General features: G+C 37.6%; 1 pseudogene; it reads left to right on the forward strand.

The window, feature by feature from the left end:
* The first annotated feature begins 1,951 nt into the window (after positions 1-1,951).
* On the forward strand, positions 1,952-57,214 carry LOC100919082 (annotated as a pseudogene).
* The last annotated feature ends 14,875 nt before the right edge of the window (positions 57,215-72,089 follow it).

Below are 72,089 nucleotides of genomic sequence, written 5' to 3' on the forward strand. Positions count from 1 at the left end.
CAATGAAATATTTGGGTAATATAGGGTGAGAAATTTCCTGAAAAGATTAATGCTAGACAGCAACATCTTAAAAAATTCCTAAGCCAACACTTCCTAACAACAGGGATTCTTACTATTTTTAAATTTAGTAAATTTAAATTATATTTAAATTACTATTTTTAAATTATCATTTGCCTCTTTGTCAATCTAGTGAAACTGAGGGATCCCCTTCTCAAAATAATGTTATTATATGCATATAGTAAAATAGATAGACTACAAAGGAAACCAATTATATTGAAATCTAGCTATCAAATACATTAAAAGAAGATGAAATTCACAGTTCCTAGGTTAAGAATCCCTACCTTAGAGTATTACAAAAACAATTATAAATATATTTTAGCCTCTCTCTTCAGCTTCAAAAGTATAGGGAAAATATTTCAATCACATCTAAGAAAGATGGGCTAGTTTTTCAAGCTTCCAATGTGGGATACATCAGTCAGACTGTCTTTCCTAGCTTAATGATGCTCAGCATTCTGGGTCTTAAGCAGACATAGGATGTAGAAAATATTGGCACAAAGTTCCCAAGGAAAATGATTACTATAAGTGTCTGGTAACATAGAACAACCCAAACTGCAAGAATAATAAAACATTAATCAATATGGGCCAGTTTTCAGGAGCAAGTCAGAGAAGCAAATCTGAATCGATTTACAGGCATTGTTTCTAAGAAAGTGCTCTTCATTTTTAGGAACACAAGATACAATAAATGCTCTATAAGCTCATAATATATTTTTATGATGTTGTTTGGCTACAAACCATTCCCCGAGCACAGAGCAGTGCAACTTGTGGGTAGGTCTTAAAAGACATCAAAAAGACATCTTCTGATAGCTAGATATGATTTAGATATGATCAGTGATATAAAAGTCCTAAAACCTGAGGCAGGGAGCAGTATAGTATTTGAATTGGAGTCAGAAGAGCTGGATTTGAATCTTCTCTCTGCATGTACACACCCATACCCCCCCCCACACACACACGCATACACACACATACACACATGCACCCTTTAGCTGTACTAATGTACTAATCATTTAAATTCCCTGGGATTCCATTTCATCCTCTGGAAAAAATGGGGAGAAGGATTGTATCAAGTAGGGATTCTTTCTAGATTTAAATTTCTTGTGAGGATAGGGATTGTGTTGTTTTTACCTCCTGCCTCCAGCCCAGAATATAATACAGCATCTGATATGTAGTAGACATTTCAAAAATCAATTTTTGAATTAATTCAAGTTATGCTGAATCCAGTGATCCATTCCAATAATTTTACAGATCTCTACTCAACAGAGGTTCTTTACATTACTTACGTAAAGTATTTTTAAAACATTTTGATGACTGTGTTTCTATATTAATTGGCTTCTTTTATAATGATGTCATTATTTTTATGTTTTTAAAACATCATTCAAAAAAGGAACTAATAAGCTTTACCAGACTGTTGAAAGGGTCCATAATAAATAAAGGGGGTCAAGAATCCCTGCTCTATTTCATATGTTTAAAAGAAGAAATATTTGGAAGAAAATCAAAGAAATGATCATTAAGGCTTCAGGGACCAGTCAAAATTACCATTTCTTTTAAGATTCTTTTAAGAGCTCCAAGATCTCAAAGGGAGTGAGTGGGGACAAACATGAAAAGAAACTTTCACATCACTAAAGTAGTGATGACCAGCCCCATCTTCCCCCTCTGCAGCCTGGCTCTGTGTAGTTGGAGGGGGGGGGCAAGCCTTATATATTCCATTCTCCACGGCCAATTCCCTTTCAGCACCAAGGACAGTCCTCACCTTCTGGCTTCCCACAAGAGTTCCGCCCAGCCAACCCAAATAGGCTGAGGCAAGCAAGAAAGGAGAGCTATTTTTGATCAGATTCTCTTTTCCTCCTAGGTCAGCTTCTGGATCCTCAGAGTGAAATTGGAAGTGCTGTGTTTCATGAAGACTAAAGTCTTTCATTCCCATTCTTCTTCTTCTCACTCATGAGAGATACTAAAGGATAGGACGGCAGCATGGAAGAATCTGAGGACCCCTGTATCCATCCCCAGGCTGCAAAATGGGAGAGAGAAGAAGGCAGAACAGACAAATTGGGAAGGCCAATTTGTCAAGGGCTACCCAAGTCTTTGAGGTATTGTCTATCTCCACCTAGAGGGACTGCAAAATCCTCACTGAAATTTGATCATGGGATCCTCTAAAGGCTGTAGAAAGAAACTCATAAATATAGATCCCAGGGAATGTTAAGTTCTTGATCTCCTATATTCTCTTCTTGAATGTCTTTCTTGCTCTTTATAATTAAATTGCTTATGTTATTTTTTTAACTTCACTTTCTAATCATTCTTCCATATATCACCTTCCTTTCCAGTTAGCTCTACCATCAGTAACAAACCTCTATCTTGACCTTTTTTGCCCTTTCCTGTCTTTCTCTAGATATCTGGGTCAAATGACACCACAAAAACCAGAATACCTGCTCCTAGGCCTTCCAGAGGCAGGGACAAGTGTTTGTCCGGGATAGTCTATTCACTTCTGGAGATGAGACTTTCAAAGAAGGTCTTCTACAGGGATATTCCTACCATCTCATATTACATTCTATCCTGTTGGAATTCAGCAGGGTGGGAAATTCCTTTGCTGGGCCCCATTATCATTCCTGAATGGTTGGGGGTACAAGAGGTAGAGAATAAAAAAAAATCCTCCTCTCCATCCAACTGGGAAAGAGAGTGCTCTTTCAGAGCATCTGTCTGAGATTAGAAACCTTGGAATTTTCACTTTTCATTTATGTCCATGTGGAGTTTCACCCACAAAAGAAATTCAGCAGGGTTCTGGTCCACTGTAATTGAAATCTATATGTTGAGTATATATGTCTATATAAATGAAGTCTATATACTGAGTAAACTGCTTGAAGGGCAGTGGTAACTGGAAAAATGCTTTAGTATCTTGAAAGATGCATGATGACTCCTCCCTCATCCACTTTTTCATATAGTTAGCCTGGGAAAGAGAGAAAATGAAGGGAGAAGGGAACAGGATTTAAACCGTTTCTGCTAATTCCATTTTATTTTAAAATGAAAATACATATATAGGCAGTTTGAAGAGAAGCAGGAGGGATAGGCAGGAAGAAGCCTGAGTTTTTTCAGTCTTTACCTGGGCACTTATTTTAAACAACAACCACAACCACGCTAGACTAATGTGAATGTATATTTATTAAGTGAACCATTCTTTTCAGCCATCAGAATTTCTCAGCTGCTTTTCATCCCCTCTTTTCAGTCCTTTGGAGCTAAAATCTGCCATCTAGAGACCAAGCCTTCCTCCAAAGCCAAAAATCCCTTACATCATCTGGAAGTTTTTATGAAGTGTGAAATCCATAACTCAGGCATCAGTCAGCTCATCAGTTCATTGAGGAAAATGGCTGAGGATGTACCAAATTCACTGGGAAGAAAAAGGTAATTAGGACTACTGTACTTTTCTTCATCATCACAGGTAGACAATGTCAGACTGGGAGATATAGGTATCAGGATTCCTTTTAATTTTTTTTTTACTTTCTCTGCTGTTATTTTTCTTTTTCCACAGATCTACTCTTTTCTTCCTTCATTCTAAAAACATTTTTTGGTATCTATTTTGTATAACTTGTATTTGGCGACTGGAATTTAAAGTTTAAAGTTGAAGGTCTTACCTCTCTGTCTCAGATAAATGTAAACCACTATTTGGAAGTATCATTTGGGAATCCCTAAAGTAACATGGATTTTACTTTTTAAAAATATATAGGAATGATCAAAGGATATGACCAGGCAGTTTTCAGACGAAGGAATTAAAGCTATCTATAGTTATATGAAAAAAAATGCTTTAAATCTTTATTGATTAGAGAAATAAAAATTAGACAACTCCGAGGTACCAATTAGTTTGACTCATATGACAGAAAAGGAAAATGATAAATGCTGGAAAGAATGTGGAAAAATTGGAGCATTAATACATTGCTGGTGGAGTTGTGAACTGATCTAACCATTCTGGAGAGCAATTTGGAAATATGTCCAAAGGACTATAAAACTACTTACCCTTTGATCCAGCAATATCACTACTAAGTCTGTAACCCAGGGAAATCATAAAAGAGGGAAAAGGCCTACATGTACAAAAATATCTGTAGTAGCTTTCTTTGTGGTGGCAAAGAATTAGAAATCAAGGGAATACCCATTAATAATGAGATGGCTGAACAAATTGTGGTATGTGAATGTAGTAGAATACTATTGTTAAAAATGATGAGCAATTAGATTTCAGAAAAACCCGGAAAGACTTACATGAACTGATGCTGAGGGAAGTGAGCAGAACCAGGAAAACTTTGTACACAGTAACAAGATTTTGTGACGATCAACCATAACATACTTGTCTTTTTTCAGCAATATAAGGATCTAAGACAATTCCAAGACTCATGACAGAAAATGGTATCCACATCCTGAGAAAGAACTATGGAATTTAAATGCAGATCAAAGCATACTATTTTCATTTTTTTCTTTACATTGTTTTTCCCTTTTGTTCTGATTCTTCCATCACAACATGACTAATGTAGAAATATACTTAATATGACTGTACATATATAATCTTAGGAAGGTGGGAAGAAGAAGAATAAATAGAAATCAAAATCTTATGAAAGTTAAGCTTGAAAACTATCTTTACATGTAATTGGAAAATAATAAAATACTATTAAGCATAGAAAAAAATGAAAAAATATATGGAATGGCCTAGGTTAAAAAGGAGTAAATAAGAATAGAATAAGAGCCCAGAGGGCTCATTAGCTCACATATATGTGTATATTTATATGTATGAGTGTGTATGTATGTAGACATATATGTATGTGTGCAATTTTCCTGAATACAAGAAGGATAGATATATAGTCAATTTAGGGGCATTTTTAAAAATAAAAACCTGGTTACAAGCCTTATGTCATCCATAAATACTGGGTCTTTAAACATCTAGATTACTATTTTCTGGGATTTTTTCTCCTATATTCAAAAAGCCTCTCTTTTCTTTCTGATAAAAGCATATTTAACTTTCTCCCCTTACAGTTCTTTGATTTCCAAAGAAGATCCAAGATTTTGACAAATGCCATCATTTGATTTCCAGGTTTGAACTCAACATGAAGCATGATCATCCAGTAAGTCAAACATCCCATCTAAAATCTGTAATATCATTATTATTGTGCCTATCTTCTTTTTTCATTGAGATTCAGAGAGAAATGGACTGAACATAATTCATTACCTTATAATTCTTCCTTTTGATTCAACATCCTTGGAACTGAGAGTTATAAAGCACTTTACATCCGTTGTCTCATTCAGAGATGTGAGGACTGAAATGACGCTTAACCTAGGTAGAATGTGCAAAACAAACCTTAAAGGACCATGTAAATGCTAGATGTTATTATTATTTTCCTCATTTTAAATATGAGAAAACATCTGGAGACATTAAGTGACATCCACAGCAAGAAACTAGTCAATGGTAAAGCTAGGTCTGAAATACAAGTCTCCCAGTTCCAAGTCTAATGCCCCTTGCACTACACAACTCTACAGATTGTCACTGGTCTAGAAAAAGATATTTTCACTTTTGTTGGAGCCCTGGTAAGAAAGTGATCTGTGATTCACAAAAATGAACTTAGCTTGCTAGGTTGAAAAATGTCTAGTGCCAAAGGTGAGATCCTAAAATTTTGAGTTGAAAGGGGCCTTAGAAATGAACCTGTCTAGGGGTTCTTGACTTAAAGTACATGGATCTTCAAGGCATGCTGTGATTTCAGCAGGTCCATGAACTTGAACTGGGACTGGGAAAAATACCTCTTTTCCCAATATAATTAGCTTCCTTTGTAATTCTCTGAATTCTGTTATGTGCATTTAAAATATTATTCTGCAAAGGGATTTTTGACTTTGCTAAATGGACAGAGAAGTCCATGACACACACAAAAAAGTATTAAGAGTCTAATTCGAATTTACCACTCTTAATCTTACAAATCAAGGTCTTTAGAGATCTTCTTAAGGCTACGCAGAAAGCAAGATATCCCTTTCTGTGGACCTCACTTTCCTCATGTCTATAATAATGGGTTTGGACTCAAAGGCTTCTAAGGACCATTACAGCTCATAATCTATGATCCAGCGATTCTAATTCCAAATCCAGTCCTGTTTCCACACATATATCACAGTACCTGGAATATAATAAGCAATTAAAATGTTTGTTCACTTGTCTTTTCACTACATATAGCACAATAAAATAAATCAGTGACTTACTTCCTACAGCATTATGGATGAGCTACCTTTACTTCTAAGGCCCATCTGTAATGGCTATTTTCAATCATAGCTCTTTTTGACCTCTAATGTTTTTCATTCTCTTCTCCTTCATTCTCTAGATTTTTAGGACACTGCTCTCTCTTATTTATCCTCCTCCTTCCCAAACTACTCATTCTTAGTCTTTTTTTTTTGCTAGAACCTCATCCAGATCATTCCCTCAAAACATAGAGGTCCCATTGGGTTCTGTCTGGTTCTTCTTCTTTTCTGTTTTTATACTATTTCACTTGGTGATCTCATCAACAACCATGCATTTAATCAGCATCGATATGCTTCTGATTCTCAAATATATTTATCCAGGCACAATCTCCAGACTCACGTCTACAGTTGTAGACATCTCAAACTCAAAATTCCCCAAATTAAACTCATTATCCTTTACTCTAAACTCTTCCCATTCCTAACTCCTAATACTGTTAAGAACAACAACATTCTTCCAAACTCCATTCCAAAGATATATTATCTCAAGTCATCAGACAATGATAATTCGTGTCTAAAATTCACAATTGTTGTTTAGCTCTACATTTTTGATACTGTTCATGTGACCAACAAATCTTGTCTTCTGTGGCCACTCTCTGGCTTACCCAATAGATTTCCTAAAATACATTACAGGATGCATTTAAGATAGCTTATTATTTTACTAATAACCATAAAATATAAAAAGATTTAGATAAAGGTCATCAACATGTCGGATAAATCCTCTGTGGAGGAAACATGATAGGACATTGATAAGTAATGCGCAAATAAAAATAATCATGGATTAATTGCTATTGATCCCCAATTAGAGGAGTGTCTACACAGATGATATTACATATTCATTAATGTCCAAACTAGGTTTAATATATAAAAATACTAAACTGTCTTTTTTAGAGAGAAGAAAGGGTAGTAATATAGCTTCTCAGAAAAGGAGTTGAAGTACCTGTGTAAAGGCTGTAGGAAATGAGAGTCAGAAGACTTGAGTTCTGATCCCATGTTTTCTAATATTTATCTAGATGACTTTGGTCAAGTAACTCCACTGGTTTTTGTCTCCTCATTTGTAAAATGAGAGTTGGACTAAATCATCTCTAACAGTTCTTTTTAGCACCAACACTGTATGAATCTAGCATATGGAAAACATCAGCAGTACCAATCCATAGGATAACTGTTACATTTCCATAAAATTTTTATAGGACTTGGGTTCAAATTATGCTTCTGCTACTTACTACCTGTGAGTTTATTGTCCTATCATCTATTAACATTTATCAAGGGCATTCTAGATGAAAACACAGCAAGGGGATAGTCAGGACTTTGCTAATAACTTTCTATAGCAACCTTTTTCTTTTATGAGTGCATATGTATATATGTGCATGTGTGTGTGTTCCCAGTTTTATGTAAAACAATTGTTTACATTTGTTTTTAAAATTTTGAGTTTCATATTCTCTCCTATCCTCCCTCTCTACCCTATCCCCCATTGAGAAGGCACATGTGAAGTTATGCAAAACTTTTCCATAAAAGTCATGTTATGACAAAAATACACAGATCTCCATCCTTCCCACGAACAAAACCTCAAGAAAAATAAAGTTTAAAAAGTATACTTCAATCTGAATTCAGACACAATCAATTATTTCTCTGGATATGGATAGTATTTTTGATCATAGATTGTTTATTAAGCTTCTTCAAGACTACTTGGATCATTGTATTGCTGAGAATAGCAAAGTCATTCACAGCTGATCATCCCACAACATTGCTACTACTTTGTATACTGTGCATTTCATTTTGCACAAGTATAGCAGACTTCTTTAGAGTGATGCAGCTAGCCAATAAGAAAAGTTTCTGTGTTGGAAGAAGTCAATGGAAGAAGGCATTTGAATGGGAAGAGGCTGTTTCCTTGGTAAACCAAAAGAGGGAGACAACATCAATCTCAAATATTCTTTTGTGCAGTGCTTACTATATTGTGTAATTCCTTGACCGGGGCTGGAGCAATTTCATTGGTATATTACAAAGCAATTCTTCGCTAGATATTTTTGTAGGAAAAATAACTTTGGGTGTTTCCATTTTCCAAAAGAAAATCAACAGTTGTTAATAATAGCTGTTTATGTTCTCTGTAGTCATCTTTCTACCCTGTGTGATGAACAACGGACTCAAGTCACATGTTTTCTGATGTGATAGAACCAAACAATGAGCTCATACCAACAGAAAACTGAAACTTGAGCAGCTAGGGGAAACAGTGGATAGAGCACCAACCCTGAAGTCAGGAGGACCTAAGTTCAAATCTGGGTTTCAGATATTTAACACTTCCTAGCTCTGTGATCTGGGCAAGTCACTTAACCTCAATTGCCTCAGGGGGAAAAAAACTGAAATTTCTCTGCACAAAATTTAAAGACAAACAGAACAACAGCAACAAAACTCCAAAGAGATTTGCAACTGAGTGGTACTAAGACCTGTTTGAGGCTATCATTCAATTTAGAGGCATCTCCATTCCAAATATTCATATGGACTATTTGTGCTAGACCTGTTGTATAGGGTTGCTGTCCTTTCTTGAAGAAGAACAAAATCACATCAAGTTATAGTGTGGTCAGATCAGAGGGCTCTGTCACAGTTTGAGCACAAATAGTCCATATGAACATTGGGTTCTCCAACTTTGTGCATCTCACATTTCTTCTGAGCTACTTCAGTTCTCCTCTACTCAAAGAGCCCTGCACCTTCTCTGATGATCATGCCATTCTGGGCATTCTATAGTGTTTCCTCATCCTTTGCAATGAATTCTAAAGTTCTTGAGAGAGACATTTAAAGTATCCTTGTATCATTTTTTCTGACCATCAAGTGAGCACTTGTCTTTTATGGAGTTCTCCATAAAATAGTCTTTTTGGCAAGAATACATTTGGCATTTGAACAATGTGGCAGAGTCTTCTGAGCTCATATTGGTCTGATCAGCTACAGATGGACACGCTCTGTATCTTGACATGGTGATGTCATTTTGGTCCTGTTCAAGAATGAAGGACAACAACCAATCAACCAACAATTTTTATTCTTAAATGGAGCTATGATCTTATTAAAAACATGGTGTCAATATCAACTTATCTATGTCTTTTCATTCTGCTCAACTTTGTTTATGCTTTTGCATAGATCTTTCACAGAGGATCTATGCATCATGATTGAAGCCTTTATTCTAGGTACTATTTATGGTATCAGGGAGTATGAGTGAATCACTAAAGCTTCAGTTCTAGATGCCAGAGTTTAGGAAGGACAATGAAAAATTTGAAAGTGATGAGGGAAGAGTAAGCAGGATGGTCATATAACCCATAGAATCTTCAGTCTAAAGATGGAAGGGATCTTAGGGAGAATCTGCTCTTTTATTTTATAGATGAAAGACTCTTGCAATTTGTGCTAAATAAGGAGCAAATGAAACAGGAAAAAAAGACTTAGGGGATAGTGATGGAGGTGAAACATACTATTTTTAAATATATATATATATATATATATACACACATATATATGTATGTATATATTCCGTAGACAAGGGACTAGACCTCCTTTATGACTCCAAAAGATGATACTAGGAGTGATGAATGAAAATAGCAAAAAGACAAAGTTAGAATAAGTATCATAAAAACTTTGAAAATAATGGAAGATACCCCAAAGTTGAATAGTTGCCTTGGAAGATGATGGATTATCCTTGATCACAAGTCTTCAAGCAAAGATTGAATACTTGTGTATATTGTAAGAAGAATCTTTATTCCAATACAGATTGGTTTAGATGTCTTCTAAACTCTCTTCTATTTCTGAAAACTTTCTAACCCTATGTCTGTTCATCTATAAAGTCATCATGAATGACCAACTCATCTCCTTTTTCATTTGTACATTTCCTCAAATATATCCCCTAACACTTGTTGAATATACGTCACTATTGCAAATGTTGCTAAGTTGGACTCAACATGTACTTTGTACTCATGCATTTCTCCATTGCCCTTTGCATCATTGATTTATGCTGATTTCTTTTTTCTTAATAGTATTTTATTTTTCCAAGTATATGCAAAGATAGTTTTCAACATTCATTTTTGTAAGACTGTGTTCCAAATTTTTCTCCCTCCCTTACCCTTCCCTTCCCCCAAACAGCAAGAAATCTGATATGGATTAAACATGTACAGTCCTTTTAAACATATTTCCATATTTATCATGGTGTACAAGAAAAATCAGACCAAAAAAGAAAAAAAAAACACAAGAAAAAGCAAACAAAAAAATTGAAAATACTATCTTTTGATCCACATCCAGTCTTCATAATTCTATCTTTGGATCAGATGGCATTTTCCATCCCAAGTCTATTAGAATTGTCTTGGATCATTACATTGCTGAGAAGAGCCAAGTGCATCACAGTTGCTCATCATATGATTTATGTTTTGCTGTGGGACTTTGTTGGTAACATTTTACAGTTATTTCTTAGAAAACTGTGGTGATTTGAAATTCCCAAACATATAACATTACCTTTAATCCGTCTACTAATCATATTACTAGCTTGTTTGTGTTCTAACTTGTTTTGTTACTTTATTGACTTAAATTTTCAGGCAAAGCAGTCAATGCCATAATCCTTCTATAGCTTTAACATGAGGAGAGGCAACATTATTATGGGAAAAGAATTGAATTTGGAATCAGATGACTTCAGCTCATAGCTCAATAATTTACTATCTAGGGAACTTTGAGCAACTCGCCTCACTTCTTTAAGTTTCATTTCCCTTCATTGGAAAATGAAGGGATTGAACTAGGTAATTTCTTTAAAAAAATATTTTGTGTGATCATGAGCAAGTCACTTAACCTCAATTGCCTCAGCAAAAAAAAAAAATTCCAAAAACATGCAAAGATAGTTTTCAACATTCACCACTGCAAAAGTTTGTGTTCCAAATTTTTTTCCTTCTCCTTCCTCCCCATAAACATGTGCAATTCTTCTAAGCATATTTCCATATTCTTTACGTTATGCAAGAAAAATCTGATCAAAAAGGTTGAACATGAGAAAGGAAAAAAACAAGCAAATAGCAACAACAGCAAAAGGTGAAAATACTATGCTTTGATCTATATTTATTCTTCATAGTTCTCTCTCTGTATGTAGATGGCACTTTCCATCAGAAGTCTATTGGAATTGTGTTGAATCACCTCATTGTTGAAAAGAGCCAAGTCCATCACAGCTTATCATCACATAATATTATTACTATATACATTGTTCTTTTGGTTCTGTTTACTTCACTTAGCATCAGTTCATATAAGTCTTTCCAAACTTTTGCGAAATAAACCTCTCTTATTTCTTGTAGAACAATAATATTCCATTATATTCATATACCATAACTTATTCAGCCATTTTGCAATTGGCATCCACTCAATTTTCATGAACTATGTAATTTCTAAGGTACCTACTAACTCTGAATTCTAGGATTTTTTGGTGTATCTCTTAACTAGACTTTATGTACTTTTAGTGCCTTATAATCTGGAATTGGAAAGGACCCAAGGCCCCCTGGTTCTCCATGATTATGAACAATCAGTCAGAAATATCTATTAATTATCTACTATGTGCCAGATTTCATAAAAAGTGCTAGAGATCCAAAGATCAAAATGAAACAGATCCTACTCTATAGGAGCTTTTATTTTATGAAGTAGATTGATCGAAAACTAAATTTGCTATTGTTGTTAGCTTCTTCCAGATCCAGAGCTATTTGGAATTTTTTTGCTTCACAATTAAAACTCTCCAACAATTTGAAAATCTTGGTTTATGACTCTCCTTGATACATTTCAATTGAAATAAATAATTATTTCTTTCTTGCATTTATAATTAATTACTAATTCAGGACCAAGATTTTTTTTTTCCTTTTTCTAATTCTTCAACCAGAAATCAACCAGTATGAAAACTTTTTTCTCAAAGACTTACACAGACTAATGATGAAATCAAAAACAGTGAAAGAAATTCTAAGTTTGGGTTAATGGGTGAATTTCTGCTCATTGTGTTTGCTCAGATAGGTCTGGGGAAATATGGATTCTCCCTTTTGTCAGACAGATGATATGAAAATTGAAAAGTCTCTTTGACCAAGACTTCAGTGATTCAGGTCTAGTACCTAAAGACCCTCATTGAAATATAGACCATCTCTCATTATAATATTCATTTTCTCATGAATTGTTAATCAATCAGAATTGATTACCACCTTTTGGAATACCCAGTCTTCCTAGAGCATATAAACTGTGAGCCCACCACCATGTGGGGTCTTTGGCATTTAAAAGTGACACTGACCTCTTTTATTGACATGCTAGCATCATTCACAAAATGACTAATTATCCAGAAATTATATCTTTGGGATTTTTTAAACATCACATAATAAAGAAAAACAACCTTTGCTGTAAGATGTGGTCATTTTAAAAAAATAAATGGCTACTCTAATGGATGTTTCTTTCTCTAGGGCTACACTGACCTGCAATATAAGAAACAAAGAGCTTACATCACAGAACTGGTTTTCAACTACACAGAGTAAGTGGATCGTGTAATGCTTTATTTATTTTATTTAAATAAAGATGAAGAGGCATCATGACTTAGAAAGAAAAAAAATGTTAGATGTGGAATCAAAGGATTTGGGTTTGAGTCTTGATTTATTTTCTGTATTTTGGGCAAATCCCTTTGAGATTCAGTGTCTTTACCTGTAAAAAAAATTAGCTTTGAACTCCAAATTCTACACGCTCAGGTTTTAGGTATCTCCTAGGGTCTTTGTTGTTTTTTTCCCCAAATCGCAAAATGATAACATTGGATTAGATTATTTCTAAGGTTCCTTCTAGTTTTAGTCAAGGTACCTCCCTGAGGTTTTCTCATTTGCGAAATGGTTTGGAATTGAATTATTGATTAATAATGTCCCTGAAGCAGTAGGAAATGTGCTTGTCACAGGAGAGAGTGTTGGTGAGAGGAAAGGCAAAGGACTTTGGTACTATACTGGGGACTGGTATATTGATTACATGGTTTTAGATCAGTAAAGAGAAGAAGAAAAATCATTCCGAGGATCAATCTGAGCAAAGGTACATGATCAAGAATAAATATAGTTGATATGGAGAATAATAATAATGAACATTTATATAGTTATGTAGTGCTTTGCAAATATTATCTCATTCACATACAAATCAATATTAGATGCAATCCCATAAAATAAGTACTATAAATATTGTTATTCCTGCTTCACAGATGAATGAATATTAAGTGACTTTGTCAGGGTAACACAGCTAGTAAACCTGAAAGGAAATTTAAACTAGGATAAGTAATCCAATATATGTTAAACATGTGTCATTCTTCTATGCCTATTTCCACAATTACCATGCTGCACAAGAAAAAAACATCAAAAAGGAAAAAAAAAATGAGAAAGAAAACAAAATGCAAGCAAATAACAACAAAAAGAGTGAAAATACTATATTGTGATCCATACTCAGTTTTCACAGTCTTCTCTTTGGGTACAGATGGTTCTCTTTATTACAAGACCATTGGAACTGGCCTGAATCATCTCATTGTTGAGAAAAGCCACATCCATCACAATTGATCATGGTATATATAATCTTGCTGTTGCCTTGTACAGTGACCTCCGGATTTTGCTCATTTCACTTAACATCAGTTCATGTGAGTCTCTCCAGGCCTCTCTGAAATCACCCTACTGCTTGTTTCTTATAGAACAATAATATGGAATTAAAGCTTTTAAAAATGCTAAAAATCGTTTTATTTTGTTTTGTTTTTGGGTTTTTTTTTTTTTTTTTTTTTTTTTGTGAGGGAATTGGATAACACAGCCAGTAAATGTTTAGTGTCTGAATGTCTCAGGTCCTTCTGACTTCAAGACCAGTGCTCCATCCACTGCACCATCTAGCTGCCCCCAAAATTGTTTTTTACATTTAATTTGGGATAAAATAAAGTATTAAATGTAAATAAATTTATTATTAAATCATTATTAATTCCCTTTTGAATATCATTAATTGACAGTTGATTGATACTTCATTTAATTTAACTCTATTCATATCAACAAATATTTAAATATCTACTATATGCAAGACCTTGTGCTAACAGTAGAAAGAGGGCTAGTCCCAGAGTCAGAAGACCTGGATTTAAATCCTACTTCTGAGGTTTTCTATTTTTATAACTTTGGACAAATTATTAACTTCCCTGTGCCTCAGTTTCCTATAAAATGAAAGAATTGGATCTAGATGAGGTCCCTTCAGAAACTATAATTCCAAGGTCTCTAAAGAAGCTTATATTCTTATGGCAGAAACAAATAAATACAAGGCAATATGAAGAAAAGGACCTGGCCTATTGCTTCTTGAAGTGAGATCAGTCAGGGTTCCCTGTCAGGCAGTGAGAAGAGCTCTTAAAATGTTAATGCTGACTTGACAGCATCTATGCCTTTGTTTCCACCATGACAATCTTAGACTTTAATAAAACCAGACACTTGATTTCATTAGCATAAAGCATTCCTGGTGAGGAAATGCCTTCCAACCAAGCTGATTACACTGGTCCTGCCATGTTGGAAAAGTCTCTTTGAGAGGGACTTGTCTATGGTCACCTTCCCCCATGTTTTTCAGAGGCAGAATGAGGACCCAGGTCTTTTCCTAGTTGTTAACCCTTCTCTCCATCCAGATTTATAATTATATGTTTTGTACATGCTTGTGTACTTCCCTTCCTAAGGATGAGAGAGTTTTCCTTTGGTCTTTTATTTCTAGTGCCTAGTCTCGTAGCTAGTAGAGATCCAATAAGTGTTGATTGAAATTAATTGAGTCTGATCCTGTTATTTAAAAAAGTGATTGAAATTTTATGTAATGTCCCTTCCCTCCCTTATTGTCAGGAAGGAAGGGAGAAGTTTGGAGGGAGCAGTTCCTTTCCAAAAACAACCAAAAAGGAAAGAAGAGATGGTTGGAACTGAGAAACATGCTGTTACACAGATCTTCTCTTAAATGTTTTTATCGATCAAAGCTTCTTAAACTGTAACTGAATCGGGAATCATGAAATTATGATTTATTATCAGTAAATGTTTGATTTGTACTCTTTTATATTTTATATACTTAGGGTCACATAAAAATTTCTTTGGTAAAAAAGGATCATGAGAGGGAAAAGTTTAAGAAGTCCCAATATAGGTCCTAGATTTGAATAAGGAAGAAATTTAAAGTTCACAGGAACATAGTTCCAGAGCTGTATGAGACATGAGGGATGATTTAATCCAATCCTCTCATTTTATAGCTGAGGAAGCAGAGCCTGAAAAAGTAAAATGACTTCCTTAAGATTGTCCAGATAGTAAATAACAGAGCCAGGATACCAGACCAGATCCTGAGGCTCCAAATCCAACATTCCATCCATTGCACTACTCTGCCTCTCCATAAAGCTGGCCTTTTGAATGTGATGGAATACTATTGTACAATGAGAAATGATGAACAGGCAGATTTCAGAAAAACCTGGAAAGACTTGTACGAATTGATATGAAGTGAAATGAGCAGAACCAGGAGAATATTGTATACAGTATCGGCAATATTGTATGATGATTAACTATGAATGACTTAGCTTTTCTCAACAATACACTGATCCAATATAAGTACAAAAAACTTATGAAGGAAAATGCTATCCATATCCAGATAAAGAGCCAATGGACTCTGAATATAGATCAAAGCATGGTTTTTTTTTGGCTTACTTTATTATTTTTCATTTTTTTCTTTTAATCTGTATCTTCTTTCACAACTCTGACTGATCTGGAAATACATTTTACATGATAGCACATATATACAACCCACATAAAATTACCTACCATGTTTGGAAGAGAGAAAGGGAAGGAAGGAGTAAATTTGGAATTCAAAATCTTCTAAAAATGAATGATAAAAATTATCATGGCATGTAATTGGGGGGGGGGGAATACTATGGAAGAAGGAGGGGAAGATGATCCTTGAGCTAGAAAACAAAGAGAAACTTTGACTGAATTTATGATGAAAACTATTATAATATGTAAGGGATAAAATCATTTTCAACTCTGTATAGGAAGCTATATTTTAGAAGCTGGCTAATCAATATTACTAATAAATAAGCTGTCATTAAATGAAAAGGAAGTCAAATATCAACCCTTTTGCTCCTAAATTTTGATAGACAAGTATGGAAAGGTTCCTTTCAAATGAAAGCCAGTGGTTAAACTTAGGATAGTGGGAGTTTTGATGCCAAATAAGCCCAAAGATTTTTCTGGAGAATAAACTATCCCAGTGCTGGAGAAGCACTGTAGAATCAAGGAAAGAATGAGAATTAAAAATAAGAGGATGAACTAAAAAGAGTTATCAAAGAAAGATGCATTTTTGAATTTTAGGGCAGATTTCTATTTGTTTAAGTTGCCTTAGGGAATGATCATCTATAAACTTGCTGTTACATTAAAATTCCTTTAAATTTGACTTGGAAATTAAATAGGTCATCTTAATTTTTAAAATAAAGTTGGTTTTTTTTGGAAAAGTACTTTAATTTGTAATCTGGCAAGTATAATAGTTTTTCTTTGTTTCCACCTGGTGGTCTGATGATGAAATTACAAGGGAAGCTATCAAGTAGTAAACATAAACCATAATAAAAAATATCCAAATCATTAATAAGTGGAGGAATGAAAAATAAAATAATTCTGAAGTTTCACCCTATACTCACCAGACTGGGAAATGTTAAAATAACATTTGGAAGGACTGAGGGAAAACAAGTATATTAATAAACTGTTGGAGCAGTGAATTGATCCAACCATTATGGAAAAAATTTAGAAAGAGGGCCCTGTGTTTACTAAGCATAACCTTTGACCCAATGATAATTATTATGTCCCCAAAGAGATAAGAGAAAGGAAGAAAAAGAACTCACATGAACAAAAACCATTTATAACAGGTGTGTATATGTGGCAATGAACTAATAATGAAGAGAATGTATATCAACCAGGGAATTATATTGTATTAATATAATGCAATATAATTTTGCTGTAAGAAATGATGGAAATAATTGAAATGGTTAATGTGAAAATTTGTGTTTCTTGATTATGTCATGAGGTTTTTCTTTTTCTTTCTTTTGTTTCTTAGAAAAAATCAACCCTTTGAGTCTTGAAACTTCAAATATTTATCATGGAAGTCACAGCGTATGACAGACTCATATAAGCCCGAACTTCAATGTCTTTGAACTTTCTAGATATAAAATCTCCGCTCTAAGGAAATGGATATGGCAGTAATTTAAAATTGAAAACAGAAATTTGTTTAAGGAATTTGTTTCCTAAGTGGAGCTCCATTGCCAAGAGTTGAATACACACCTCAAGAAGTTTTTATCTGGTAAGTATACCATCATATTTTTACAATTTTGTTTTAAATTTTCTGCATGTCTTTCAAATTTTTTTCTTTCCTAAAATGCAGCGAAATGTGCTTCAAAATGAGAAACTGCAGTGTAATAGAAATTACACTAGATCAAAAATTAGACAACTTGAGTATGGATCCTCCTTCTGATATTTATTGTTGTTGCTCAATTGTTTTCAGTTTGTCCAATTTTTAGTGACCCTATTTGAGGTATTCTTGGCAAAGATATTGGAATCATTTGCCATTATCCTCCTGCTCCTTTTACAGAGAAACTGAGACAAATAGAGTGAAATGACTTGCCCAGGGTCATATAGCTAATAAGTGTTTGAGACCAGATTTGAACTCATAAAGATGGATCTTCCTGACTCCAGGTCTGATACTCTGCAGGTCCACTGCAGCAGAGAACTGATATTAATTTGATATTAATTACTTCTTGAGTATGCCCAGAATTATTGGGCATATTAATTACTTCTGTGATTTTAGGAGTTGGAATCAAAAGATTGGATTTAGATTCAATCTCTAAAACTTACTAGTTTTGTATTCCTGAGCAAGACATTAAACCTCCCTTAGCCTGTTCCCTCATCTAGAAAATGGAGATAATAATGGTATCTATCTTACAGGGTTGTTAAAGGAATCAAATGAGATGAAATATCTAAAGAACTTTGTAAATCTTAAAGCACCATATAAATGGAAGTCATTATTAAAACTAGAATTGGCTATATTATAGCTGTGTAATTTTGGACAAGTCATTTGATCTTTCTACATCTCAAACAGCCCTCTAAGGCTATAAATTATAGAGAAATTATAATTTGCATAGATGAAGGGAATTTCCTCATCAATAAAATCATAGACATTTGACCCACTTTTATGTCCTTGAACAAAACCCTCTCCTCTTTCGACTTCCCTTTGTTTTCTTATAAAATGAAGAAGGGGCGAATTAGGTGATTCCAAAGTTCTGGTCCAATTATCATGAATCTATGGATCTGTGAAAAGTCACCTTATCCTTCTTTGCCAAGCAAGAGGAAATGAGAATTCCTATCTTTGTGTCTTTGCTCTGGCCATGGAATGCCCTCTCGACCTGGAACGCTCTCTCTCTTCCCTTCTGCTTTATCATATTTCATCCTTTCTTTAAGACATAGGTCAGGAACTATCTTCTCCATCAGGGTTCTTAACTTGATATTCATGAACCAGCTTTTACTTCAGCCAGGCAGTTAGGTTGATTGTATTTCCAATGAATTGGATTTGGTTGCTTTGGTATCACATAGATATGGCCATTTCGAGTGGATTTTTTCTCCTTTTAAGAAGTTTCTGAGTATATAGAAATGAGCACTGAGTCTGGAGACATTGGATCATATATCTAAAGCATTCAGGAACCTGAAAGGCAATTAAGTTCAACCCCTCATTTTACAGAGGGGAAAATTGAGGTACCGAGAAATTATGTAACTGAGGGATATGAAACAGAATCTGAAGTCAAGTCTTCCTAATTCGAAGTCCATCACTCTATCACCTATAACACTGTCCAAAACATCCCATCTTCTTAACAATAACTTTTATTTCTATAGGATTTTATGGCTTGCAAACATTATTTTCACAAAAGTCCTTTGAAATTATATTTAAAAAAATTGGTAACGGAGAGGTTGCATAACTTAGTGGTTAGAGAATTGGTCTCTGGATTCGAATTTCACTTCTGTCACTTAACAGCTGTGTGACCTTGGACTAATCACTTTCTGGGTCTCACTTTCCTCATCTGTAAATTAAGAAAGCTTGGACTGGATGGCCTTTTCTAAATCTATGAACCTATAATTCATTTCCACATGATTCTCAGGTTCCAAAATACTTTGGAGTATACAAAGAAAAAACTGTGATCCCAGGGAAATTAAAGTCAGATATGGGTCCCACCCTGGGTAGGTGGGAAGGTGAGAGAACTGGAGTCAGAAATTTAGAACCCATATCCAACATCCCCCTTAATTGACCAAGTCTCGTGCTCTAATCATAGTATATTGGAAACAACACTGGATTTTAAATCAGAGTGCCCCAATTCAAACTTAGATATGCCAGTTTTGTGACCATATATATCTTACTTTGAAGTCTTTGAGGGCAGGAACTGTCTTTTGCCCTTCTTTTTATCATCAGTGCTTCTCAATGCTTGGCATATAGTAAGTGCTTAATAAATGCTTATCATTTACCAACTGATAGTATTTCTGTACCTATTCTCCCATTTAAAAAAAAAAAACTGAGTAGCTACTAATTCAGTTGTTGAGACTAGGCCTGTCATTTCAGTGATACCCATTAGTACTTGATCTACAACTTGTTTACTTAGAGCACTGGTGTCCATTTATAATCCCTTGATAGTTCTGAAATAGTTCAAGGTATGGAGGCTAAATATTCCATAATTGTACCTTAAGCTGCACATAATTGCAAAAAATCATGAGTAGCATGAACCAGGATGTTCACAACAATTTTTGGTCATTGCTAAAAAAAAGGGTTCATGGACTCCAAAATATATTGGGAGCCCCTGCCTTAAAGATATACTTGCAGAGGTTCATTGACTTGCATATGGTTATAATCCAGGATGTGTCAGAAATAGGAATTAAGTTCAGGTTTCCTGACTCACAAGTCTGATTTCTAGCCATTAGACCATACTGCCTTTCCATTGGTATCCTCTATTCTAAGCTTTTCATTACCTATTTCTCACAAACAAAGCTGTTGTGAGAAAAATGCTTCATAAGCTACAAGGAGCCATGGAAATTCAAGTCATTAAAATCGAGGGTGTTGGGGATGATTGATTTCAAGCTTTGCAAAATTCCAAGAGAACTATTAGGCATATAATGTGGTGTATCCATCGACACGCAATGGCTGGAGGGCTTACCTACAAGGATAATTCCCTGTTGCTCTCTCCTGCTTTTCTCCATCAATGAGCCATTGTCCATTCAGAACTAGTCCCCACATGGCCTCTGGAATGGCTTTTTGGAGAGGCAGCTGTCTGTCTTCTCCACACAGCCCAGCCCAGCAGCACTAGGGACCAATTACATCAATTGTTTCCCCAAATTAGCTCTCAGATTTATGACTGTAGTATTGTCTGGCTGTGGTAAAGGGTCATGGACATTACATGAGGTCCTGAGATGGCCCTAGCAAAGCCCAGGGGTGGGGTTGGGGAACTTTGTTACATAGTGTAAATTCCACTCTGGTGTCTAGCATTGCAACATGCCCATAAAAAGAAATAAAAAAAAAAAAAGGAATGAAGAACAGAAAAATTGACTTCCAAAACAACCCTGAAGCTGGGACTATTCGAGTCCATCCCTAATGAATCAACAAGTAAATAACATTAAGCATCAGTGACGGAGGGGGACACAGCTTCAAAAGAATTGACCCCAGAGGAAAAAGGAACCCCAGTCCTGGAGCTTGGGCAACACTTTAGATTTTGGAGGCAATATGGCATAGAGAAAAAGTCTTGGATTCCAAAGTCAGATCTCAAATTTTGTCTACATGCTTTATCATTTCTTCTCATTTGGTCTCAGTTTCCCCAAATGTCAAATGAAGAAACTCAAACTAAGTAATTCCTGAAGACCCTTCCAACTTCAAACCTTGATGGTTTGGTGAACTAGAAACATTGATTTAGAGCAGAAATGGACTCCTAAATCCATCAAGTTCCAGCATTTTGTTTGGAGACAGATCTTGCCTTAGGTCCAACTTGCCTTAGTTAGGTTTAACCAAACCTAAGTTTTGCTGCCAAGATTACATTTGTCTTTTTGTTTTTGTTTTGTTTTCTTTTTTTTTTTTTTTGCTGAGGCAGTTAAGTGACTTGCCCAGGATCACACAGCTAGGAAGTGTTAAATGTCTGAGACCAGATTTGAACTCAGGTCCTCCTGACTTCAGGGCTGGTGCTCTATCTACTCTACCACCTAACTGCCCCCAAGATTATATTTGAACCTAAGTTTTCTGATTCAAGAATTAGCTCTCTTTCCATTGGAACATCACCTCAACATCCTCAGTTCGATCAGAATCCCATTTGTTACAGACAAAATAATATATGGGAGAAATAATACTTTGCTATTTAATATGTAAACCTATCTGTTCTAGTGATTTAAAAGGATCAAAAAGTTAGAGCTGAAAAGAATCGTAGAGACTAGTACCCCTATTGTATGGGTAAGGAAATAGATACAAACAGGATATATTACTTCAAAGACACACAGCTAGTAAATGTTGGAGGCAAAATTTGGACCTAAGGGTCCTTCTGATTCCTGGTCTAGAATTCTATGGTATAACACTTAGCACATTGTGGCTCTCTATTAGTGTGGGGCACTTCCAGTGTGAAAAGTCTTTCCAGATGTGAATCGGCAATTTGCCTATGTTGGATTGCCAAGGTTACACAATCAATATGTGTTTAGAGACAAGATTTCAATCCAGTTCTTCTTCCCTCAGAGACTGGCCCTTGATCCTCTATGCCATGTTCTCTCTCAGTATACATGGTCCACAGACTAGCTGGTTTTCATCTGTCTCAAAGACTATTGAAGTGACCCTAACTCTTACATACTGGTTGGTTCAAAGCATAGAAAATGTAATTTTCATAAGATTTAAAGCTGGGGCAAACCTGAAAGATCATCTCATCAACCCACCCCATTGTACAGATGGGAAACTGAGGTTTCAGTGAAATAAATGTCCCAGGATTACACAGGTATAAGGATTAAGGTCAAGATCCCAATCCAGGTCTTCTGATGGTGAATGCAATACTATTTTAATACTGCTTTCCCTTACTCTTTCTCTTCCTCTTTTTACTAGACCATGGTCCAAATCAAACTTGACAATCATGACTTAAAAGTTCTCAAATATGGCTTAGCCTGAGAAATCCAAGAAAATAATCTTGCCCCTGAACCAGCCCTATTTCTTATTAACTTGTTATTTACCCTTTTCTATATGTTTGCCCAGGTACTGGGAGCAGGAACTCGTATCCTTCAGCTTAGCAAAAGGGTGTTGCCCCTTTTTGATCATTACTATTAGAGGTAGGAATATCTGGGTCCAAATTTCTTTGATAAGAGGACCCTCCCCTACTAAGCCCCCTGTTAGTGAAATTTTGCTTTGAGTTCACCATAAAACCCAAAAGTAAGGGCCGTAGAAAAACATGACTGGAACATTTGCCCAAAGATTTCTAGGCTGAAAAGGGACTGGAAGGGTCAATGGAATTTGTCCTTCTGTGATTTTCCTAATTGCTCCATGGGTGAGAGCCAGCCTCCTCCACACATGGATTAATCTGTTAACCATAGCCATTGACTGACTCAGTTTCTTTCTTTTGGGGGGGTATGGGAGAGGGTAACAAAAGAAATACGTAGGATGGAAAGATAGTCATTCCCCAACATTGGCTATCTCCTCCTTAGCAACAATAGCTGTAGAAGGGGGAAAAATACACCAGCAAAACAAGCAGAAGGTCATTTTCTCCAACCACTTCCAAGAGTGATCTCAATTTTTCATAAAACAATGTTTATAAATTAGTTAGAACCCCAGAGCCATGCATGAAGAGGGATAGCCATTTTTACAAGGCTTCCTGCCATTTCATTATTGCCTGTTTCCTTTGAATTAGAGAAACACGGTGTGTGCAGTGGGAGCTTTCCAAATGCAGCTGTGAGCTTGCTCAAGAGTTTTCAGCCAGATGCCCTTGAGCAGAAAGGAATCCTGGGTTCCTCCAGCTTTGGGGATGTCATTGTGGGTGGGCATGGACTGTTTGTTACAAGCAGGGGCAATTTGAGGCAAAACTATGAGATCCAAAGAAATTTTCTCTTCCTTTTACTTTATCTTTTTTTTTCTATTTCATGTTTCTTCTTTCGACACCCAACAAGGGCAACTTCCCTTGTTGCCCACAGCATCCTCTAAATAAAAATTAATCCTCAAAGGAGAATAGACTCAGCAAAGGAAAGGGCCTTAGAGCTCATTTAGTCTCACACCACCATCTTACAAATAACGAGATCATAGATCTAAAACTGGAAGGGATTTTAGAATCCTTCAAGTCCAATCTCTTCATTTTACAGATAAGGAGACTGAGTCACAGGGAGGTTATTTCCCCAAGGTCATGTGGGTATTAAAATAACAAAAATAAGATTCAATCCCAAGTTCTCTAACTTCAAATTTAACCCTCAATTCATTTTGCTGTGCTCTAGTACATTCATGCATTCACTATGTGTGTCCATGCACAAGCCATTTCATCTTCACTGGGTCTCAGTTTCCCCAACTCTAAAATGATAGCTTTGGAAGAGATCTCTTTGAATATTACTTCCCATCTCTAAATGTCTAAGTTGCTGCTATATTCCAGGTGCTGGACAAACAAAGACAGAAACTAAACTATCCCCACACTTATTTTCCCTGGCTTTTCCAGGTCATCAAACCCAGCTGCTTCACTTTACAGAGGAGATTGTTGGCTCAGTCCCAAGGTCACAATCAAAATTAAAGACAACATTTCCATAGCACTTTCTCAGGGTTTATACAAGGCATTGCCTACACACTTGACCATCAATGTTACTATGAAAAGCAGATATTTTATTATGAAAATATTCATTTGTTAATCTTAATCCATAGGCAATGAATTATAGGAATCATGATTGGTCTTTTGTTTTCCTTCAATGCCATCAATCTTTCAGTGTGTGAAGGAGAAAGACTGAAGGCTTTGCAGTCAGAGAACCTGGATTCAAATCCCACTTATGATCTTAGACAAGCTATTCGAATTTTCTAAGCCTCAGTTTCCTCATCTGTAAAATGAAAGAGTTGGACTAGGGATAAAAATCATATTTATGGTACCTGCCTCCAAAAGCAATATGTGGAGAGCATTGTTTATACATTTATCATCATCATCCTCATTATCATCGTTGTTCAGTTGTATATGACTCTTCATGATCCCATTTGAAGTTTTCTTAACAAAGGTACTCTACTGGCTTACCATGTCCTTCTCCAGCTCATTTTACAGGTGAGAAAACTGAGGCAAGCAGGATTAAGTGGCTTGCCCAGGGATACACAACTAGTAAGTATCTGAGATCATATTTGAATGCAGGTCACTTTTACTGTTATATAAAACTCCAGAAAGGGTCCAGTTATAAGAAAAAAAATTTTTTTTTCAGGAAAGAAATCTACAAGAAACTCTGCACTCGCTGTCCCATCTATGCCTATAAAGAGTACTTGGATACTTTTCAGCAATTGGAAGAATACTGTGGCTATGCTGAAGATCATATACCTCAACTTCAGATTGTATCCAGATTTTTAAAAGGTAAGTCATTCTTTCCTCTTCTCTTGAGACTCATCACATTTCTGAAACATTTTGCCCTCTGGGAGATAACAATAAAATTCAAAGGCAGGTGTCTTTCTGACATGAGGACAAATCTAAAGAACCCTGAGGAGACAGGGAAACTTTGGTGCGGTAGGCGTGGGGATCATTTGCACAATTTTATATGTTTCCATTTAAAGCAGAGTGATACATACAGAGTTAAGGTAAAAAGGCTGGAGCAGAATCTTACCTTCAGTTGAAGTAAAAAAATTCAGGGGTAGCGATCCTCATCTCAATAAAGCAAAAGCAAAAGTAGATCTAATTAAAAGAGATAAGAAAGGAAGCTACATCTTGTTTAAGGGTACCAAAGATAATGAAGTCATATCTAGAGAAGTTGAGAGCTGCAAGAACAAAGAGATAGCAAAACTATATTAGTGGAGGATCTCAACCTTGCTCTATCAGAACTAGATAAATCAAATAAAACAAAATAAATAAGAAAGAAGTTAAGGAGGTAAATAGAATTTTAGAAAAGTTAGATATAATTTCTCCACTGGAGAAAATTGAATGGAATCAGAAAGGAAAATACTTGTCACTTGGTGGTACATGGAACATACACAAAAATTAACCCTGTACTAGGGCATGAAAATCTCAAAATCAAATGCAGAAAGGCAGAAATAGTAAATGCATCTTTTTCAGATCATTATGCAATAAAAATTGCATGTAATAAAGGGTCAGGGAAAAATAGACAATTTTATGTTTTTCTGAGGTGTGGATGTTAAGGCAAAGAGGAAGAAGTAGTGACCAGCTCTTCTGCCCTCATTTCAACATCCTCTAGAATGTGTACCCCCAGAAGATTTCTTTTTTTCTTCCTCTTCTTTTTCCTTTATTCCATTCAACTTCTTTGTCTTCTTCCTTTCCCCCTTCCTTCTCCTCTTTCTTTTCTTCCTCCTGTCATTAAGAGTTTCAACAGTCTCTCATTTGTAAAATGGAATGAAATCTACCTTCACCCTTGTCATTTAATATTCAAAGATATTACTGAAATTTACAACACGGATGATCTGTAGAATTGATGAAACCCTGGCAGAAGAATAAATAGTTTGCAGGGGGAAAAAACAAATGACAAAGTGAGTTTAAGCTTTGTTTTCCCTTAAATCATATTCCTAAGATGGTCTTATGCTATCTAGAATAAATTCAAACTAGTCATCTGCAAACTGAAAGGGTGAATTATTGTTGGTCACAGAGGAATGGGGAACATAGGGCAGGAATGCATCAATGAGCCCCACCTGTTAATAACCTATAGGGATTCCTATGCTCAAAGCTTTTGAGGTTACAGTGAAGAGTCAGCTTGATAGACTTGATTTATGAGAAGGGAATTCCTGAATAGGAAAATAATGGAAAAGAATTAACATGAAAGAAAGAGGCAGAGAAATCAAAGTTAGTATCTTATGAATGTGAAGAGCAGGATGGGATGGAGAGAAAATGATAGTATCTGAGGGAGGAGTCTGAAGACAGATAGATAGATGGATGGATGATTCAATGAATGGATGGATGGGTAGATGGATGGGTGAATGGGTGGATAGATGGATGGATGAGTGGATAGATGGATTAACAGATAGATGGACTAATACATGGACAGACATATCTAAATGCATGTTTATATATATATATATATATATATATATACACACACAGATTGATAGATGGACAGATATATCTATATGCATATATATAGTGTATATGTTTATGAGATATATTATTACACACACATATATATAACATATAAAACTATATAAATGTATTATATGTGTGAGTATATATCTCACAGTGGGGTGGCACTAGGATTCTAGTCATATATACAATCCATAAGACCTTAGATCTCAAGCTGAAAGAGACCTCAGAGACCATCTAGTCTATCTTCTTCATTTTATAGATGAGGAAGCTGAGGCTGGGATAGATGAAGTGACTTGCCAAAAGTCATACAAATAACAAGTAGCAGAACCAGGATTTAAACCCAGATCCTCTTATGACAAATTTAATGTTCTTTCCATTCTCCCATGTTGACTTTCCATAAATTTCATTTGTCCAGCAATATTGAAGAAGGGATTGCTTTGAGAAACTCAATGGCCTGGTTAACTGAATGTTCTACAACTCTTTGAGATTTAATCCTTCTAACTGAAAATCTTCCCCAAATCCAATTTTCTGGTTTAAGGAACACAATAGAATCTTCCTTCAAGGACTGAAGGCCTTTAAATACCTTGTTATTCATTAAATCATCTTTCCTAAGTAAGCTATAGCTGAAGATGGGTGGGGGCAGGGGGAATATAGCAAATGGAATCAAATGTGTACTGACTCCAAGTTACAACAGGGAAAGTGATGTGTGTGTCCACTAAATCCCTTATGATTCATTTTATGGTCATTGACTTTATTTTCTTAAAAGCTTTAAGTCAGAGAATGGGTGAGAGACAAACATGATACAGGGCAGTGATGTAATAATTCAAAGAGAAATGAAGTCATTGAGTCATAATAAGGATCCATGAAGCACAAATTGATTTCGAAAATCATATATTAATATTATCTATGCTGTATTATATTTTGTTTATTTTGTTAAATATTTTCAAATTATACCTTAAGGTAATTTGAGCCACAGCTGGAAATGTTTCTAGCCTCATGTTTGACACATCTTAGTGGACAGAGAACTAGCCTTGGAATTAGGAAGGTCTGAGTTTATATCCCAATTCTCACATGTGGGGTTGGCTATGGAAATGACTGGTCAAGTTACTTAACTAGGCTGTGTGCCCTACATAAGCATCTAAGTTGTAGGGCAGTTATTGATGTTAATTGAGAGAGAGATACAAGCTACAAAACCAGTTAAAAAACTGAAATAAACATGATTCTAGTTCATTAAGAACATTTGACCAAATTAAGAGCTACTTCTTTGCTTTGACTGTAAAAATCATCTATTTACATAAATTTTGCCAGATGGATTAATTAATCAATAAGCATTAATGAAGAATTTACTGCATTTGAGGTATTGTGTTATGTGCCAGAGATAGAAGGACAAAGGATGAAGTGAATCCAGAAAACACGTAGGAGTTAGATATTCAGAAAAGAGGCTATGCTGACTCCTACATTACATCTAGTTTAAAAATGTTTTCATTGTTGTACTTCATTTTTTTTTTTGGTTGATACAATTGGGTAATATTGAGTGACTTACCCAGAGTCCCACAGCTAGGAAGTATCTGAGGTCAGATTTGAACTCAGTTCCTCCTGACTTCAGGGCTGGTGCTCTATCCACTGAGCCACCTAACTGCCCCATTTGTACTTCATTTTTGAAGAGGACTAATGACATCATGTCATTGACAATGTCTTGACATCTGTGTAAATTGGGCATTGATTACAAAGAACATGGCAGCCAGAATGTTCGCTTTATATACCAATCTGGGAGTAGAAACTCTAAAAATCATAGTGACACAAATTTGGTGTCAATAACAGAGACTGTGCCAGTAAGCAAACAGTGCTGACTACAGAGGCTGCCAGATGAATAGGATAAAACTTACAGACAATCCTTGGGTGCCATCCAGTTACAAAGTGGGACCTGACTGTCCCATCTACCCAAATGCTTCCAATCTAAAGTAACTCTCTAAATGAGAGAGTCCTGGAAAGGAAACTCCCTTCTAGTCCTGCAGAAGCTTGAGAGGAAGGTGCCAGATGGAGCCCGAGGCTGTTGCTAAGTTTGGCAAAGTGAAAAATAAATAACCCATTGCTGATTTCAAAAGAGTAGAAAGAAATTAGGTTGAAAGCAAATTCAGAACTGATTCCAATACGTAGCCAGTCATCCACCTGCCAAAGCAACAAAACCAAGCTGAGCTCAAATAAAGGCGAGAGGGGACACAACCTCTTATACTGGGGTGAATCTCCATTGGAATGAAGGGAATATCCTCCTTAGAAACAGATGGGGAGGGGTTCAGCTGGCATCTGCCTTTCTCAGATGTAAAACATCAGATATCACAGTAAAGGTAAAATATTCTTTCTTACCAGGGTATGTCTCTACACCCAGAGGACTCGTTGTTAAGTTCTGATAACCAAATTTCAGGAAGAATATTTTAGCAAGGATACTGACAAAGTGGAAGAACAGGAAATATGACTAGAATATTTAGGGAACTGTAGACCATGTCATGGGAAGTGCTGTTGAAGGAGGGAGGTAGGTTTAGCCTGGAGAAGGAAAGACTACGATCATAGGCAGAAATTTGGACAGAAAGTTCAGAAATCATGAGATCCAACTTCCCCTCATCTGAGCCAGTCTTTGACCCCTCAGGGCTTTTATAAAAACTCTGATGTAGACATTCACAACTAAAGTTACTCTGTCCCTCTCCCCCTGCAACAAGTGTGAACGCATGCTCACATGTACACACACACATATTCCACAGCATAACAATCCTTACCACACCACACTTGGAATATACCCACCATGAAAACAAAAGTTACTGATATGTATGGTTGAACACTAGTGAGCTAAACTAACCCCTATAATAGCAGTTTTCAAACATGGAAAGGCTATGTTTGGAAGAGGGATGAATATCTTGTTCTTCTTGAGTTAAGACCTAGGAGCAATGGTTGGAGACTGCAGAGAAGCTGGATTTGGTTTGCTGTAAAAAAAAAAAAAAAAAAAAAAAAAAAAAAAAAAAAGACTTTCCAATAACTGGAGACATCCAGACATGAAATGAGATGCTTTGGAGGTTTAGAGGTTCCCAATCCCTGCAGATTTCTGTGTCTCTGACTAGTTAGACTCCTTGGCATTTGGTATTCTGTGACAGTTTTATGCAGTCAGAAAACATCTTTTAAGTATTTTTAATGTACAGATTTTTATTTTCAGTGCTAAGAGAGTTGCCACAATGAACAAAGAGCATGGAGCTTGTTCCTAAGGTACTTTAAACAATGAGCACCCAAGTAAGTTTAATGATGATGGTGATGGTGATAGATGCAAATCCTCTGGAGAGTTATCTTTCTAGTCCCAAATGATGGGTTTACCACATTATCTGCTGGATGCCTTTCTGAGTCACTGCCAAATTATCTAGAACATGTCCCACTTCCCTGCCTATTCTCTCGCTCTCCAATTTAGGAGTCAGGTCAATCCTCTAGTAATGTCTTTGTTTATAATGACTCCATTGATATGCTGGAGTTAAGTTCTCTGCTTACCTTTTTGTTCTTCTTTCCTTTCCTTCCCTCCTTTCCCTTCCCTCCCTCCCTTCCTTAAATACATCCTACCTGTTCCCCTCCCTATACTTATCCTTTACAACAGTGAACAAAAAAGTATTTTAATGAAACTAAGTAATATTCATCAAATTCAGGTTTTATGAGCAATGCTTTTCCTTATACCATAGTGATTATCTGGAAGAAAGATTAGATTAAAATATATATTTTATTTTATTTTTCTCCATTATGTTTGATAGTTTCAGTCCTTGGACCCCAAAAAATCAACCATTATCATACAAACTAATTGCCCAAAAGGCAATATGGGGAGTTTTCATCAAGCCCCCATCATTTCTCTAGGCAGAGTCATGAATCTCTTAGTACAGTTTCCTAAAATAAACTCCACTGTGATGCCTGAATTTTGCCATTGCATATGGAAAGCACAAGACCATAACATTGGCTCATGAGCCAACTAATTACTCTCTCATTAAATGGATATTATGAAATATCAGAAGAAAAAGTCATGGGCAGGATCCTCCCAGTGGGCTTTCCCTACCCTCAACATGTATAGAGATTAGTGATCTCTGAGATAATTAGGTCAAAATATAAATTTAAAACTCAGCTCAACATTTGGAACAGCCCCTGGAAATGACTACGGAGTAAGGAAGACATGACTTCTGAGGGCTGCCCAACACAGAACACGCGCCCATTCAATCCACGAGAGATGCCAAGAAGGTTCATCTAGGAGTTTCTCTTTCAGGGGTTAACAGAAGTACAAGCAGACACAATTGTTTCTTTCTAGGGAAACTATTTGGATTTGGGAATTTGCTCTGCAACCCACCTGGAATTCATTACTAACTAAGTTTTTTATATTAAAAAAAGTCTTTTATTTAGTTCTCTCTGTGAAGATTTTCTTAGGCGGAGAGAGAGAGAGAGAGAGAGAGAGAGAGAGAGAGAGAGAGAGACCTTGTGTGCACATTGACCATGAGGCTGGGCCAATTAACTTTTTTTTTCAGTCTTGTCCAGCAGCCACCATTCTACTCATGCCCATTTTCCCATCATTCCCCGCCCTCCTGCTGACCCCATCACCACCTTGCCTCTCCCTTGCTTTCCTAGTTCCATCGTTCTGCTCTTTTCAAATGAACATCCACTTATATATTTATTCTTCCTGGCAACAATAACAGGTCTTTTCAACAGTGTGGAAAGTTTCATGACTAAACAAAAAAGACAGTCCTCTTCTTTGTTCCTTGAGGTGTAGAAATCCAAGATGATGATATCCCAAGGTGTAGAACGTGCTATGTTCATACACATGTGCTGGTAAATGTTTATTTAACAACCAGTTCTCTGAAGGAAAAAGGTGATGTTATGAATTATATACTTTTAAGTTTAATTCTAATTCAATGGAGAAAAAAATATATCCATCCAAATCCTTTTTATGTGGATTGTTGTATAGCTACATGCATTCTATCTTGGGTATGTTGGCTGACTTTTTGAACCTCAGTATAAAATTTTACATTTATCCTGATTAGATTGGGCTTCTCACCTTGCTTTGATTGTATAATAATAACTAGAACTGATATAGTACTTTTTCCCCCTTTTTGCTGAGGCAGTGGGGTTAAGTAACTTGCCCAGGGTGACATAACTAGTAAATGTTAAGTGTTTGAGAGCAGATTTGAACTCAGGTTCTCAAGACTCCAGTACTAGTGCTCTATCCACTACACCATCTAGCTGCTCCCATATAGCACATTAAGTTTTATAATGTCCTTTACAAATATCCCATTTGAATCCCACTACAATCCTGTGAAATAGGTACAATTATTGTTTTCATTTTACAGATGAGCAAACCGAGCCCAGGAAATAATAAATGATTTGTCTAGAATTATAGGGATGGGAATCAAACTCAGGTCTTTCTGACTCTAAGCCCAGTCTTCTAAGTACCTCAACATCTAGCATAATCACTATTTTCAGGCTGCAAAATTGGTTCTGTGTCAGATTATCAAAGAGTCTCCAAAAGATTGGCTTGGAGCCCTGCTATTGACTGGTTTATTATTTTTTTAGTCATTTTTCATTTACATTTTACTCTTTATGATTCAATTTAGGCTTTTCTTGGCAGAGATTCTAGTATAGTTTGTCAATGTCTTCTCCAGTTCATTTTACAGATGAGGAAACTGAGGCAAACAGGATAAAATAACCTGCTCAGGCTCACATAGCTGGTAAATGTCTTGAGAATACATTTGAACTCAGGAAGATTGACTCCAGCCTAGTAGTTCTATCCACTATGGTACCACCTCGCTGCCCAATTTGACTGATAGCTTCTCAGAAATCTCATTTTTTTCTCTTCCTAGCATTCAGAGAGAACTGGTTTTCAATTGAGCCCCACTGCAGGACTCCTGTCTGCTGGTGATTTCCTAGCCAGCCTGGCCTTCTGTGTATTCCAGAGTACCCAGTACATCAGCCATTTCTCCTCCCCCACGCATTCTCCAGAACCGTAAGATCCTCTCTGGTCATTGTCTCCCTGTGGTACTTTGTGGTTCGCCTGATGCAATGGCTTTTGTTGTCTTGTTTTCCCTGTGGATTGGACCCCGTACACATTATTTATGGAATCTCTCCTAAGAAACTGGTATTTTTTTCATTGAGGCTTTTGCATCAATTTACATTGCATCTGTTTCTGAATATATCCTTCCTTTTCTCCCTTATTCAGAGTGCAGAAGTTGGGATTTCTTTAGCCAATTAATAAGTATTTATTAAGCATCTCCCATGTAACATGTGCTGGTGCTCTAAAGACAAAGGCAAAACAAGGATGGTCCTCAAACTGGGCATTTTAGTGGTGCAATACGACATCTGCCCACACAGAAGCTCTCTATACAAGTTCTGGACATGGTAGCTTAACAGGAGAAGGGACTAAGTGCCGGGAGAACCAGTAAAGAGCTCTCAAGAGTTCCAAGAGAGATCGGAGAGTAGACAGAACATAATTGGCATAGGAAATTGCTAACACAAAGTCATAAGGGCATCTAATCTATGACTGACCTGTGTGGAAGGGAGTAAAGGTATAAAACTAGGAAGATAAAGCATTAATGTCAAACAGAAGAATCAGAGGGAGTCACTGAAATTTATTGAGTAAGGGATGAGCATAACATGATCAGACCTACTCTTTAGGAAAATAGCTATAGCAGTTGTGTGGAACACAGGGGAAATGGTCATTTTACACATAACCAGACTAATTTTGTTTCAAGGGCTCAAGGATGTCCTTCTACTACCATCCCATATATCATCCCTTTCTCCTTCTCTATACTAACCTGTGAATTCCTGGTGGTTGAAATTCTTCTCACTTTGTCCTCATTTGCCCCAAACTCTCTATTTGCCAATTAGAGATGAAATTTAAATTGGAAATTTCCCTCCAAAGAGTAGAAAAGGCACTCAGATTTACAATCATTTTAGATGATTCCTTTCCTTAGTGCAGGTTTTACTAACTGAGAGGATATTGGGAACCTAGAAGGCAGATGCTCCCACAGGAAGGAGGAAGCTCTCCAAAGAGAGTCAGATTGGAGACATCAAGGACTCATTTCCTTTTCTTTGCATTCTTTCAGAGTCTTTCTGGCAAGGAAACAGACCACAGCCTATACTCCAAGGCCACATGTGTACAGATACTGTACACTGTGGTTCACAGAGGAGTCACCCTTCTGTCCTTGGCCATGAGGTTGCTTTTGATTGTTGAGCATTCTAGACCTGCTGACTAAAGCTCTGATTCCCAATCTTGGTTCTGTGGAACCTCAGGGGGCCTCTGGTTAGCCCAAGGGATGTTGCAAAACTCTGGCAACATTTTTGAAAAATCTGGCTTAAGAAGTAAAATATATGTCTCATGTAGGGTTAGAGGGGAGAGGTGCTGTTTAAAATCAAGCAAACAATAGAAATGTGGGGCAGGGGTGATGTTCATTTCCAAGAGCAGTAATTTGTTTGTGCTCCAAACTGTAGCTTAGGGAAAGAATGATAAGAGCAAATCCCAAACAGACCTTAAGAATTCTAAAAATACCCATAATTTGGGTTGGAGGAAATTTTCTTTTAAAGACTACCTAAATTTCAATGAATTTTTTTAGAGTAGCCACCTTTTTAGAACCACAAGATAATTAAATGAAAAAAAATTAAAAGAACAAGTAAATTCCATTCATTGCTTGATTGTATATATTTATTTATTTTTGTGTTTGGGGTAATTGGGGTTAAGTGACTTGACTAATGTCCCATAGCTAGTAAGTGTTAAAGTCACACTTGAACTCATGTCCTCCTGACTTTAGCGGAGGTCCACTTTGCCATCTAGGTGCCATCAATTGTATACATTTATATAGATGTTGGTTCATTAGTATATGTATAGATAGATGTACAATGTATATGAATATATGTTTGTATTGTGCCTAATAATTATATATAATCTTGATCTGGAATTCGTTATTGTGGCTTCTTCCTCCATCCACTAATGTCTCTATCCAATGTCTTAAATGTTTTAAAGGATTGTCTTGGCCAATAAGAGGCTAAGTCTTACTCAGTTTCACATACCTCATGGATAATAAAGGTGGAGGTTATATCTACGTAGGTCTTCCTGACTCCAAGGCTAGATCTTTAATCTCTATACCACTCCAATTCTCCATTAAGCATCTGCTATGTCCAGGGCATTTTACCAGACATACAAAGAATACAAAGTTGGAAAAGGACCTGGTCTCTACCTTTGGTTGAGTCTGTTTTGTGTTAGTGTGTGTGTGTGTGTGTGTGTGTGTGTGTGTGTGAAAAACAACACAAATAAGAATGACTTAGAATTTGTTAGTTATTCAATGCTATCATTTATACTAAATGCCATAAGGAATATTATACAAAAATATATAATAATAATTAAAGGTGGTCTGGTCATATCATTAGCATTGGAGAGTCAAAGTACAGTATTGATGAGACAGAATTTGTCAAGAATTAGAGGATGGCTTCTGGCACGTTGGGTACCTCCACCTTATATCATTTAAAGAATGACATTTATAAAGATTGCTTAGAATAAAGAGGTATGGCCAGAAAGGAATGAGCCCCAATATATACACAGAGAGAGAGAGAGAGAGAGAGAAGATCACAGATGCATTTGGGCATTGAAATACAGCTAATAATACTGCATGCTAGATTGTAATGTACCTAAGATTTGATTATATGATCATCTTTTTATGTATTTAAATCATATATTTTATATTGCATTTGGTTATTACAGAGACTGCTGCCATGAACTGTTGGGTTATATTCCAGTGTTAGCAGAGAAAGAATTCACCCAGTTCTCCCAGATAAAATCATATTCCTTCACATCCCCCTAGCAACTGCCTTGATTCTTATGTACCTGTTAGAAAAGCACTCTTTGGAAGAATCAATGCAAAAACAAAGAATGTGAGAGGAAGAGACACTGAGGCCTTTATGTTAGAATAAATAAAATGAAGAGTTGGGGCTGAGAGAATGTCAAAGTTTGGAGAATCTTAGACCAAGAATTTCAGAGTTAAGATGGGACCTTAGAGTGCTGAGTCAGGAGCATCCTTAGAACATGGATTTTCAGATCTGAGAGGTACCTTAGAACATAGAACGTCAGACTTAGGTGTCACTTAAAATAGACAATATCAAAATTGCGATGATCCTTAAAATACCATGTCATAAATAAAAAAGATCCTTTCTAGAATAAAAATGTTATAGTTTAAAAGGGACTTTAGAATTCATCTTGTCTCTTATTTTATAGATGGAAATATTGAGTGCCATAACATGATTGTGATTTCAGTTTTGAACATGCCTCTGAGTCATCTGTATTCCCTCAGTTTTTACTTTGATAATCAGAATAACATGGATTGAGTGTGATACATTTCCAGGCAGCACTTTCTGTAAATTGCCAGACTCTTCAGGGTACTTTCCCCCCTTTCTGCTCCCAACCTACCCCAGTCAACATTAACCAGACCAAACAAGTCATAATTTGGGAATGTGGGATTGGAGGACTCTCAGAATTGAATTGACAACTAGAAATTTAGAAGAAAAAGGCCTTAGGAAGAGATGTTTTAAAAAAATAAGATAACTTCTTTTTGTTTCTTTTGCCCTTTCTAGGATTTTGGATCATTTGGATCATATGACACTGACATTGAAAGACTGGCCACGGTAAGCAGGTATTATACATTTCTAAGTGATTCACCTATGTGTACAAAGAAACAACTCACAGGGCCATAGACTGAGATTTGAAAAGGATCTTACAGGTCAATGGTTCCATTTATAGAGGAGAAAACCAAGGTCCCAAGAAGTTTTCCAAAGGTATATAGGTATTGAGTGTCTGAAGTGAGATTTAAACTCAGTTCTTTTTCATTCTAAGTCCATTACTCTGACTACTTTATCACACTGTCTCATAGTTAATTGAATTATGGCAAATGGCAGGACGGGGAGGGGAGAAGGGGACAGAACCAAGATGTTGGAGAATAGAAAAGTCTTTGCCTGAACTCTCTCTGGCTTGCCTCAGATTCAACACCAGGTCAAGCCTCTGAATTATGGCAAATAGAATGGACATTTTTGCCTGAAGCCATCTTTGTGGATTGATTGACAGTGCCACTGAATCACTCTAAGCAGGAGACAAGCTCAAGTTATTTTTCAGAAAATGATGGATTTTGGCTGATCCGGCCACACTTTTTCCACCAATCTGGCTGATAACCAATGAACTCACAGATAACTAACTGGGCTAAAAGGAGCCATCTGGAAGTAAGAGGAGAACCAAGCAATTTGGCTCATATACTGGCCCATTTCTCAGTCTCAATCTCAGCAGCAACACATCCTGACAGAACATAATCTAGAACTGGAAGGCACTGGGAGAAACCTTGGGAGATCATAAGATCTTAAACTCAGAATGAGAAGGGACTTCAGGGAGCATCTAGTTGAAACCTCTCATTATACAGATGAGGAAACTGAGGTCCCCCAAAGCACTTCTGACTCCGCTTTTAAGCTAATTCTAGCTCATTATTTATCAGACGATCTCTCATTTCTTCAGGACCTCAGGACCAGAGTCTCAGAAGCTGCTGAGTCCAATCCTTCCCCCAACTTTACTTATATTTTTTTTTACAGATAAGATAAAGTTAAATGACCTAGGATTATAGTGTCCTACATTTTAAGTTGAAATGGACCTCAAAAGCCAGGAAGACTTTGTTCTACAGAGGAAGAAACTGAGGTCTTGGGAGGTGAGATTACTTTCTCAAGATCACACAGCTAGGGAGTGGAAAGGATATACATCAGGAGCCAAATGAGGTTAATATTCTTTTGGGGATCTAAGGTGTCATTGACATCATTGGCCAAGTGCACGCTGGGAAACCCCAGCCAGCTATCACTAGGGACCCCGATTCTAGGTCCTGGAATGCAAGGGAGGAGTATCAGACAAGTTTCCAGTGTAATGGATGCCTCCCTAGCTGCACGGACTTGGCATTCCTGCTGCTTGGAGGCAGGTGGAGAGGGCTTTTTTTTTTTTTTAAGTTGTTATTAAGAAACACTGTAGATTACCTTCAATAAGTGCTATTTGATGACTTGCTTTCTCCCACACAGCTCAGCCATCTGTTCTGGCCAAGCCGTTCCATGTTTGCAGCTGGACCTACCTTGTATGAGCTCTGTGCTGGGGTGGCCCGCGGGGGGGATTTTCCAGACCCTGTAGAGAAGTCTGGAGAGACGGACTTCTCCCCTGCTCCTCCCCCTACCTCCCCCCTCAGCCCTCCCCAAGCCAGTCATCTCATTTAGGCGCTCCACGCGAAGGGCCAAGGACCATCAGCTTCCCGCTTCCACGGGGTCATCTCCGGCCTAGCAACTCACAACTCTGCTACAACAAAGGGCTCCTGGGGGAGCTGCCTGGATGCAGCTATTCCATGGTACTCTGTTTTCTTGGCACTCAGAAAAAACAACCTCCGACCGGAAAAACCTTGCTGCCCTCTCCCTAGAGCTATGAGCCTGGCCCGGGACTAGAGGCAAGAAATGTGAGCCTGACACTGGGCCTCCCATTCCATCAAGTACGAGACATCCTGTGTGACCTGAGTCTTGGATTCCCCAGATGCATTTGCTGGCAGGGAACCTGAAGTCAGAGGAATGAGGTTATGGTTAGCAATAGGCAGCAGCTACAGGCCTTTGGGGCCGGGCACAATGTAGGCAAGGGAAGAAATCCATCCATTAGCAAGCAATTATTAAGCACCTACTATATTCCAGGCATGAGATCTGGAGACAGAAAAGGCAAAAAATGAAATTGTCCCTGCTGCCCTTGTGCCATTTAAAGGTGTGTGTGTGTGTGTGTGTGTGTGTGTATTTAAGGGAGGAACAAATGTAAATGTATAGGAATAAGGACCAAACCTGCAATATCATCGTCATAGGGACCTCCCAGAGAAGGAAACTACCTCCATGGTCTCTTGACTCAGAGGCTGTATATACCACCGCACTGCCACAACAACCCATGAGTGTGTTAGTATATAAAAAGCTCTGAGACTGAGACTAAGGGGTTAAATGACCTCACTCAGAGTCACACAGATAGTGTCTAAATAAAGATTTGAACTCAGGTCCTTTTGACTTTTTATCCCAAACATGCACTATCTAGCTACTTAACATAGCTTGGTTACCTGTGTGATACTGAGCAAGTCATTCCATCTTAACCTGTTTCTTTTTCTATTGAAATGAGTTTATTAAATTAGATAACCTTTAAATTTCACAGTGGACCCTAAAGTTTTCAACTTTTGCCATTTGTGTGATCTTGAAAAAGTCAATTAATCTTTCAGTTCGATTCAGTAAATATTTATTAATGTATTGTTTAAGCACCGGGGATATAAAAAGAGGCAAAAGATAGTCCCCATCCTCAAGGAGCTTACAATTTAATGAGGGAAACAACAAACAAATATATACAAAGTGAGCTATGTATAGGATAATTTGTTGTTTTTCAGTTTTCTTCATGACCCCATTTTGGAGTTTTCCTGGAAAACTCATGAGTAGTTTGCCATTTCCTTCTCCAACTCCTTTTGCAGATGAGGGAAATGAGGCAAATAGGGTAAAATGACTTATCCACAGTCACACAGCTAGTAAATGTCTGAGATCAGATTCTAAATGAAGAAGATAAGTCTTACAGGAAAAGATAATAATAAATGTTGGAGAGAATGGGGGAAACTGGGACACTAATACATTGTTAGTGGAGTTGTGAAGTGATCCACCCATTCTGAAGAGCAATTTGAAACTATACCCAAAGGTCTATCAAACTGCATACCCTTTGATCCAGCAGTGTCTTTACTGGGCCTGTATCTCAAAGAGATCATGGAAAAGGGAAAAGTTCCCACATGTGCAAAAATGTTTGTAGCAGCCCTTTTGTAATGGAAAGGAACTGGAAACTGAGTGGAGACCCATCAGTTGGGGAATGACTGAGTAAGTTATGGTATATGAATGTTATAGAATATTATTTTTCTGTAAGAAGTGATCAGCAGGATGATTTCAGAGAGGCCTGGAGAGACTTACATGAACTGATGCTGAGTGAAATGAGTAGAACCAAAAGAACATTGTATACAACAACAAGATTATATCAATTCTGATGGATGTGGCTCTTTTCAACAATGAGTTGATTCAAGTCATTTCCAATAGAGTTGTGATGGAGAGCCATCTGCATCCAGAGAGAGGACCATAGCGACAGAATATGAATCACAACATAGTATTTTCACTTTTGTTGTTGTTTGCTTGTTTTTTTTCCTTTTTGATCTGATTTTTCTTGTGCAGCATGTGGGAATATATTTAGAAGAATTGCACATGTTTAACCTAGATTGGATTACTTGAAGTCTAGGGGAGAGGAGTGGGAGGAAGGGAGAAAGAGAAATTTGGAACACAAGGTTTTGCAAGGATAAATGTTGAAAACTATCTTTGCATGAAAATTTAAAATAAAAAGCTATTATCAAAAAAAAAAAAAAAAGATAATGAATCTTACTGACTCCAGGCCCAGTATTCTAACTGACCATTGTGTCATATAACTGGCCCAAAACTACAAATAGGGGTCTGCAGTCTGAATAGCTATATTGAGTAATGTTGGGTGGAGTCTGACAAAGATGAAGACAGTTAATTCAATCTCATTATCAATAATATCCTTCAAGAGACTGAACTTAAAATGAGAATTTTGGGAAAAAAAGGTTCTAATCTCCCCAAATATTAGTTACTAATAATCTCTCAGATGATTCTCTCCCCAAAATGGGGAAGCTGAAGAGTGTATTGCCTGTACCCATTCAAAGTCTGGGGTCAGTAGATATTTATTTAAACTTTAAATAGGAGTTAACAGGTCACATCTGAGTGGAGACTCTCTTCAATACTGCCACTGAAAGACCTATAAATCAAAGCTGAAGAAAAACAGAATATTTATTAAAGCTGGAAGTACCCTTAGATTACGTGGACCAAACTCCTCATTTTTACAGATACTATATGAATGTCAGCCACAATGACTGCATTTCCTGAATGTATAGTGAGATATCATTGTGGACAGGAAAGCATCTAGGAAGCAGAATTTAGGCTAGATCTTGAAGAATGAATAGGTTTGAGAAAATGAAATAAGCCTAATTCTGGTGGCTAGGTAACATCAAAACAGTGGGGAAAACATGAACTAAATTTCATTCTGTTCGACTCAATCATTTATCAGGTACTTATTATGCATTGGACAATCCTGTCTCTGATGTATGCTGGCTGTGTGCTACAGGACAAGTCACCTAACTTCTGAATGACCTGCTTTCCAGGGAACTAAAGCTATAAATTTTAGACAAGCTACTAAGCTTTATTTGGAAAAGGGGTTTCCTAATGTGGAAGTTCTCTCCACCAATGAAATAATCACTCCAGTTATAGGATCAGTTTTGGACTTAGAAGGGACTTGAGGGGATCTTCTGGTATAAACCCTATTTTTTCTTTTATTAATTAAAGCTTTTTATTTTCAAAACATATGCATGAATAATTTTTCAACATTGATCTTTGCAAAACTTTTGTGTTCCAAAATTTCCCCCCTTCCCCCTAACCTCCTCCTCTAAATGGCAACTAATCTATGTTAAGCTTTATAACCACCCCCTTTTTTTTTTACAGAGAAAGAAACTGAGGCCCAGAGTAAGATTAAATAACTCAGCCAGGGTCACAAAATTGGGAAGAATCTGATTCTAACTCACCAGGTCTTCCTGGCCCAACATTTTATCCACTATACCACATTTTCTTTTTGTTTCCATGAGTTTTATGTAAGAGAATTCAATCAAAAAAGGGAGAAAAGTATTCAGAGAAAAGAGAGGGTCATTTCCAACTGGAATGATCTTTCAAAATCCCCTGGTATCTTCCCATTCCTTAATGCTGTTCCTGAAATAATGGGTTCCGACCATTTGTTTTTTCTCTTTTGCATAATCAGCTCCATTGGTTTATGGTAGAGTTTGGTCTCTGCAAACAGAATGGGCCCATCAGAGCTTATGGAGCCAACCTTTAATCCTACAGGGAGTGGATGGTAAGTGTGTTCTCTACCCTGGCAAAGAGTCCTTCATCATTCCTGAGCCCCTAGCTTCTCCCATCATTCATTCATCATCAATAAATGCTGCATTTATTCATTCATTCATTCATTCACTCAACAGTCATTGCCCATTCATTCAAGAGTCATCATTCATTCATTCACGAGGGATTAGAAGCAATCGTGTCTTTCCTTCTACAATTTCTTTTCAGCTCTTCCTGACCTAGAGAATTTCCAAATCCCCCAGATTGCTCACTTTGTACACTGGAGGGCAGTGTGGAGCCTGCTAAAAACTGCCATTTTGGAATCCAGAGGGGGATAGTGGAGAGAAGTGTGCTAAAGTGGACTTTCATTTTTACATGTCAGGGAAGACAAAGCTCCAAGCAGCTGCCCTCATTACTGTTAAAAAATGTCACCGAATAGCAAATGATTTTGTCCAAAAAATCCCTGAATTCAAAAGTTCTGGAAAGCCACAGACCAATTCTAATCTGGAATGTCTGTGTTTATTCTCTTGCCGGTGAAGGACTGGATTTCCCTCAGGCCCCTTATCTTATTTCTCAAGGTCTTGGCGTTGTGTACAAGAGAATGGAGAGGGTCAGAAAATTCAAAGGGATGTTTGCAATCTTTTGCATTAGAATTACTGTACTGGGAATGAAGCTGACTGCTTAGCCAAGCCCAATCTCAGAGAAGGTCCCACAGAGCCCAAGAGTGGATGTTTTTCTTTGAAAAAATATTCATTTGTTTTGCTAGCTTTTCTTTCTACATCACCTACATTTCAAAATGCATCCTGCCGCTTCCTTGTCCAGAGAGCCATGGCTTATAGATGACAGAAGTGAGGAGATAAAGTGCTAATCTTAGAGTCAAAAAGAGATGAGTTTGAATCTTGCCCGAGATGCTTAGCAGCTGACTGACCAGCTCTCAGCCTTAGTTTCTTTTTCTGCAAAATAATAGCTCCTACCACTCAAGGCTGTTCTGAGGAGCAAAGTGCTTTGCAAACCTTTGTTGTTGCTATTCAGTCACTTTGAGTTCTGTCTGAGGCTTCGAGACCCAATTTGAGGGAGTTTTCTTGGCAAAGATATTGGGGTGCTTTGCCATTTCCTTCTTTAGCTCATTTTACAGATGAGGAAACTGAGGCAAATAGAATTAAGTGACTTGCCCAGGGTCACACGGTAAGTGTCTAAGGCCAGATTTGAATTCAAGAAGATGAGTCTTCCTGACTTTGTCCAATGTCCCAACTAGTTATCTTTCTAAACCTTAAAACTATATAAATGCTAACTATTATTATCATCACTTTTGATTATCATAGGGATTAGACATAAGATTTCACTGGTATAGGGAACTCATTCTATTAATGTCAGTTGGAACATTTTCAGCAACTGATCACTATAGAAAGTTGACTAAAGTTAGAAATGATCTGTCCAGAGTCATTCAGTCAATTATGTATCAGGGGCCAGACTTCAACCAGGTCTTCCCAGCTTTAAGTCCAATTTTCTATCCACTCCAACAGAGATATCGAACATGCTGCAATTAAAATTTAATTATGATATATTTAATAAAACAACTAGAGATATAATAAAATACAGAAAATATTACTATGTGATTTTCCAAGTCAATATAAAACACTCAGGAATCCTTATGGATCATTTAGGGTTCGATTTTCTATTTTAATTTGACAGCACTGCACCAAATGGTATTGCTTTTAATCACATATAACAGAGATTAAAAAAGACAGGGAAAGTATTCCCATAAAACCAAACCAGGTAGACTCCTAAACAGGATATATTTTCCCTTCATCCAAATCTTTCATTTTGAAAAATGACCAAACCAAGACTCAGTGAGGTTAAGGGTGAAAGATACTCCTACAGGTTTTGGCACTCGCTGCTGTTGCACAGTTACCCATCCATTTTTTCCTAAATTATGTGATTATTATTCATGTCCTTTCATAAAATAATAATAGGGAACTGAACCAAACTATTAGAGACCTAGGTCTGAATATTTTGATATTCTATGAGTACAAGTGCAGCTAAGAAGGAGACATGCAGCCTGCCTGTGTAAGGCTCCTTCAAAGCGGGAGGTATTCGTTTGCTTTTGTTCTTGTATTATCAGATCTAACCCACTATGGTTGCAAATGTTTGTTGAATTGAGTTAAGTGGAATGGAGCAAGAGAAGATTTTCTTTTTAATACATACATTTCTGGGCTGATCTAGTCCATGCTGCCTCATGCCCACAAATCATTGGTAGGGTTATGTTGCACACTTCTATCCACTGGGCATATTTCCATTGCATTGGTTCACTCTAATTTTGATTTCTCAGAGTTTGTGATATCCCAAGATTTACAACCCTGTGATATTACCATGAGAATATGGCTTTTGAATCAATTCTGTGTTAATGTCAGGGATTAGTGTGTCAGACCTCTTAAAATCCTGTTGAATGTCCAAAAGGCTGTCTAGCCTTTTCTCCATCTCTTATCCAAAACTGGAGAAATAATACTTATCTTTCAGAACCTGGGAAAAATAATCATGATAGGGATCAGAGAAGGACCTGTAATTTTATTGGTACAAGGAGTTCCCAATGAAAAATTTCATACCATAGCTTAAATTTACACTAAGATACAAAGGATTGTTATAAAAGCTTTCCAGAGGGCAGATTTTTACAAATGATGATAGTGATGATGATTCCTATAGCTGATCGTGGACTATTAACCAGAACATATTGTTAGATTTTCAGTGTGAGCATCTATACCTCAGGAATAGGCAACTTCTCAAAACAGGGATTAATTTATTGTTTTGTTGATGATCTGATTTTAAAAAAAAGAGAGAGAAAATGATGGTAATTCAGGATAAGCTGAACTATCAAAATGTGTGATGCATAATTTTTTCCTCAGAGAGACAGTTGTTAAAACATCTCCAAGCACTCCATTGACAAGAGTTGGAATATGGAGCCCCTGGCTATCTCCATCACAGTTTTACTGAGAGTCTGCTCTTATTTCTTGTAAAAACTTTTGCTAACTGAAAGAAGTTTTATATTTTGAATAAAAATAGCTCTGGATCACAACGGTGTGAACTGATGAGATATAAGAGGATTGTTGCCAAGGATGAGTTTTTCTTTAAATGTGAATATCCACTGTCATATAACATAGGAAGTAAAAATATCATTATACCCTTTGTCTAAATGGGGAGACTGAGGGTTAGATTAAATGACTTGGACAAGATTACAACTAATGTCTGTCACACAAGAAGTATGTAATGAATGTTAATTGATTGATCGATGATGTGTTTCACTGATTAACTTCTTACAACCCAATTAAAGCCAAAAGTCATCGGATCATGGCTCTACATCTGGAAGACATTTCAGAGACCATCTGCTCCAATTCCCTCACTTTCAGATGAGGAAAATGAGACTGAGAGAAGTAAAACAACTATCCATACTTCCCTTCTCTGAGCTTCCATTCACAATATCCTAGATCTACAACTGAAAGTGGCCTCAGAGAGCACTTAGTTCAATACTGTCACTTGTCAGCTGGGCAAACTGAGGCCCACAGAGCTAAGTTGACTTGCCCAAGGTGAGAGCAGGAACTGATCAAATCTTATACTTCTTAGTATTCCAAATAGCATCTACCACAATATAAATCAGGATCATCAAATCTCAGGGTAGAGGAGATCCTCAAAGTGTTCATAGATCACAATCTCCAGCAATGGACAGAGTATCCATATCAATGAAATCATAGAAGCACTATAGAGTTACAATATGTGGAAAACCCAGTACAGTATCTATTGCTGGAGATGTGCAACTAATGAACATATGGTTGCTGTCCAAATGGAACTGAAGACACTGATTGAATACTGGAGTCAGAAAGATCTAAAGTTGAATCCTGCCTCAGATGCTTAATAACTATGTCACCCTAAGCAAATCTCTTAACCTCTCTGAATCTGTTTGTTCAAGAATTATTTAAAAAATGGGGTTTGAGCTAGATGGATTCTAAAGTCCTTTCCAGTTCTAATCCAATAAGTCAATCATCCTTCACACTTAATGCAGAATTCCCTTCCAAAGTTCTATGCTGATCTTCAAACATGGTGAAAAGATGGTCTTGATTCTCAAAGGTCATCTTCAAGGAGTATAAGCTCAGAGCAGCTTCATTAAGCTGGAAATACTTCAGCTACAATCATGGCTAACAGACTATCTATGCTTCCTGGAGGCCAAGAAAGCTGAGTATGAAAATGATCATTCTCCATTAGGCTGGATATTTAGTGATAAAGAATTCTTCAACCAGTACCACTCACAAAACCCAAATACACAATGTCCCTCACGCCTGTGTTTTCTTAGTGATAATAACAAATCAATAGAAAAGGGGACTAGAAGAATATGGAGAGTTTCTAAATTGTTGTTGTACAGAATGAAGTTGTACAGAGACTAACAAGCAGAAAATCCATTTGTTGAAATCTGAAATCTTATCATCCTTAAAATGAATCTTATTATCCTTGAAATTCTTGCTATGAATAAAACCGGAGGATCCAGAGAAAGTATAGCTAAATGGAAGGATGGTTCAATGGTTCTCTGGGAGAGACAAATAAAGATTTGGCAGTATTGGCTTTATTGTGCATCCAAATACCACAAGAAGAATCATTTCACTGAAGACTGAACAAATTCATATTGCAGAGCTCGACAACCATTCGATTAAACAAACAAACAAAAACCAAAACAAACAAAATAACCATGAAGATAAACTACAGCCAAGGCATCAATATCTATTGCAGATAATGGGGTAATAGAAGAAGTCTAAAAATCAAATCAACATTACTTTAATTCGTGGTGCCTTCAAGTAATGGAGATGGCATTATTCTTCTGCGATGTTAAGTAAAGAGCAAATGGAAAAAATCTGTAATCCTTAGAGTATATTGGCAAGGCAAATGGTCTAATGCATCTTCCATACTACCACTCCCATTGATAAAATCATGTTTATTTATGACGTTGACACTCTTGGTGGTGTTAAGGACAAATATTATAAACCATAGTTTAATGATAAGAACCAAGAAGAGACAAAAATTGTAGTTACATAATGAGCTGAAGACATTAAAGAAAAAGAAATAGTAATTTAAAAAAGAACAAAACTAACAAGTTATGGTCTGCTGTTGAGTCAACCCTAATCTGACCATTTAAATAATCTGTTAACTTGGAAAAATAGGAAATGGATAAAAGAACAGATGCTGATATAATCACTACTTCCTAGGATATGAATTGATTGCTACAATTGGGGACCAAAAGATATTAGAAATTGTCTCAGCTAATGACAACTCGATGTCTTTCCCAACCATAGAGATATGGCAGCCAAAAGTCATATCAATTTATAATATGAAGTTGTTTGCAAAGTCTTATGGAGAAAGGAGATAGAAAATTGGAGGCTAGGGAGCAGCTAGATGGCACAGTAGATAAAGCACTAGCTCTGAAGTCAGGAGGCCCTGAGTTCAAATCTGATCTCAGACACTTAATATTGCTTAGCTGTGTGATCCTGGGCAAGTCATTTAACTCCAATTGCCTCAGAAAAAAAAGAAAGAAAGAAAGAAAGAAAGAAAGAAAGAAAGAAAGAAAGAAAGAAAGAAAGAAAGAAAGAAAAAAAAAAGAAAATTGGAGGCTCTAAATTAGCAGAAAAATGGCAGATCCAATTCCTCAGCTGATAGGAACTCTAACTGAAGCCTTCTTGGTAGTAGCAGTAAGAAAAACTCAAGAAAGAGGTAGAAAGAACCACAGAAATAATGATACCCAGTGGGGGAGCAGGCCCCCAAAAGATCAATGCCAAGAATCCCTCAAGAACAGTATGATGACATTATTATAGGCTATTAATAGCTCTTCATCACCAAAGACATAAATTGTTTCTACAAGTTATTTGGCCTGGTGATTCCTTCTTGTATGACTTCTCCATATGATCCTTATGCATTTTCACTGCTCTCACAAGTGGCATGTGAATTAGTGGAAGAGAGTTCCCCAACTTTATGGAGGAAATATTCTATTGCTACTTTTATTACAATATTATCCTATTGAGTGGCCTTATTTTGAACTAGTAGTGTCTATTAAAATGATAATCCAATGAGGGTTCATGAATTATTCTTTTGAGTGGATGAGGTCCCACAAAATACCTTTAACATTGAGTAGTTTCCTTAGAACCCACACATAAAAGTATATCCCACATGTTGAAAAATGAGATATCTCTCCATGTGTCATCTCCTTCCTGACATAAGTCCTCTACCCACAATCACTTTCTATCTCTCTATACCAGCCCCCAGTCCTCTCTTTCTTTCTGCTTCCCTTCATCCTGTTCTCCCAGTGTTTTTGCATCTAGAGCTTGCTTCTCCCCTAGTTCTATGACTCCATTTTGCTTTATTTCTTTTCCTCTGTGTGGCTTTCTCTTTCTTACACACACACACACTTTCACAGAGTAATGTAAGCCACATGCAAATGCAAATAGGAACAGAAAATGTCCAGGAAAGATTCATCACCACACAGGGAGAATCTAAGCAATGTAACCAAAGCTCTAGAAAATGCTTCTAAAGTAATAAGTCCTTGTCAGATTCCAATCCATCTAAACCAAGAGGCTAATTTTTTTTTCTTTTCGTGTTTCAAACTCTGCATGTGCAATATCCCAGGGACATTCTTTGTTTCCCCCTTTATTTTACTTTATTTTAGCCATTGCTGTCAAATAATCTTGATTGTGTTCTTTTAACACTCAGCCTGGCCTCATGTCTCCATAGAGTAAAAGCTAATGACCTGTAGTTCACTCTTGGCAGACTTCAGCCATAGCCATGCTCTATTTGGAGCAGAGTAGAGCCTTGGAAGGCATAGTTGGGTGAGTCACCCAATGCTGCCTCTAGGGCTTCATGGGTCTTTAAATACCATTGCTGTGGTCATTGCTTTCTACAGGATTATTATTACACTGGGGTCTTGAGATCAGCATACCCCATAGAGCAGCTGGGGAGCTGGGCCACATCCAATGGGGGTTGATCACTGGAAGGACCAAATGGACCTCATTTTAATAGTTTTAACAGTGGCATAGTGCCGCTGCCTGGACCCAAAAGATATTATGAGAGGCTACAAAAGGCTTCATTCAGGAGATCGAGTCATTCTGAATTTCCTTCATGCAATTAAAAGAGAGGTAGAGACAGAATGATAAAGACAGACATATGAAAGAGAGAAAGAGAAGGAGGGAGGGAGGAAGTGAAGGAGGGAGAGAAGGACGGAGACAGAAGACAAGAGAGACAAAAAGAGAGGGATATGAAGAGAGAGGGGGAAGAAGAAGAAGAAGAAGAAGAAGAAGGAGGAGGAGGAGGAGGAGGAGGAGGAGGAGGAGGAGGAGAAGGAGGAGGAGGAGAAAGAGAAAATATTTAGAATCTGGGGATATTTAAGTCTGAAGGATCTTGATATCAAATAATTCCTCAGGAAAGGAAAGCAACAAATTTAGATCAGAAGCTTATTACAAGGAAAAAATATATGTTTTCAAATTTATACTGGATTTGAATCTTGTTTCTTCTACTCCCTACTTATGTAACCCTGGACAAGTCATCCTGTCTGGGACTCAACTCCTTCATTCATATAATGAAAGGATTAGATGAAGACCCAGAAGACTCATTCTAGGTTCTAACTTTCTGATCCTAGGAAGGGAAAGGAAAATGCCTACTATGTGCCAAATATGCACTTTTAAAATATTACCTCATTTGATGTTTGTCACAACCCCAGGAGGTATGTGTGGTTATCCCCATTTTACAGATTCGGAAACTGAGGCAGTTAACTATTAAGTGAGTTGCTCAGTATCACTAGTGTGTCTGAGGCTAGATTTGAACTCAGACCTTTCTGATTCCAAGGTCAGCATTGTGCCATCTAGCACCTTGCTTCCCTTTTCCTTTCCCCAAGTATATAAGATTTAGAGGACCTAGTTTTAACTCCTTTCTTGACACTTATAACCTTTGTGATTTTGAGCAAATTATTGAACCTTCCTGAAATTCACTATGTGTAAAATGAGGAAATTGAACAGAATGGCTTTTGAGGTCTTCTCCATCTCTACTATGATCCCCTGAAGTATACTGATAATAATCTAATAATCAGTCCTCATTTATGTAGTGCTCAAAAATTCAATAGTCTAAATCATTCTGAGGGCAGCTAGATGAATCTATAGTGTACAGAGCATGAAGACCTGGCTTCAAATCTGGCTTGAGACTGTGACTCTTGGTAAGCCACTCCACTCTTTTTTGTCTCAGTTTCCTCATTTGTCAAATGAGCAGGAGAAGGACATAGCAAATCGCTCCACGTGTCTTTGCCAAAAAAAAAAAAAAAAGAAAAACCTAAATGAGGTCATGAAGAGTCATACACAACTGAAAAAAATTAAACAAGAACAAAATATTGTGAATGAATGTTTATCCAGAAAAAAACTGAAAGACTGAAAGCATAAGAGTTTGGTGGAAGAAAAGAGAAAAGCAGAAAAACAGAGAAGAGACAAAGTCCAGGTCTTTCTGAATTTTCTTCATGCATTTAAAAGAGAGAAATAAAGTAAGAGAGAGAGAGATAAAAATAAGAGAGAGAGAAATAGAGAGAGAAGGAAACAGAGAAAGATAGAGATAGAGAAGAGACAAGAGAGAGAGAAAGGCAGTGAGAGAGAGAGAGAGAGAACGAGAGAAAGAGCGAGAGAGAGAGAGACACACACAGAGAGAAGAAACGAGAGAGAAGAGGCAAGAGAGAGAGAGAAAATGAAAGAAAGATAAAAAAGACAGAAGAAACAAGAGAGAAATAGAGAGAAATAATGAAAGAGAAAAAAAGAGGTGGTGATAGAAATAGAGATAAGAGACAAGTGATATAAGAGAAGAAAGAGAAAGAAAGAGACAGAGAAAGAGTGAGAATGAGAGAGAGACAGACAGAGAGAAGAGACAAGAGAGAGAGAGAATGGGAAAACAAGAAAAAGAAAGAGAGAGAGATAGAGAAAAACGGAGAAATAGACAGAGAGAGAGACAGAGGAGGAGAAGGAGAAAAGAGAAAAACAGAGAAGAGGTAAAGACAAAGCTTGTGTCCAGAAGGAAGTATCCCTCTTATTGATTGAAGACATGTAGTAGATAGGTCATGAAAAGCTTTTTTTCTTCATCCAAGAAGTCACAGATCAAGAAATCTGTCTAAAAAGAAGAAAAAAAGATATGGGAAGAAAAGGCAGGGACATGAAGGCAGCAACTCCTGCCAATAATCTTAACGAGACTTTTACTCTGAGGCTGCCTAGCAGCAGCACATAAACAGAGAGAACTCCAGGGTCAGAGGGCAATGTCACCAAGACCTCCTAGAAGAGCTGTAAATGGACTTGTTGAAAGAGGGAGAGGACATCATGGTAAGCTACTACATCTCTGGGGAGTCCGAGAGCAAGGGAAACTTTCTTGTCCGTCTCTGTTTTTGCTCCCTCGTACTTCATGTGTCTCTGTGACAGTTAGTTATTGAGCTTTGGGACAAGCTGACTGACATTTCAGACCCAGAATATACTCAGTGGTTAGAACCATGGCTCTGGGCTACAAAGTCAGAAATAGCCATGTCCACAACCAGGCAAATTGGGCCTCAGATACTTCCTAGCCATGTGGCTCTGGGTGCCTCTGTTTTCTCATCTGGAAAATGAGGATCATAATAGCATCCACCTCCAAGGGTTGTTGTGGGAATCAGATAAGATAATATTTTAAAGCCCTTTGTAAACTTTAAAGCTCTATGTAAATACTGACTATTATCATTATTAGGTTCTTTTAGTTAGATTGTTGGGTTTTTTTTTTTTTCCTTGCAAGTGATCTGCACAGGTCACACAGCTAGTAAGTGTTATATGTCTGAGGGCAGATTTGAACTCAGGTCCTCCCGACTTCAGATCCTGTGTTCTATCCACTGCCCCCATCCGGCTGCCCCATTATTATTATATTCTAAATTAAATAAAAACTATTGAGCTCTGTGATACAAAATATACAATTTGGTTACCTCAACTATATTCACCAATTCAACAAGCAATTACTGTGTCTACTGTGTGTCATATTCTATGTACTTACTATACTGGGATTACCAAGAAAATAATAATAATAATAGTCCCTATCCTCAGGAAGCTTCTATTCTATTTATCATTATCAGAATATTTTAAGCATCAAGTAAGAACCAGTGTCTCTCCCTCTGACCCAAAATCAATGGAAAAAGCAAAAAGAAATTTTTTGTGTGTGGTTCAAATGCAGTCATCAGAACCATGTCTACTTTTTGAAAGGTTTGATTTTGACCTTTCATGGTTTATTACATATAGTCATTCACTGTGGAAAACGACTGGCAACTCTTTAGATGACACAAAACTTCCGTGGCTTTTCCCCCCCTGAGAATTCATTTCTCAGCACAATTACCCCACTGAACAGTTTTACAACATTCTTGTGTAGAACACATTCCAGAAAATTTTCCTTCAAACATAGTTAAAATGTTTTCTTTTTAAAAGAGTTTTGTCAATTAAAAGATTAATTTCTAGTTATCTAGATCCCTCCCATTTCTTCCTTAGTAAACATTTATTGAGTATGGAATAGAGAATGCAAATTTGCTCAACAGAATGGAAGCAGCTTGAGGGCAGGGCTTGCTCCATCTTTTTTTTTTTTTCCTATCTCCAGTCCTAGCAGAGTGTCTGGGACACAGTAATAGATGCTTATTGAATGAATAGCTTAATTATGATCCTGGATTTTTCCATGAAAAAATGACACAAGACCAAAACAGAAGTGAATGTCAATCACTGAGCTCGTATTCATTTCTCTTCATTCATTAAACATTTGTGATTTGCAGGGTGCTCCCCTTAGCACTGGAGATATAGAGGATAAGGATAAGGATTTCATTGGTCCAAGAAGTTCCTAGAGGAGGAAACATCTTTTCAAATCGAAACTATCCCTAAAAATTAGAATTGCCCACAAAAAGCAAAACAGTCCCTGACTTTGATCTATCAATCCACAGGTACTTGTTAAGTATATGCTATATCAGGCACTAATGCTCCAATCCAATAAACACTTATTAAGCACCTATGTATTATTAAGCACTGATGATTCCCTGCCTTCAGCAAGATTACAATATAAAGAGGGAGTTGTCGTTCAGTAGTTTTTCAATCTTATCCAACTTTTTATGACTGCAATTTGGGATTTTCTTGGCAAAGAACTGGACTGGTTTGCCATTTCCTTCTCTAGCTCATTTTACAGATGAGGAAATAGAGGCAAACAGCATTAAGTGACTTGTCCAGGCTCACACAGCTAGTAAGTGTCTTGGGGGAGGCAGCACACAAAAGAAAAAAAAGGGGGGAAAGGATGAGATATCAAGGAAAATGGAGGTACAACTTAATCTTGCAGTTGTCCTTGGAATCTTCTGGACTTTCTGACACAAAATAAATGGACTGGAAGACCTGGTCTTGATAGGGCTGGACCGCAGCGACTTTGCAAATAAATACATAGTGTGATCTGACAGTCCAGTTTCTCCCCTACATAAAGGAAAACCTTGGAGGGAGATTGGCACTCCATCTTCCACTCTCTACTCAGAGGGGACAGGATCCTGAGGGAGGTGCAGTATATTGAGTTAGTAGCATGGCAGTGAGTTAATTAATGATGAGCTTAATGTAAAGGGGGAATTTTTTGGAGCTGAAACCAGACAGGTTAGCAGATGCTAAGTGGGGAAATATAAAGACCAAAGTTACCTGATCTCTGCCCTCAAAAAGCTTACATTTTTAATAAGGACTCCCAAATGTACACATTTAGGCATATATGGCATATATAATGGTACCCTGATACTCAGCATTAAATGGTTAGAGAAGGCTCTACCGGTGACAAAACTGGTGAATAGAGAATGAATTTTTCCCATAAGGAATACGTTTCCAGTCCGCAGCCTAACCATCCCTTCCCACTCAATACTCAATTCCCAAAGGGGTCAAAACAGGCCTTCCAAGGATAGAGAATCAAGCCCAACCCAATTGGACTCCTCCCTTCTTGACAACTCATTTTCTGAAAGGAACCTTGATATACTCTCCTTCCCACCTCATCATCTGAGCTACCTTGGGGGGAAAGCGTGATGTGAAGGCAGAAGCTATAGTCCCAAGCCCTCTGCAGCTCAGGACTCTGCAGCTTCTCTAGGCTTGGGGCTGCCAGGAGTCCCGGTTCCTTTACCACCAGAACCTCCATCTGGGCTTCTAACACTGCTCACGCCACCACCATTGCCACTGTTCCTGTTGCTTCTCTTCCTATTGCGGACACAATCTGCGCCATACCCCTTCCAGTACTACTGTTTTGGGAACCCAAGTCTACACCTTGCAGCCACATTCCTCAACCTGCTTGCTCTCACACATAACTTCAGATTTGTGGGCTCCAATCTGACAATTCTGTGCATTTGCTGAGGGTGATAGCAGACTGGACAGCATTTCTGGTCAACCTCCCATCCCACCGCTCAACCAAGACAACCACCAAACCTGACGAGTGCCGAGCGAGCATCAAGTGCTGAAGCATTTTTTGTCTCTTGGAAATGCGTCAAATACCAAATTCAGCAAGTTTCTAAACAGACGAGATAGCATTGTAGATGCAATGAATCCAGAAAGTTGGGGAAGGAAGTGCTCTAGCAACTGGGGGGGACCAAGAAAAGCCTCAAGCAGAAGAGGACCCTTGAGCTGAGTCATAAAACAAATTAGGAATTCTAAGAGACTGACATCAGAGGGAGAGCTTGCCAGACAACAGATTATCCTTGGGTGCGAGTGACAGTTCGTTAAGTCAGATAAGCAAGGAGAAGATATGCTTCCTCCTGTCTACAAGGCACCTACCAGACTTGCCTACAAAAGGATGATGACTGAATCCCAGCTGTCCCTTTCTAGGTTTGTGAAACTTTGCCAGTCTCTTTGAGCTGGAGAAGGAAATGGCAAGCCGCTCTAGCATCTTAGCCAAGAAGACTTCAAATGGGGTCACAAACAGTTGGACACAACTGAAAATAAATGAACAATAACAACAACCAGTCTTTTCCTGTCTCAGAATTTATTTGCTCATCTGAAAAATGGGCATGCTATTGCTCATATTACTTTGGCAAAAGGGCTATTGGAAGGAACAAATAATGTATTTTAATTGAGGAAGAGACTTTGTAAATCTTAAAACATGAAGCTAATTTTTTTCACTATCTTATACCAGGTCCTTTGTGGAATCCCATTCCCTGACTGGGACGGAAATCTTGCAGTCTTGCTATTAAAAATCCTAATGTCTAGGTTGCAAATTCAGACCTAGAAAAAACAATAAAAGACACTGAGTTAAACCCTCTAATGCTACAGGTATGGAGACAGAGTCACTTCAGTGACTGCCACTGAGGATCTGAAGCAGAATTTAAATCCAGGTTTTCTTGATCCCAAACTGAGTATTTATTGTAAAGAAACTTCTAAATATTTCACATTTGATAGTGACTTGAACTTTTCAAAGAACTTTCCCAATTGAATTTTCTAATCAGACACAGACAATGATCTCACACGTTAGAGAAGACAAGTGGTATCCTGGGGTCAATGAACGTTTTAAACAATATTTTGAATACATGTATTTCAATAAAATTGGTTTTCTTTGTACTTCTGTGTGTTTTGTTTTATATATTTTAAAACATGATTCTGAGAAAAGATCCAGCAGTTTTTCTAGACTGACTGCCAAAGGGGACTAGGAAACAAAAACAAGCTTAAAAATTGAGGGCAGAGACCATTTTCTGGCTTCGCAGTGTTTGGCACACAATAAGTATACAGAAAATACTTTTTGATTGATTGGATGATTGAGGAAGCTGAGTCCTTGAAGTGCCTCTACAAGGTCCTCCAGCAAACTAGTCAATCCAGGAACACTGAAAAGATTACAGAATTAGGAGGCAAAAGTCCTGATTTCACCCTGATCCTACCTCTCTCTGCCCCAAAGGCAAATGACTTCACAGTTTGCTCCTTAAAATGAAAAGTTTGGACTTATACTCTCTAAAGTTCCCTAAAACCATATATCTAGAAGCCTCGTAACGCAAGGCTTTTCCTGAGATTAGACAAGACCTATCTGCTGCTCTGGAAGGCATGTTCATCAGTCCTCTCTGCTTCTCACTTTGACTTTAAGCACGCTTTATCAAGCAAGCCAGAATACAAGCTGTTTGACTCCAAAGTCACTGTGGTACAGCCTTATCAAGACCAGGCCTTCCAGTCCATTTATTTTGTGTGAGAAAGTCTAGAAGATGCCAGGGACAAACTCTGGTGAGTAATGACCTTTGGGGAGGCCCGAAATGGATTGTTAGGATACCCCAGGAAGGTGAGGGAGAAAAAAGGCAAAGAGAAGTAACATCAACAAGAATTTGCCCCCAAATGGTTGTAACCCAATTGAATAAGAAGGCAGGATATTCCTTCTACAACCATGATCAGAATCAGGTCTACTATATTTCATGATGACCCTGGTTGACATTTATAGAGATTTATAGACATAGACATTATATGAGATTTAAGCTTGACATAAAAAGCCCTCACAGCTCTTTAAGGAGATACTATAGGTATCATCATCATCATCATCATCATCATCATCATCATCATTTCCATTTTACAGTTGAGAAAACTTAAGGCTCAAGTTAAATGATTTTTTCTCCCTTTCTTCCTTATCACCCTCCCTCTCTCCCTCTTTCCTTCCTTCCTTCCTTCCTTTCTCCTTCCTTCCTTCCTTCCTTCCTTCCTTCCTTCCTTCCTTCCTTCCTTCCTTCCTTCCTTCCTTCCTTTCTTCCTTCCTTCCTTCCTTCCTTCCTTCTTTCCTTCCTTCCTTCCTTTCTTCCTTCCTCCCTCCCTCTCTTCCCTCTTTCCTTGCACAACTATTAAGTGTCAGAATAGGATTTAAAATCAGAGTTTTCCCAACTCTAATTCTGCTTTTTTTTGACCCAAGGAAGTAATATGAAGCAGTGAAGAGAGAAAAAAGTGGGCCTGGAGTCAGGAAGACCTGAGTTCAGATTTATCCTCACATACTTCCTAACTCTACGACCCTGGGCAAGTCACTTAATCTCTGTTTGCCTCAAGTATAAAATATACCTAATAGTTGGAGGGAGCTGTCCCAAAGTAGGCTGCCTTGAGAGATGGTGGGTTCCCTCTCACTTGATGGGGACTAAAAAGACTGTTTGTGGAATATATTATAAAGGAACTTCTAGATATGATTAGCTCACTGCTGGTCCTCTTTGAAAGTGAAGGACCATCACCACCACCAAGAAGAAGGAGCTATAGTTCCACCCATCTCTGAAGTTCTGTCATTTTGTAGGAAATGATATAGGCAGCACCTCTTGAGATAGCCCATTTAATCTGGGGACAGTTTTTAATGAAATAAAAATTATTTGTCAAGTTTTTCTGTTATGAAGCCTCAACATGGCTCTTTGAAACTACTTTCTACTGTCCCAGGTTTTTGCCTTCTGGAGGAAATCAGAAAAATGAAGAAATGACCATCTCTTCCTCTCTATGTCAAACCTTCAAAGACTTGAAGAACAGATATCAGGTCCTTCATGAGTCTTCCCTTCCTAGTCTCAGTAGTGGCAAATTTTGAGACATGACCAGTCCCTTTAACCAATCTTCTGTTTGCCCATCTTTGTTCCTGAGGATATCCTCCAATGTATCAACATCCTCCCGAAACCACGATGCTAAGAACTGAACATAACACTCCCGATGGGGGCTGATCAGAACTGAATGCAGAGGGAGTAACGTATCCCAGTTCTTGGAAGTTTTGCCTCTCAGTACAGCCCAAAGCCTCATTAGCTTTTCTTGGCTCAAACATCACACTTCTGACTCACATCTATCCTCTAAAAATGGTTATCCAACCTGTGTCTGAAAGCTTCCAACAGAGAGGTGACTACTTCCCTGCTCTTCCAGTTTCACTCTGTGACAGCTCTGTGACATCCTCTGCCTGGAATGCTCTCCCTCCCTGATTTGTAAAATTCCTAATTTTCCTCCAGGATCAGTCCAAGTACTCTCTCCTTCAGGAGGTCTTTCCCAATCTCTGAGCCTGCTAGTGTCTTCCCCTCCGAAGCTAACTCCTTCTACTTTATCTTGAAAATATTTATTTATATATGTTATTTTATCCATTAGAATGCATGCTTCTTGACGGCAGTATACATTCAAAAGGGATAGACAACACATAAATAATTGTGTACATGTAGGATATATACAGAATAGCAGATTCAGAACTCGGCTGTGATTCTTGTTCCTGTCCTTTCTTGGATAGGAATATGCCATTACCACATTTTGCTTTGGAATTATTCCAAGTAATTTTCTCTCCCCTCAACCCCAACCTTTACAGCTCCCAACTAGAAAGGGCTCTTTCATTTTTTCCCACTCGACTGAGGACACAGAAAACATCCTTCTCTATTTCTTCTGCCCTCCTCACTCTAGGACCTGGGACAGTGATCAATAATCAGTTGACAAATAGGACAGATTTGAACGTGAACTTCACCCTGACTGCCTCTGCTTTCTCAAGCATGATCATAAATTAAAGCCATCTTCTTTGCCATTCTCCCAGGGGCATCTTGGATTTTTCCTGTTAAAGAAAGCATTTGAATCCAGGTCTTCTTTGCTTCAAAGCTAGATTTCTATCTATTATGTCATACTATTTTTATAGGTCTTGGGGGTAGAAAGACAAAACAAGGCAACAGTAATAAAAAGTTATACATTACATTCTCTCTCTCTTTCACTCACTCTCTCTCTGTCTGTCTGTCTGTCTGTCTCTTTGTCTCTCCCTCTCTCTTTCTCCCTCCCTCCCTCACTCTTTCTCCCTTTCTATCTCTCTATCTCTCTGTCTGTTTCCTTATCTTTCTCTTCCTCTCTCTGTGTCTCTGTTTCTCTGTGTGTCTTTCTGTCTCTGTGTTTCTCTGCCTCTGTGTCCCTGTCTCTGCCCCTGACTCTGTCTCTCTCTGTTTCTGTCTCTTTCTCCATGACTCTCTGTCTCTGTCTCTGTCTTTCTATCTCTCTGTCTCTGCCTGTCTGTCTCTCTCCCTTTCTCCCTCCCTCCCTCTTTCTCTCTTTCTATCTCTCTATATCTTTCTCTATCTCTCTGTCTTTTTGTCTCTGTTTCTCAGACACACACTCTCAGTCTGTCTGTCTGTCTTTCTCTCTCTCTCTTTCCTCTACTTCTCCCTCCATAAGAAAGTCCCTTCAATAATACAGGTTAGCACCTCTTTTTTTTTTTTTTTTTTTGATTTGTAGAAAATAGACTAAAACCCTGAATGTTAAAAATTGTTTTTAGATGTAATTGGAGGGAAACAATGTTTTTTTAAACCTATTGAGGCTGGGTTGAGGTGGTCCCTCATCGTATCTGGGAAAACTATCAGATGGCACTGGCTTAGCTGCCAGAACTGACTTCCTTTAAGCCCCATCTAAAATCCCACCATATACAGCAAGCTTTTCCCCACCCCTCTTAATTCTAGTGCCTTCTTTCTCTTAATTTTTTTCTATTTATCCTATTTCTCTACATATATATGCTATATATGTATATATATATATATATATATAAACTATAATAGGCTACATTATATATCCTATAATTATTTCGTTAGCTTGTGCTTATTTCTTTGTTCTCTCTCCCATTAGGTTGTAAGCTCCTTGAGGACAGATTGATTGTCTTTTGCTTTTCTTTGTATCACCAGCACTTAGCACAATGCTTGACACCTAGTAGTCATTTAATAAATATAGACTACCTGATGGACTCACTGAGCATGTGAGGGTAAATGGGTTGCTATACTAAAGCAAGGCACTAGGGGGCAATCAAAGCTTGAGCTCCTCTGCCTAGATAAATAAAATCCAAATCATTCTAGCTCTCATTTCAGCAGAGGGTCCCAAACCAAGCCTACTGACCAGGTCCTCATTTGGGCCCTGATTGGGACAGAGTAAATGTAAATAATAATATTGTTCTGTTTTTTAGTAAGACTCCTTGAGCATCCAGCGCTCCAAGATTGATTACTTTTTGTGTGTGTGACGAGACAGAGAAGTCCCTTATTTGCCCCATTTCTTTCTTACCTAACCTTGATCACTGAACGGGTGTTGCCTCAGTCAAACTGAGACCTGTTAAAGACCTTGGCTTAAAAAGGACAAGCTCTTTCACTGCATCCAGGGCCATCTCCATCTTGCTACTGGATCCAGATGGCTCCTAAGGAAAGAGTGAGGCTGATGGCTTTGCCCAGCAAACCTACCACCACCATTTCACTCAAATCCACTTCACTTGCCTTCACCTCCCTGATGTCATGGTCCTCTTAGAAAATGAAGGGCACGCAGAAACAACAACGATAAATTAGATTTTACTTTCTTCTTGTTTTCCAGGGACGTTTGTCTAGGAATACAATTACCGATAAAAACTCATAAATCTCTTATGTTGCAACCCCATCCCAATGACATTCTACTCTCTTCTCCAAGTTCTAGTTATCAGAAAAGCATTTAGAAGTACATTACTGAATTCTTTACTATCATGAAAATAAAATGAGTGATGGTGGCTTAAAACAAACTTCTGACCAACAGACAATATGCCAGTTCTAGTAAGATACAAAGCCTCAACTTCCTCTATCTGATCTTTTATTTAGAATGGGTTTTCCTCAGCCCTTACTCCTTAGTCAACCATATGGATAGAAGGCAGTTAATCCTCTGTCCATCCCACCCCCTCCATGGCATCCTCCAAAGGCATTTTGGTCTTCTAAAGAACACAGAAGAATCTTTGTCTAGACTCACTATGTTGGCATCCCACTATCCAATTTTGAAATGACTAATAATCAAAACCTTTGTAGACTCTTCACTATACTTCTGTTTTCTCCAGGTATAATGCTGGTGTTTCTTAGAGACTCAGGGAAGAGGGTTTTCCAGTCAAGTGTTCTAAGGACCATTCCTAAACTCAAGAAGAAGTAAGGAAAGAAAAAGAAAGAAAGAAAGAAAGGAAAGAACGAAGGAAGAATATAGAAAGGAAAAAGAGAGGAGGAAGGAAAATAGGAAGAAAGAAAGGGAAAGAAGGGAGGGAGGGAGGAGAAGGAAGACAGGGAAAAACAAAAAACAAAGAAAGAAAGAGAAGGAAAAGAGGGAGGAAAGAAGAAAAGAAAGGTAGGAAGGAAGAATAAAAGAAAGGGAAGGAAGACAGGAGGAAGAAAGCAGGAAGGAAGGAAGGAAGGAAGAAAGAAAGAAAGAAAGAAAGAAAGAAAGAAAGAAAGAAAGAAAGAAAGAAAGAAAGAAAGAAAGAAAGAAAGAAAGAAAGAAAGAAAATTCTTAGGTAGGAAGCTGAATGGAACCAGCTTTGTAATTCCTGCCAGGGTTTGTGTTCTTTCCTGAATCTCTCAGTTAGTCCTCTCCATTAGCTGAGCTCTTTCCTCTCCTTCCCACTCCAATTTTATCTTTCCTTGACATCTATAGAAAATGAGGGTGAAAATGATAGCTAGCAGCTGGAATGGGAGTAGCTTCAGATAGAGGTTACAGAAGCTTGTTGTCAGGATCATATAAGTTGTGTAAATCTCAACATAAATGTCAGCAATTATTATCCTAACTGGAAAACGCTTCTATTTGGAAGAGATCAGAAAAGGAGTGATTTCTCGTGTCACTAGAGAAAACTAAATAGTCAATCTCCAATTACCGGGTGGCAGTAAGTTGGCAATGATGACAGAATATGATATAATGGGGGTAATCAAAGAAATAGTGCAAGATTAAGGAGTTTGGGGAAAGCAGGTATATTGATGCGCCATTATGGAGATTTGAAATGGGTCAACTATCCTGGTCTGAAGCTGATTTTATCTAATTAAATTACAAAGCACCTGCCCTAGAGTCAGGAGGAGCTGAATTCAAATTCAGTCTCAGACACTTATTAGCTGTGCAAGTCACATAGAGACAGAGACAGAGAGAGACACAGGAACAGAGAAACACACACACACACGCAGAGACAGAGGGATACAGAGAGACACAGAGAGACAGAGTCAGAGACAGAGAGAGACACAGAGAGAGATTGAGGAGGGGAAGAGGGAGAATGGAGAGGGAAAAAGTGAATGAGAAAGAAGGAGAGAGCGGGGAAGGAGGGAAGAAAACAGGGAGGGAGAGACAGAGACAGAGAGAAACAGAAAGAGACTAAATAGGGAATACAGCTCTAAAATTGGTTTGGAAAACCAAGCCAGGTTAAACTGCTTGGAGTTTCATAACTTGGATACTGTAGCTTTTAACAATGTTTTCAGTTGTGTCAGACTTGAAGATTGCTCAGGACTTCCCCCTCTTACAAGTTACATTGCCCTGCTTGTAGCAAGACATGAAAAGATAAATGCAAGGGGATATGTGACTGAAGGCTTGGCTTAGGATCATAAAATCCTGTATTTAGAGCTGGAAAGTAACAGAGGCCATTGAGTCTAAAAGAGGGGGAAGCTAAGGCCAAGAAAGGTTAGAAGGACTTGTCCTGTCACACAACCAGAGACCATGTGAGGCAGGATTAGAATTCAGGGCTTCCTGGCTCCAAGTACTGTACTTAAGCTAAGGGGCTAGCTTCAAGGTGTAGACTGGGTCAGTGCTGTCTTTGATACTTTCCAGGTATGAGAAATTATCCAACTTCCCAGAGCCTTAAACAATTCTTTCAGTCTGTTCTATTAATTTGAAGGTGCTTTGGAGTTTTCTTTTTTCTTCTCTGTCTCTATCTCTCTCTGTTTCTTTGTCTCTGTTTCTGTCTCTCTGTCTCTTCCTCTTTCTCTGTCTCTGACTCTGTCCCTTTCTCTCCCTCCTCTCTCTTCCTCTCTCTGTCTCTCTCATTCTCTCACTCTCACATTCTCTCTCTCTGTCTCTCTCCCTCATTCTCTCATTCTCTCACTCTCACATTCTCTCTCTCTCTCTCTCTCTCTCTCTCTCTCTCTCTCTCTCTCTCTCTCTCTCTCTCTCTCTCTCTCTCTCTCTCTCCCTTGCCCTTTGGATATAAGGACCCATCTCACTTTTGAGCAGCTCATTTCCTCCCAGCTTGTAACAATTTCTCCCTGAATTTCCTGCCAACTGCTTCACAGGCAAAACATGTTTGATGCAAAACAATGGATCACTTTGGGATAAATCAAACCCTTAATAAAGCCCGGCTGCACTTGGGCAAGGCATTCTGCTTCTGAGGGCCTCGCATGGGTGCCAAATTATTGGGGGGGGGGGAGGAAAAGGTGGGCGCTTCAGTCTGTGAAAGGAGCAGACAGATGGAAAACATGTTTTCTTTGAGGCCAGATTACCTCCATGGAGGCCTCATGGTCTTTTCCCATGCAGTCCCTCTGAAATGCCTGAAGTTGGATTTGAGACTAGAGGTTGGCAAAAGTTCAGAGTAGACCTATGTTTGGAAGAAATGAGAGATCTATTTTGCCCAGAACCTCACACTTTCCTTGGAGGGATGCCATGACCGCCCACACGCCCTTGTCTTTCCCAGTTCCTGTAGAGAAGAAAAAGAGAGGGAGATAGAGATGGAGGGGTGGGAGAAAGGTAAGAGGGGAAGGAGAGGGAGAAAGTTAAGAAAGAAAGGCAAAGGAAGAGTAGGAAAAAGGCAAGGGAAGAGGAAGAGAAGACAAGGTGTGGCAAGGGAAGGCACTAAATTAGGTGCTAGTGCTGGGCATCTGATGACAAAAATGAAGTCATCTCTGTCCTCAAGGAGCTTACAGCTGATCATTCAATGCAATGTATATAATGTATTTATTTTTCTACATCCAAGTCATATTTCTTCCAGTGGCTTGCAAACTTTAATTCTTTAGTATTTAAATAAAGTCTTTAATAAAAGACTTCCCACTTCTTAGGATTTCTAGTTTCATTTAAAGCTTCACTCTAGCTTCTCAGCATGGCTTTTCTTTTAACCTTTCCTGTTACCCCAAGATCTAGTACCTTTCTTTGCACAAATTACCTCTTATTTGTTCTGGATATATTTCCATACTGTATGTTATTTCACCTATCAAAATATAAGTGCTTTGAGATCAGGGACTGTTCTGTTTTTCCTTTTTTCTGTTTATTTGTTTGTATTTTTAGCACCTAGCATAGTTCCTACCAAAATAGAAGGCATTTAATTAGCAGTTATAAATTAGCTGTTTGTTCGATTGAGAGGCAATTTGGATTAATTAGTTTATAGAGAAGTAATTTCTGAGTCAGAAAGATCTGGGTTCAAGTCCTCTTACGTGACTCCAAGCAAGTCACCTAATCTCTTATTGTCTTAGGAAAAATTCTGTGACTTAAAGATGATGGGAAGGTATGATGGGAATTTCCTCCATGGGAGTTCTTGCTACACCAAAAATAAAAAGGTCGCCCCCGAGCAATTATGGAAAAAACTTGTAGAATCACAACTTTGGATTTGAAAAGAATTTTAGAGGCCATTGAGCCCAACCCTTTCATTTTACATGTCATAAAATTGCGGCATGGAGAGGTTGAGTAATTTGTCCAAGTCACATGGCTCATAAGTGTTTAAGTCTTTATTATGTTGGTGAAGATTTGGCTAGAAAAGCAGGTTGAAGTTATATTTCCATTAGCCACATGATCTAGCCCATTTCACCCTTGACTGATCTTGACTCTCAGCCTTCTGTCTCCCACAGGTCTACATTCTCTGATCAGTGCTGGCTTTCTAGATCTATCTTTCCATTCTCCTCTTATTCAACTTACTTCAGTAGCTAAAATGTAGCTCATCAACACATTCAGGCTTAGGTCTTATTAGTTATTAGGGCATAAGATTTACTCTTTTCTTCTCTCTAGGACTATTTGTATTTTCAGAAGGACTAACATCCTAATAACCCTGGCTTTAGCTCTTCACTTAGAAGAGATAGACAGACAGATAGACAGACAGATAGATAGATAGATGGATGGATAGATAGATGAATAGATGGATGGATAGATAGATAGATAAGTGGATAGATAGGGAGTTAGGTAGATAAGGTAGATTGATAGATCAATAGATAGATAAATAGATGGATGGATGAATGGATGGATGCATAGAGAGATGGATATAGAAGATAAAAATATTTCAGGGAGGCTTTTTCATAGTCCTTTAAATCATGTCCATACAGTAGAACCCAAATTAATCTAGATTTGTATGGCAGACTCTATTTGGATGTAACAATTTATAAGTGAAAAAAGGCAGGGCTACTTTATTCCAAAGATTTTTTGGTAGGGCTCTTTTAGGGGGCTACAGACATACTCTATCCCACCACTTTCCCCATGAATTCATCAAGACTTTTTTACATCTTGATATAGTCATGGATCTTAGGTACATTAGACTATGGAGTCCATCCCCTTCATTGTATAGATCAAGGCTAGAGAAGGGAGGTGATTTATGATATTATAGATATAGGATTGGAAAAGACCTCATCTAATCCATACTCTTTTGTTTTATAGAAGTAACTAATACCCAAAGAAGAGCAGCAACTTTCTTAAGGTAAAACAGCTTCAAGACTCAAATCTAGGTCTTCTGATTGGATATTGCCTCCTTCAGGACTAACTTCCTTAAATTCTCCATAATTAGATCCCAAATAGAATCTTAAAACTATGGATTTGGACCTGGAAGGAGAAGATTTATTCTAATCCTTGATTTTGTGATTTCCTAATTAAGGAGAAGGTTGGTCAAGAGCTCTAATATATCCGTTTGAGTTTCCCAGTTAGTATAATGAGGGCGATGGATTAGATGGCCTATGACTAAATAAATCTATGACTTATAAATCATTAAGCTCTATGTGCCTCAGTTTCCTTAGCTGAAAAATGATAGCATTGGATTATGAACTCCCTTGAAGCTCCATGTACCTCCCTATGAGGAAAGGAAATCCACGGCACTAAAAGTAATTTGTGCAAGATCACCAAGGTAATAAGTGATAGAACCAGGATTTGGACCCAGAACTGACTCCAACTCCAGCATGCTTTCCACTGCATTACCTGGTATACCAACAACCAGCAAGAGAAAACTCATTGTATCCTGCAGCTTAAGCTGAAATTTGGCATCTGGCCATGTCCTCAGTCCAGCTGTTTTTAATCAGCTTCAGACACTAGGACATATACATTCATCGAATAAAGAACTCGTAGTTAAGAACAGTTTTTCATTTTCATCTTGCTGATAGTTTCACATAGGGAGGAAAAGGGGGGGGGGGGGAAAGCGCCCGTTAAGCATCCATGAAGGTCATAACCCTCTGATGTCTGAGGACACCACCACAGCTACAGATTTTGAAGCCAGAGAATTGAAAAGATTACCAGAAGACCTAATTAGAAGAATTCTCTTTAAGCTCTCCCAGCCTGTTTCACTCAGGTTAATGGAGAAGGCATATCTTGGGTTCTGGACAATGGGGGGAAGTCCGGAGCTTCTCTGTGTGACACTGTTCAAGTGAGCCCAGTCTGAGTAAACAACTGATTTCACTAATCTCTGAGGCTTCTCTCTGGTGTCTTATAAGCATAAGCTTAAACACAGAATTGGAGTCTTCAGCTGAGCTCCCTTATGAAATGTGATGCTTGCTGTAGGGCTGGAAAGAATATGGAACTGAGTAAGTGGGATTTATGATCCAGGATTGTGCTCAAGCTTTTTTCAATTAAACAATTCTTCTCTGGACTTCTTTTGTCCAGTGTTTATGAGAGTGTTCTTTCAGTCACTAATGACCTAAACAATCTCCTCCCAACCTCCAAACACCAACTAATTATTTAAGGGATGTGTTACCGGGCTTCAAGTGGTTAGGGTTCTTTACTCCAATTCTTTGCAAGTCATTAAAAGTGGTTTGCACATTGAAAAGATTTTCAATAAATGTTGATTGAATCGAAATGAATTTTCTAGGATCGACTCCTGGTTTTAACCCCTTCTCCTTTGGGGGATCAGATTTTTGAGTTTGGGGGGTATGGAGATTATGGAACTGGGTAGAATTGGGAACACGCCTTTCAAAAGGGTCTCCTTTTTGAGCGTCAGACATTGTAGGTATACTATTTTCTGCCTTTTAGTCATAGGGTTCAAGATTCCTTCCCCATTTCAATTTAAGATAATCGATCAAGCTTTTATGAAATGCCCACTGTGAGTTAGACACCACGACACTCGATACAAATGTAGAATGAAAATTGTCTTTGAAGGAACACTCAGATATAATCTAGGAAAGTTTTTAAGATACTATTTGTATTTAGTAGTGGCTGAAGTGCTTAATAAATGGTTATTCTGTTCCTTATTCTCTAAGTTGCTAAGAAAGTGCCCAACTGCAATGGTAGAGGGAATTTCCTCATTTGGGAGTTCCACAGAGATAAAATCATAGGTCCAATTCCCGTTTTTATATTCATGTGATTTACTATATTGAGTAAATTCAGTAAGACTGTCATATGCACCATTCTCCATGAAGATGAGATTTAAAATAAAAATATTATATGTGGGTTCAAAAGCTCAATTTCCTAAGGACAAGAAATGGAAGGAAGAAAACAGTTAGATAATATTTCATCCAAAAAAAACCCAGTGATTTGTAAGCTTGATATAAGTCAGCATCATATTAGATTAGATTGAGAAAATTTTAGTATCCAGAACTAGAGAGAATCCCCTAACCCCACTAAACTGTGCCCTAATGAGACCAAATCTGCATCATGATTTTCAACATTTTAGGAAAGACTTTGATAAGTGTGAGAGTATCTAGGAGCCAAAAGTCAAGATGATGGAGGGCTTTGAGATCATGGCATATAATAATAACTAGCATTTATATTAAATGATTCTTCATATGTAATGACTCTTTGTGGGAAGGAGAGATACACAGCTAGTAAAGATCTAAAAATTGAGGGCTGTCCATTGGAGGGTACTGTCTCAAGAAGGATGGGTTTCACTTCATTGGAGGGTTCTAGGCAAACACGGATAATCACTTATCAGATATATCATATGGAGATTCTCATTCAGGTGTGGATTATATTTGATGATTCCTAAAGTTCCTTCCAATTTCCAGATTCTGTGATTCTTCAGAATTTCTTTTTTTCCCCCTAAGGCAATTGGGATTAAATGACTTGCCCAGGGTCACACAGCTAGAAAGTGTTAAGTGCCTGAGACCAGATTTGAACTCAGGTCCTCCTGACTTCAGGGCTGATGCGCTATCCACTACTGTGCCACCTAGGCTGCCCCCAATTTTTCAGAATTTCATGGATTATTTTTCTCTAGAGATAGCATGCAACCATCAAAGGGTTGGCTGAAGGTATTGGATGAGGCAGAATATGTTTGTACTACCCTCTTTATTAAAACAATGAACTTTTTCCATTGGAACTTAGGAAGACTGGGCCATCCTAGCCTCAATTATATTCCTGAACCATTGTCTTTATGGTCTTAAACAAGTCATTTCTGTTTTCTTCTTCATAAAAAAAAGTACTCCTCGAATCTTATTGTGAACACAAACCCAGCACAGAGTAGGTGCTCAACAAATGCTTCTTGATTAATTTTGAGAACCCGGATTAAAATTCTGTCTTTGATACTTGCTGTTTATGTAATTCTAGATAAATCAGTTAACTTTGCTGGGAATCCTTTTTCTCATTTGTAAAATGATCAGGTTTGAGTAGATGAGCTCTGATTACATTCCAGCTCCCCATGATCCATTCAATTGATTAGCATTGTTAAAACAACTCATTATTTCCTTATCATCCTCTTACCTACCTAATGGGGTGACAAAAACACTGAATTTCAGAGTCAGAAGGGAAGCAGCCATTGAATCCAGTCCATATCTCAAAGGAATTTCAACTACAACACAGCTGACAAGTGGTCATCCAGGCTCTACTAAAGATCTTCCGTGTGGGAGAAACTTATTGCCTCCTGAGGCAACACTTTTGGACAGCCCCAATGATTAGGAAATTTCCCATGACATCAAGCCTACATTTGTCATTTTACAACTTTAATCCATTGCCCATTTCAATCCTTTAGTTTATCCATAATTTATCTGCCTCTCCCACTCCCCACTCGGAACATCAGGACCATTCCCCAAGGAACGCACTCAGAATGTCAGCAGAAAAATGAATGATAATGGAGACATTACCTAAGTTTCTAACCTCCATCCTCTGCTCTCTTACTCCGTTTTCTCCTTCAGAAAGATCCTCTGGCATAAAATAGCTACTCTATGGGAAAGCTTCCTAAACTCTTTTTCAAGCTCCAGACCCTTGCTTAATGGACATTTCCCTTACATATCCCAGGACCACTTCAAACTTGATGTATCTTCCACTTACTATGTATGTGTCTTGCACAAACCTATTTATGTACATGTCTAATTAAAATGTAAGCCCAGGGTTTATTTTTGATTTTTTCTTTGTATCCCCAGTGCCTGGCACGTAACAGACATGTTAAAATAGAAAAAATATGCTTATTGATTTCTTGGTCTAAAACTGAGCTCAGTATCTTTTCTCCAGACCTACTTCTCTGTTTGATTCATTTATTTCATTTAGCCATATGGCTAGTACTTCTCACTTTCTAGGTTAGGATAAGCTGCCATTTTAAAATTTTTCTTCTCCCGGGAGTAATGAGTCTTATTATTTCTTCATTTCTTCTATCTAATTTGTGTTAAAAGAATTTAAGGGGACATCTTTTTCCTCAGTTTCCTCATTTTAAAATGGGGATAATAATAGTTCCTCTCAGGGTTTGTTGTGAAGATCAAATATCATATTTGTAAAGTACTAAGCACATAGTAAGTGCCATATAAATACAATTTGCTATCATCCTCATCATTATTTTACAATCTTTGGGATTCAGATTTACAAAATATTTTTGTAATATTAAAGACTTAGAGCTCTTTGTCTTTGCCTTTATCGCCCTGCCAAGTTTTAAATTATTCTGTATGATCTTCTCCATTCTCTTGAATTTTGATCTTCCATCTTGAATCACAAATATCCTTTGTAGACTTTGTAGATTTATAGCTGGAAGGGATCTTGCAAACCATTAAGTCTCCTCTTTACCTCATTTGACAGGTGAGGAAACTAAGGCTTGTCCAGTTTCATACTAAGTAAACTAGTTGTATGAACCCATGGCACCTTGACTTCAAGTCCAGTACCTTATTCATTTCCCCACAATGCATTCTTTCCTCTTCCTGTCTTATTTTTCCTTGCAGATTTTATACAATGTAGGCACCTCTTCTCCATTCCTTCCCCACCTTCCACTCATCTCTATCTCATTCCCTGTTTCTTCTCTAACCTAAACATTTTTTACTCATCCCCTTAAATGTTTCATAGTTCAATCTGTACTTATAAGTTTCTCAGACAGTCAAAAATACTTAAATTTGTATATATATATATATATATATATATATATATATATATATGTATAAATGTATTTTTTTTTGCTGAGGCAATTGGGGTTAAGTGACTTGCCCATGGTTGTCTGAGGTCAAATTTGAACTCAGGTCCTTCTGACTTCAGGGCTGGTGCTCTATCCACTGTACCACCTAGCTGCCCCTCAAAATTTAATATCTATTTTAACATAGTGTTTTCAGCTTTTTTTAAAAAATTAAACCCCATGATCAGTATTTTGAAGGGGAGGAAGTTTTATATAGTTATCGTGTCCTAATAATTTCAAAGCATAATAGAAAGCTGAAGTCAAAGGATCTGGGATCAATGTCAAAGAATCAATGTTTACAAATTGTGTGATATTAACCAAATTACAACCTCTCTGGAACTCACTTTCCACAGCTGTAAATTGAGAAGGTCAGAAAAGATTAACTCTGAGAGCCCTTCTATTCTAGAGTTATGATTCTGTTATCCCTACTGTAGTCATAAAGGCACTGTCATTATAGATATCTATCTATTTGTCTGTCTGTCTGTCTATCATCTACCTATCTATGTACAAATATGCATATATACACCATATACTTTTGTACATATACATACATACATACACACATACATATGACTCTATGTATATGTGTGTGTGTAAGAATGAGGTTATGACCCCAAATCACTTAATCTTTTCATGATCTAAACAACTCTCTAAGACTTTACCCAGCAGAGAAAATAAATCTACATTTATCAAAAGAGTTTTCTAACCAGAGAATTCCTATACCAATGTAATGATAGGTCTACTTTATATACTTATTTCTATATTAATAAGAACTATCCACATGAGGAAATCTAGGAATCAGGAGGGATCAATAGAGAGCTTTTCAGTTAAGATCAATGAAGGCAGAAATAGAAGTGATATTGTCATCAGATTATTCTACCAAACACCTAAAGAGATCAGATAGTAACACTGAGAGCAGTGGATGGAAGTTGTATGAGATAGAGTTCAGCTTGAAATCTCTCTCTAAAAATTAGGCCCCTCCAAAGTTTTTCAGGGAGGTTTGATATATTTTTCAGGGAGTTTGGAGAAGCATTATTTTTCCAACAAGTTGATAGGGGATTCCATCTCAATCAGTCACTGATTGGATTAGGTGACTCTCTTGGCTCCAGCTTCCTTCCTAAAATGAGGAGAATGAATTAGATGATCTCCAATCCAACTTTAAAAGTCTCTGATTCTGTGAGGTAGGGTCCGACTGAATAGGAGGACAGCAGAGAAACAAGATGATGTAAAAAGGCTGAACTCTGAACCATATTACATGGGTTCAAGTCTTGCTTATGACAATAAAACAGAATTTGGGTCTGTATTCTGATTCAAACTTTTCTGTCCCCTAGGCTATTTATCATTTATATCAATGACTTGTGCAATAGCTTGGATTTCAGGTTTCTCCGATTTGCAGATAACACTATGCTGGGAAGAATAACTAATACTCTGGATTCAAAGTTGGGATTCAAGTCGAGCACTGAGCCAGATCAAGGAAGATAAGACTTGATAATGATGAATGTAGAATTTGATATTTGAGTTCAAAGAATCAACTTCCAAGTACAAGATGGGGGAGGTCCGGCTAGACAGCAGTTCATCTGAAAAGTATCTGGAGCTTTCCCAGACCACAGAATCCAAATGAGTCAACCATGTGACATGAAAGCCAAGGAAGCTAATGAAAACCTAGGCTTCTTTGAAAGGCACAACTTCCAGGAAAATGGAGGTGACAGTCATGTTGTACTTTGCCCTGCTAAGGTCACAGCTGGAACTCTGTGTTCAATTCTGGTGTCATATTTATGGAACTACCCCAAAGATGACAACCAGGAAGTTTAAGGGCCTCAAGATCACGGATCAGTTGGATCAGTTGAAGGAATTATGGATAATTCCATAATTTCCATCTGCTCTTTATGAAATTTTTTCTTATGGGAATAGGGATTATCCCATTTTTTGTATTTGTAACCCACATGGTTGTCATCACATCCCATGATTTAATGAACACTTTCTCTATATATCTATCTTGTCCAATATTTATGTATATTATTCCTCATTCAACTGCTCAAGGTTATTGGATCTTCTCATCTTTTCTTTTTTAACATATTTTGTGAGCTTCTATCTCTTTTCTTTTTTTTTTTTAAGGCAATTGGGGTTAAGTGACTAGCCCAGAGTCATGCCCAGAGTAAGTGTTTGAGGCCGGATTTGAATTCAGGTCCTCCTGACTCTAGGACCCCATCTAGCTGCCCCAATCCCTTCCCTTTTACTCACATCATTCCCCATACCTGTAATACCTTTCCCTCTAACTATCCTCTTAAGTCCC

The sequence above is a fragment of the Sarcophilus harrisii genome, chromosome 5 (genome assembly GCF_902635505.1).
Source record: "Sarcophilus harrisii chromosome 5, mSarHar1.11, whole genome shotgun sequence".
In the NCBI taxonomy this organism is placed as follows: Eukaryota; Metazoa; Chordata; class Mammalia; order Dasyuromorphia; family Dasyuridae; genus Sarcophilus; species Sarcophilus harrisii.